Source organism: Melanerpes formicivorus, unplaced genomic scaffold (genome assembly GCF_026170545.1).
Source record: "Melanerpes formicivorus ecotype bairdi unplaced genomic scaffold, bMelFor1.0.p_v2 SCAF_95, whole genome shotgun sequence".
In the NCBI taxonomy this organism is placed as follows: Eukaryota; Metazoa; Chordata; class Aves; order Piciformes; family Picidae; genus Melanerpes; species Melanerpes formicivorus.
Window position 1 is genome coordinate 1,644,529 of NW_027142447.1, and position 69,975 is coordinate 1,714,503.

General features: G+C 51.5%; 1 protein-coding gene across 10 annotated transcripts; it reads left to right on the plus strand.

The window, feature by feature from the left end:
* The first annotated feature begins 202 nt into the window (after window positions 1-202).
* LOC137455290 (uncharacterized) lies at window positions 203-34,153 on the plus strand. Of its 10 annotated transcripts, none has more exons than XM_068165978.1 (8): window positions 203-288; window positions 22,640-22,939; window positions 24,219-24,467; window positions 26,728-26,823; window positions 28,405-28,455; window positions 31,131-31,190; window positions 32,296-32,358; window positions 33,454-34,153. In XM_068165978.1, the coding sequence occupies exons 1-8, from the start codon at window positions 237-239 to the stop codon at window positions 33,465-33,467; spliced, it is 885 nt and encodes a 294-aa protein (XP_068022079.1). In that variant the 5' UTR covers window positions 203-236; the 3' UTR covers window positions 33,468-34,153. The 10 variants fall into 10 exon arrangements, 9 of the variants coding, with proteins under 9 accessions (XP_068022079.1, XP_068022076.1, XP_068022074.1 ...); XM_068165975.1 differs by lacking the exon at window positions 203-288 and adding an exon at window positions 2,418-2,750; XR_010990811.1 differs by lacking the exons at window positions 203-288; window positions 33,454-34,153 and adding exons at window positions 9,388-10,054; window positions 25,752-25,767 and having other exon boundaries at window positions 32,296-32,324.
* The last annotated feature ends 35,822 nt before the right edge of the window (window positions 34,154-69,975 follow it).

Below are 69,975 nucleotides of genomic sequence, written 5' to 3' on the forward strand. Positions count from 1 at the left end.
ATCAGGTTGGAGAGGCAGGACCTGCCCTTTCTAAATCCATGCTGGCTGGACCTGAGCCCTTGGCCATCCTTCAGGTGCGCAGTTATTGCCGCCAGGATAATCTCCATCACTTTCCCTAGCAGTGAGCCCTCCTCTCCTGTCTCCTCCCCATGACGCGGATGCCCCGCCCTACATTCATTCACTAGCAGTCGGTGAGGGGTGGTTCATCAGTTCGCCAGCCGGCTGCTCGAGCCGTCATGAAGCTTTCAACCTGCCTGAGGCCACTCCTGCTCGCTGTGGCTTTCCTGGGTAAGTCGAGGCGGGGGCGGGGCTGCAGTGGCGGGGGGGGGGGGGACTGCAGTGGCGGGGGACACCCTTCCCGAGCCCCCTGCTTTTCTTCCCCGCTGCCGGGGCAGAGGGAGCGGTAATGGCGTGAGGCGGGGTACCTGTCGCCGTACCTTCCCGGGCGTCCCGGCTGGCCGCTGCCGCCTCGGGGTGCGGAGCGAGGGCGGTGGCGGTTGGGGTTTGCCAGCTGCGGTGGTGCCCGGCCCGGGCGGAGCTGCCGCTACGTGTGACCATCCACACTCCTGCGTCCCTCAGCATCAGGCTAAGGCAGGCTGTCCCTGGGCGCTTATTTTCTGGGATAGATGGTAGTAGGTAGAAGCAGACAGCTTCCTTCCTCCTGCATTTAATAGAAGGATTAAAATTACGCTACAAGGCAGCTGCTGTCGCTGAATGGGCCGAGCAGCATAACTGACTGACAGGCAGCCTTGTGTATCGTTCCTCTGCTCTGAGGATTTCTAGGTGACTTTTTCTGTTGCACTGCGAGTTTCCTGGATGTCCCTGAAGCACGCCCTACTGCATCCCCATGTTAAGAAAAAAATGCGGCCGACAGGCGAAAACCCCTCGTGGCCGTCCCCCGCCCCCAGGGTGGCCGAGCCCCGCACCGGCAGCACAGCCACTCTACCCCCGGCACGCTAGAGCAGGGTTCTCACTGGCCTAGCCGGCAGCAGTGAGAAACACAGTGGCGGCGTGCATCAGTTCGCCGCCTCCGCGCCGCGCTCTCCGGCCCCCGCATGCGCGCTCTCCGGCCCCCCCACTCGGCGCCTCGGAACGCCTTCCGCCGGCCAAATTCTGATCCTGCAGTAACTGGCTTCATGACCAAGTGTCTTATAGCCTGCTCAGTATTGACAATCTAATTGATGCTATAAGTAGATTCTTAGTGTCTTTTCAAATATGCGGTTGACTTTGTCAACTTGTTTGTGACACCTTAATCACTCAGTAACTACACTTCTATTTGTACAGAAAAAATAATGGTACTGCCACTTATTTTGCTTCCCAGTGGGAGTGATTATAACGGAATGGTGTGGTGGTTTGGCCTTGGCCTGGAGGCCCGATGCCCACCAAAGCTGCTCTAGCACTTCCCCTCTTAAGTGGACAGGGGGAGAGGAAAAGGCAGCAATAGGATAGGAGCAATTTTAATAACAATAATAAGCAAACAGCAACAGACTGCGTGGAAGCAAAAAGCAGAGAGAGAGATATTAGTCTCTACTGCCCAGCAGCAGGACCATGGTCAGTCTCGGGAGGCAGGGCTCTCTAAGCTTGGGGGTTACTTGGGAGGACAGATGCCATGGACAAATCCCTACACTTCCTTCTTTCACTTAATTCTTCTGTCTGAGCTGATGTCATATGGTATGGAACACCTATTTGCCCAGGCTGGGTTAGCTGGCTCAGCTATGTCCCCTCCCAAGATCTTGCCCACCCCTCAATGTACTCTTGGGGCAGGGAAATGCTGAAAGGACACAGCCTGGGTATTTATTCAACATTAGCCAAAGCACTGCTGTGTTATGAACTAGTGCTGCAAAACACAGCACTAGAAAGGTGCTGCGAGCAGAATTAACTCCAGCTCAGTCCAACCCAATGCAGCCAGCAATGGGAATATTGTAGCAGAGACTCTCAAACCACATTCTTTTAACAGTTCCTTACAGCATCCAAGCACAAAGCACAGTTTGCTTGAGGACGAGTCAGGGTTAATAAAGCAAACAAACTTGACTTTGTATACAAATTCTTTAAATAAAATCGAAAAGATTGCTCTGGCTGCACATTTAAGCCAATGCTGAATGTGCCTAACGCAGTTGAAAATGTCATCTCCCTACCCACAGAGCAGGAGCTGGCAGAGGCACGTGTGCACTGCAAATGCCCAGTGGTCAAGTGGACATGCAGTCACAGGGAAATTCACTCAGGCTAGAAAAATTGTTCATCGATAGCAGAAACAGTGCGGAGCAGCCCAGGTCGCCGAGCGTGACGGAAGGGAAACTTGGTTGTAGAGTCTGCTCGGGAGGCACCGAAAGCCTGCCTGGGCGCGTTCCTGTGTGACCATGTGACCCTGTTTGAGCACGGGGATTGGACTGGATGATAGTTGTGACGTCACGCCCAGGTCCACCATATTGGAGTGGTTTGGGAGGACAAACGGAGGAACAGGACGGATACGAAACAGCAGGAACGAAACAGCGGCCACAGGACTCTGGTTGGGGGCACGGAAAGTTAGAAGCCGCCTTCGGCAAGATGCCAGATGTGAGAATAGCAGAGTGGGGTCCGTGCGGGACAGGGCACGGCGTGGCGTCCGGGCTTTGCTTCCTCAGCAGAGCTGGCAGCAGAAAGAGACACGGCGGTCGCGAGCGTCAGTTCATTTGTGCGCCAGCAGGTTGCTCGAGCGGCCATGAAGCTACCGCCCTATCTGAGGTCGCTCCTGTTCCTTGTGGCTTTCCTGGGTAAGTCGAGAGGGGGGGCGGCAGTGGCGGGGGACACCTTCCCCCAGCCCCCTGCTTTTCTTCCTCGCTGCCGGGGCAGAGGGAGCGGTAATGGCGTGAGGCGGGGCACGTCTCGCTACCCCTTCTCGGGCGTCCTGGCTGGCCGCTGCCGCCTCGGGGTGCGGAGCGAGGTCAGCGGCACGGCAGTGGCGGTTCGGGTTTAGAAGGATCAAAATTACACTACAAGGCAGCTGCTGTCGCTGAATGGGCCGAGCAGCATAACTGACTGACAGACAGCCTCGTGTATCGTTCCTCTGCTCTGAGGATTTCTAGGTGACTTTTTCTGTTGCAATGGGAGTTTCGCCTCCGCTGCGCCTGTGCCCCTCCCCGCCCCGGCGGCTTGCTGTGCCGCCCAGGGTGTTGTTTGCCCTCACTGGAGGGTGTGTTTTCCCCTGGGAAATGGACTTGGTCTGCTTCACTTCCCCCCCCAGCCCCGCCGCCCAGAAGGGGTATAAGAGGGAGAAAATTGCAGCCGTTGTTTTCCTGGCTTCCTTCATCTTTGCAGGGGTAAAAAAAAGTTGCTGCTGGCGTGGCTGCTCTCCAGCTATTTCCTTCTCACGAGGTCTGGCGCCCCGCCACCCCGCCGCCGCCATCTGGCTCCCTGCCCGCCGCCGCGTCCATCTTGCGCCCCGCTCCCCGCCCCGTCGCCATCTTGACCTGCCCCGCTTCTTCCCCCCCCCTTCCCCTCCGCGACAAGTGGGCAAGGCCCGTGTCCCCGTCTCTTTCCCCCAGGTCTTGGCTGGTGAGCGTTGATCCTTTTTTTCTGCAAGGGGAATGACAAAAACTCGCCCCCCTCCTTGGACCAGCCCTGGAAAAAGGGCCCATTCCTTGCTACCTCACGCTCAGTTGTCTATCCAGCAGTACACCCAGGTCTCCCTCCACGTTGCAACTTTCTGACCACACATCCCCACGTCTGTAGCTTACCATGGGGTTGTTGTGACCCAAGTGAAGCACATAGTACTTGACCTTGTTCAGCGTTGTACAATCAGCCTTGTGCCATCTGTAAGGGTCCAGAAACATATTTATGGCTCAGCATGGTTGGGAGAATCGTTTGGGATGTGAAAGCCCTGGAGATGGCTTTAGGCGTGCACTCTGCTGCCCCAGTCAGGGCAGGTGGCAACAGCTTGGCAGCAAGGTGTGAAACTCTGCAAGGCTGCTTAGGAGCCTGCCTGGAAAACTGCTTAGAGACCTGCTTGGAGACTGCTTAAGGGGCTGCTTAGGGAGCTGCTTGGGGGAACGGAACTGCTTGAGAACTGTCTGCTGGGAGAAGGGGCAGTTGCTGCCTGCCATGAGGAGCCACTGCCTGTCTGTGACCTGAAGAAGGGCCTTATTGCTTATGTTCTTGAGAGGAAAAGTAGCTGAGCCTAGGTTGTCTCAAAGTACTGTCAGTAGTAGTCTCCTATATAAACCTGAAGCAGGAGTTACATGATTAGGTTATCCTAAGTTTGTATGCTGGCCGCTGCCGCCTCGGGGTGCGGAGCGAGGTCAGCGGCACGGCAGTGGCGGTTCGGGTTTAGAAGGATTAAAATTACACTACAAGGCAGCTGCTGTCGCTGAATGGGCCGAGCAGCATAACTGACTGACAGGCAGCCTCGTGTATCGTTCCTCTGCTCTGAGGATTTCTAGGTGACTTTTTGTGTTGCCCTGGGAGTTTTCTGGATGTCCCTGAGGCAGGCCCTAACCATCCCCATGTTAAGAAAGAACAGGGCCGAGAGACGACCGCTCCTCGTGGCCGCGCGCTGCGGAGCGCTTAGGCCCCCGGAGCCGCCGCGGAGCCTCGCCGCGGCGCGGCACTGCCCCGCCCCACTGCTAGCTGGCTCTGCACTAATGCTGAGCATGGCCTGCCACCATGTCAGGCTCTAGGCCTGCGCTGCCAGATTGCTCACGCTGCTCGTCGCTGGCGTTGCCACAAATCCCCCTTTTTGTTTTTGTGAGCAGTCTGGTCATGGGAGTTGTTCTCGTCCCATACAAGATGCTACTGCAAACACAGAAGCAAGCAAGGTAAAGGTAAACACATGACTTCAACATTTGCCATGAGCAATGGCTAGTGACCATTCCATTTATGACTAGGTATAATGATAACATCGTCTCCAGTATCCATAATAATTTGTATAATTTGTCCACTTTGTGGCTTTCCTGGGTAAGTGGGCAAGGCCCGTCTCCCCGTCTCTTTCCCCCAGGTCTTGGCTAGTGAGCGTTGATCCTTTTTTCCTTCAAGGGAAACGACAAAAACTCGCCCCCCTCCTTGGACCAGCCCTAGAAAAAGGGCCCATTCCTTGCTACCTCACGCTCAGTTGTCTATCCAGCAGTACACCCAGGTCTCCCTCCACGTTGCAACTTTCTGACCACACATCCCCACGTCTGTAGCTTACCATGGGGTTGTTGTGACCCAAGTGAAGCACATTGTACAACGCTGAACAAGGCCAAGTGCTATCAGCCTTGTGCCATCTGTAAGGGTCCAGAAACATATTTATGGCTCAGCATGGTTGGGAGAATCGTTTGGGATGTGAAAGCCCTGGAGATGGCTTTAGGCGTGCACTCTGCTGCCCCAGTCAGGGCAGGTGGCAACAGCTTGGCAGCAAGGTGTGAAACTCTGCAAGGCTGCTTAGGAGCCTGCCTGGAAAACTGCTTAGAGACCTGCTTGGAGACTGCTTAAGGGGCTGCTTAGGGAGCTGCTTGGGGGAACTGCTTGAGAACTGTCTGCTGGGAGAAGGGGCAGTTGCTGCCTGCCATGAGGAGCCGCTGCCTGTCTGTGTCCTGAAGAAGGACCTTACCGCTTATGTTCTTGAGAGGAAAAGTAGCTGAGCCTAGGTTGCCTCAAAGTACTGTCAGTAATAGTCTCCTATATAAACCTGAAGCAGGAATTACATGATTAGGTTATCCTAAGTTTGTATGCTGGCCGCTGCCGCCTCGGGGTGCGGAGCGAGGTCAGCGGCACGGCAGTGACGGTTCGGGTTTAGAAGGATTAAAACTACACTACAAGGCAGCTGCTGTCGCTGAATGGGCCGAGCAGCATAACTGACTGACAGGCAGCCTCGTGTATCGTTCCTCTGCTCTGAGGATTTCTAGGTGACTTTTTGTGTTGCCCTGGGAGTTTTCTGGATGTCCCTGAGGCAGGCCCTAACCATCCCCATGTTAAGAAAGAATAGGGCCGAGAGACGACCGCTCCTCGTGGCCGCGCGCTGCGGAGCGCTTAGGCCCCCGGAGCCGCCGCGGAGCCTCGCCGCGGCGCGGCACTGCCCCGCCCCACTGCTAGCTGGCTCTGCACTAATGCTGAGCATGGCCTGCCACCATGTCAGGCTCTAGGCCTGCGCTGCCAGATTGCTCACGCTGCTCGTCGCTGGCATTGCCACAAATCCCCCTTTTTGTTTTTGTGAGCAATCTGGTCATGGGAGTTGTTCTCATCCCATACAAGATGCTACTGCAAACACAGAAGCAAGCAAGGTAAAGGTAAACACATGACTTCAACATTTGCCATGAGCAATGGCTAGTGACCATTCCATTTATGACTAGGTATAATGATGACATCGTCTCCAGTATCCATAATAATTTGTATAATTTGTCCACTTTGTGGCTTTCCTGGGTAAGTGGGCAGGGCCCGTCTCCCCGTCTCTTTCCCCCAGGTCTTGGCTGGTGAGCGTTGATCCTTTTTTCCTTCAAGGGAAACGACAAAAACTCGCCCCCCTCCTTGGACCAGCCCTAGAAAAAGGGCCCATTCCTTGCTACCTCACGCTCAGTTGTCTATCCAGCAGTACACCCAGGTCTCCCTCCACGTTGCAACTTTCTGACCACACATCCCCACGTCTGTAGCTTACCATGGGGTTGTTGTGACCCAAGTGAAGCACATTGTACAACGCTGAACAAGGCCAAGTGCTATCAGCCTTGTGCCATCTGTAAGGGTCCAGAAACATATTTATGGCTCAGCATGGTTGGGAGAATCGTTTGGGATGTGAAAGCCCTGGAGATGGCTTTAGGCGTGCACTCTGCTGCCCCAGTCAGGGCAGGTGGCAACAGCTTGGCAGCAAGGTGTGAAACTCTGCAAGGCTGCTTAGGAGCCTGCCTGGAAAACTGCTTAGAGACCTGCTTGGAGACTGCTTAAGGGGCTGCTTAGGGAGCTGCTTGGGGGAACTGCTTGAGAACTGTCTGCTGGGAGAAGGGGCAGTTGCTGCCTGCCATGAGGAGCCACTGCCTGTCTGTGACCTGAAGGAGGGCCTTATTGCTTATGTTCTTGAGAGGAAAAGTAGCTGAGCCTAGGTTGTCAGTAATAGTCTCCTATATAAGCCTGAAGCAGGAATTACATGATTAGGTTATCCTAAGTTTGTATGCTCAGAGCCTGTCATGCTATAACCACAGAACGAACTTGTGTGGTTTTATGTGCTCTGTTTCCACCAGTGGCCCATGGAGTGGCCATCACAGCAGAGAAGAACGTTTGGAAACCATGGTCCTCAAATAACCTCCAATTTGTATTGTGAATTCCCTGTGTACCTGTTTGAGGCTGTGCCTTTAAGAAAGGGACAGTGCTGGAACACTCTGGCTGAATGTTTTGGAATAATAACGAAAACAAAAGACAGGTCTAAACGAATTTCATTGGTAGATTGGTAGAATGCAGTTTTAAGTTTTAGTGTAGCTGGAATTTTTCCTCAGTTCATTCCTTTCCCTCTCCCTTCCAGCTTGCCTGCTTCTGGGCTCCCAGCCAGAATGACCTTGGACCAGATAAGCACTAATCCTGTCCTAATAGGCCTACTAAAATTCTTCTTTCTAAATAACTACCTTTTTCTCTCTAATCCTCTTTAGGAAAAAAAGGGAGGTAGGGGGAGAGAAGGGGGTACAGGGGGGGGACCCTCCTCTGTCTGGAGGTGGGGGTCATGTTCCTGTGTCTTTCTTTGCTGTATATTTCTGTATATATATTGTAAATGCTGTATATATTGTGTACATATCTTGCATTTTCCCATTGCTTGTAAATTTAGCTACATCCCTTTGCTTCTCTGGCTGAGTTAGCTGTGGTCTTTTTTTCCTCTTTGTGGGGGAGAGAAAGCTAGGCCTTCTCTCTCAACCCACTACACCCTGGAACAGTGCTCTGTTTGTTGGCTTCTGCAGCACAGGTGAAGTTTCCTTGCTATGGAACATCAGGTAGGAAGGAGTCTTGTAAAGACAGGGACCACTCTTTGCCTCCTAGAGAATGCCTTCAGTTCCATAGTCTTTCACAGTAAAATAGGTTAACTAAATGATCAGAGTAACAGCAACTGGACAATTTATTAAGTCACCCTAGTGCTCAGAGGTAATTTGTGGAGTGTGAGGCCCAGAAGGTAGGAAGACTACATGAAGCTAAAATCTTTAGGTTATTAGGCTGTGTTATTGTCCAAGTGAGAGGAGCAATGGCGGTGAATTCAAATGTGTGCAAAAAGGGGAATAAAAAGCAGCATGACAAACTGCACCTGGTTTCCTTAGTAAAACCTCTACTTGATCTAGAGCAATGATGAGAGTTGTGAGTAGGTAATGTTTGCTAATAATGTTGTGTGGATCTTGGCTGTACAATCACCAGTGTCCCCTTGCTGTTAAGGGGGTGCAACATAACCAAGTATGAGAGAGGTGTGGGAGCTGGTTGACCGAAGTGCGAGCCACTCTGCCATGGTACTTGAAAGGCAGAGGTGCTCTGCTACCTTTGTGAAACTTCTGCTGCTACATTTAGTTTGGCCCTGGTGAGGCTGTGTATGAGCAAAGTTGAGTTGGAATATTGTTGTTGATGTTTGTGTAGTATAAAATGAACAGACTTGCCAAAACTTTAGTTCTAAAGCAATGGTTTGGCAAAAAGAATCCAGACAAATCCAGAGGTGTCACCAAGGTGCGTGCCTGCACATTTACATTCAGAGAGAGGAGTGTCTTCTCCTACTTGGAATTACAGCTCAGTGGATATTTGTAGTGTGCAGCTCATTAAGAGGCATCTCATCAGGGTTGCTTTTGTATTAAAATTGTGAAGCTTAAGAAAATTTGTCAGAGATCCACGTTGAGATATGCACCACACTGGGCTGAGAACCTCCATTTTTGGGTCTGTGAAGAAATAGGTCTGAGCTGCAAAATTTTGGGTTGGATATACTCTGTCCTGAGTTCAAAAGCAAAGACACGGGGATTTCAGATGCATGGTTGTGATCCAGATCCTCCTGCCTCAGAGGAGAGTCAGAGGGGGGTAGAGATCTGGAAACAAGTTGTGAAGCAGTTTTAATAACAATAGTAAGCAAATAGCAATAGACTGTGTGGAAGCAAAAAGCAGAGAGAGAGATATTAGTCTCTACTGCCCAGCAGCAGGACCATGGTTGGTCTCGGGAGGCAGGGCTCTCTAAGCTTGGGGGTTACTTGGGAGGACAGTTGGCATGGACAAATCCCCACACTTCCTTCTTTCACTTCATTCTTCTATCTGAGCTGATGTCATATGGTATGGAATACCTCTTTGCCCAGTCTGGGTCAGCTGGCTCAGCCATGCCCCTCCCAAGATCTTGCCCACCCCTCAATGTACTCTTGGGGCAGGGAAATGTTGGAAGGAAACAGCCTGGCTGCTTATTCAACAGTAGCCAAAGCACTGCTATGCTATGAACTAGTGCTGCAAAACACAGCACTAGAAGGATGCTGCGAGGAGAATTAACTCCAGCTCAGTCCAACCCAATGCAGCCAGCAGTGGGAATATTGTAGCAGACGCACGTGTGCACTGCAAATGCCCAGTGGTCAAGTGGACATGCAGTCACAGGGAAATTCACTCAGGCTAGAAAATTGTTCATCAATAGCAGAGACAGTGCAGTGCAGTCCAGGTTGCTGAGCATGACAGAAGGGAAACTTGGTTGTAGAGTCTGCTGGGGAGGCACTGAAAGCCTGCCTGGGCGTGTTCCTGTGTGACCAGGAGACCCTGTTTGAGCACGGGGATTGGACTGGATGATACTCGTGACGTTGGTTCCAAAGCCTACCATTTAGTGCTGCAGTGAGCTATCCAACAGCGGGCGGGGCGGGAAGGAGACCCCGGCCGTAGGATGACGGTTGGGCACGCAGAAAGTAAGAAACTGCCCTCGGCAAGATGCTAGATGTGAGAAGGGCGGTCCGTGCGGGACAGGGCAAGGCGTGGCGTCCGGGCTTTGCTTCCTCAGCAGAGCCGGCAGTAGGAGGAGACACAGCGGTCGCGAGCATCAGTTCGTTGTCTGCTGTGCGCCAGCAGGTTGCTCGAGCGGCCATGAAGCTATCGCCCTACGTGAGGTCGCTCCTGTTACTTGTAGTTTTCCTGGGTAAGTCGAGAGGGGGGCGGCAGTGGCGGGGGACACCCTCCCCGAGCCCCCTGCTTTTCTTCCCCGCTGCCGGGGCAGAGGGAGCGGTAATGGCGTGAGGCGGGGCACGTCTCACTACCCCTTCCCGGGCGTCCTGGCTGGCTGCTGCCGCCTCGGGGTGCGGAGCGAGGTCAGTGGCACGGCAGTGACGGTTCGGGTTTAGAGGGATTAAAATTACACTACAAGGCAGCTGCTGTCGCTGAATGGGCCGAGCAGCATAACTGACTGACAGACAGCCTTGTGTATCGTTCCTCTGCTCTGAGGATTTCTAGGTGACTTTTTCTGTTGCAATGGGAGTTTCGCCCCCGCTGCGCCCGTCCCCCCCACCCCCGGCGGCTAGGTGCCCTGCGCTTCCCCTCCCCCGCCCCCCCCCCTCCCCCCCCCCATCCCGGGCATCTTGCTGCGCTCTCCATCTCCCCGGCAGCTTCCTGTCCCACCCCCCCGTACTCGGCGGCTTGGTGCGCCCTGGGTCCGGCCTAAGGGCAGAGTGGAGTCCTGTGGTGGGCTATGCCCATCCTGGAAAAAAACGGCGGGGGGGGGGGAGGGACTTGTGAGGGTGGTGTTTGCCCTCACTGGAGGGTGTGTTTTCCCCTGGGAAATTGACTTGGTCTGTTCCGCTCCCCCCCCCCCCCCCTCCCCCCCCCCGCCATCCAGAAGGGGTATAAGAGGGAGGACGTTGCAGCCATTGCTCTCTGGCTTCCTTCCACTTTGCAAGGGTCAAAAAAAGTTGCTGCTGGCTTGCTGCTCCCCAGCTACTTCCCTGCCATGTGGTCTGGCGCCCCGCCCCCCCCGCCATCTTGCGCACTACCCCGCCTCCTCCCCTCCCCCTCCGTGGCAAGTGGGCAGGGCCCGTCTCCCCGTCTCTTTCTCCCAGGTCTTGGCTGGTGAGCGTTGATTCTTTTTTCCTGCAAGGGGAACGACCAAAAACTCGCCCCCCTCCTTGGACCAGCCCTAGAAAAAGGGCCCATTCCTTGCTACCTCACGCTCAGTTGTCTATCCAGCAGTACACTCAGGTCCCCCTCCACGTTGCAACTTTCTGACCACACATCCCCACGTCTGTAGCTTACCATGGGGTTGTTGTGACCCAAGTGAAGCACATAGTACTTGGCCTTGTTCAGCGTTGTACAATCAGCCTTGTGCCATCTGTAAGGGTCCAGAAACATATTTATGGCTCAGCATGGTTGGAAGAATCCTTTGGGATGTGAAAGCCCTGGAGATGGCTTTAGGCGTGCACTCTGCTGCCCCAGTCAGGGCAGGTGGCAACAGCTTGGCAGCACGGTGTGAAACTCTGCAAGACTGCTTAGGAGCCTGCCTGGAAAACTGCTTAGAGACCTGCTTGGAGACTGCTTAAGGGGCTGCTTAGGGAGCTGCTTGGGGGAACTGCTTGAGAACTGTCTACTGGGAGAAGGGGCAGTTGCTGCCTGCCATGAGGAGCCACTGCCTGTCTGTGACCTGAAGAAGGGCCTTATTGCTTATGTTCTTGAGAGGAAAAGTAGCTGAGCCTAGGTTGCCTCAAAGTACTGTCAGTAGTAGTCTCCTCTGTAAGCCTGAAGCAGGAGTTACATGATTAGGTTATCCTAAGTTTGTATGCTCAGAGCCTGTCATGCTATAGCCACAGAACGAACTTGTGTGGTTTTATGTGCTCTGTTTCCACCAGTGGCCCATGGAGTGGCCATCACAGCAGAGAAGAACGTTTGGAAACCATGGTCCTCAAATAACCTTCATTATGTATTGTGAATTCCCTGGAGCAGTGCTCTGTTTGTTGGCTTCTGCAGCACAAGTGAAGTTCCCTTGCTATGGAACATCAGGTAGGAAGGAGTCTTGTAAAGACAGGGACCACTCTTTGCCTCCTAGAGAATGCCTTCAGTTCCATAGTCTTTCACAGTAAAATAGGTTAACTAAATGATCAGAGTAACAGTGACTGTATTAAGTCACCCTATTGCTCAGAGGTAATTTGTGGAGTGTGAGGCCCAGAAGGTAGGAAGACTACATGAGGCTAAAATCCTTAGGTTATAAGGCTGTGTTATTGTCCAAGTGAGAGGAGCAATGGCGGTGAATTCAAATGTGTGCAAAAAGGGGAATAAAAAGCAGCATGACAAACTGCACCTGGTTTCCTTAGTAAAACCTCTACTTGATCTAGAGCAATGATGAGAGTTGTGAGTAGGTAATGTTTGCTAATAATGTTGTGTGTATCTTGGCTGTACAATCACCAGTGTCCCCTTGCTGTTAAGGGGGTGCAACATAACCAAGTATGAGAGAGGTGTGGGAGCTGGTTGACCAATGTGCTAGCCACTCTGCCATGGTACTTGAAAGGCAGAGGTGCTCTGCTACCTTTGTGAAACTTCTGCTGCTACATTTAGTTTGGCCCTGGTGAGGCTGTGTATGAGCAAAGTTGAGTTGGAATATTGTTGTTGATGTTTGTGTAGTATAAAATGAACAGACTTGCCCAGAACTTTAGTTCTAAAGCAGTGGTTTGGCAAAAAGAATCCAGACAAATCCAGAGGTGTCACCAAGGTGCATGCCTGCACATTTACATTCAGAGAGAGGAGTGTCTTCTCCTACTTGGAATTACAGCTCAGTGGATATTTGTCGTATGCAGCTCATTAAGAGGCATCTCATCAGGGTTGCTTCTGTATTAAAATTGTGAAGCTTAAGAAAATTTGTCAGAGATCCACGTTGAGATGTGCAGCACACTGGGCTGAGAACTTCCATTTTTGGGTCTTTGAAGAAATAGGTCTGAGCTGCAAAATTTTGGGTTGGATATACTCTGTCCTGAATTCAAAAGCAAAGACACGGGGACTTCAGATGCATGGTTGTGATCCAGATCCTCCTGCCTCAGAGGAGAGTCTGAGGGGGTAGAGGTCTGGAAACAAGTTGTGAAGCAGTTGCAATAACAATAATAAGCAAATAGCAATAGACTGTGTGGAAGCAAAAAGCAGAGAGAGAGAGAGGTTAGTCTCTACTGCCCAGCAGCAGGACCATGGTTGGTCTCGGGAGGCAGGGCTCTCTAAGCTTGGGGGTTACTTGGGAGGACAGGTGTCATGGACAAATCCCCACACTTCTTCTTTCACTTCATTCTTCTATCTGAGCTGATGTCATATGGTATGGAACACCTCTTTAGCCCAGTCTGGGTCAGCTGGCTCAGCCATGTCCCCTCCCAAGATCTTGCCCACCCCTCAATGTACTCTTAGGGCAGGGAAATGTTGGAAGGAAACAGCCTGGCTGCTTATTCAACAGTAGCCAAATCACTGCTGTGTTATGAACTAGTGCTGCAAAACACAGCACTAGAAGGATGCTGCGAGCAGAATTAACTCCAGCTCAGTCCAACCCAATGCAGCCAGCAATGGGAAAATTGTAGCAGAGACTTTCAAACTGCATTTCTTTACAGCATCGAATCACAAAGCACAGTTTGCTTGAGGACGAGTCAGGGTTAATAAAGCAAACAAACTTGACTTTGTATACAAATTCTTTAAATAAAATCGAAAAGATTGCTCTGGCTGCACATTTAAGCCAATGCTGAATGTGCCTAACGCAGTTGAAAATGTCATCTCCCTACCCACAGAGCAGGAGCTGGCAGAGGCACGTGTGCACTGCAAATGCAGAGTGGTCAAGTGGACATGCAGTCACAGGGAAATTCACTCAGGCTAGAAAATTGTTAATCGATAGCCGAAACAGTGCAGAGCAGCCCAGGTCGCCGAGCGTGACACAAGGGAAACTTTCCTGTAGAGTCTGCTCGGGAGGCACCGAAAGCCTGCCTGGGCGCGTTCCTGTGTGACCATGTGACCCTGTTTGAGCACGGGGATTGGACTGGATGATAGTCGTGACGTCACGCCCAGGTCCACCATATTGGAGTGGTTTGTGAGGACCGACGGAGGAACAGGACGGAGACGAAACAGCAGGAACGAAAGAGCGGCCACAGGACTCTGGCTGGGGGCACGGAAAGTTAGAAGTCGCCTACCGCAAGATGCCTGATGTGAGAATAGCAGAGTGAGGTCCGTGCGGCACAGGGCACGGCGTGGCGTCCGGGCTTTGCTTCCTCGGCAAAGTCGGCAGCAGAAAGAGACACGGCGGTCGCGAGCGTCAGTTCATTTGTGCGCCAGCAGGTTGCTCGAGCGGCGATGAAGCTACCGCCCTACCTGAGGTCGCTCCTGTTACTTGTAGTTTTCCTGGGTAAGTCGAGAGGGGGGCGGCAGTGGCGGGGGACACCCTCCCCGAGCCCCCTGCTTTCCTTCCCCGCTGTCGGGGCAGAGGGAGCGGTAATGGCGTGAGGCGGGGTACCTGTCACCGTGCCTTCCCGGGCTTCCTGGCTGGCCGCTGCCGCCTCGGGGTGCGCAGCGAGGTCATCGGCACGGCAGTGGCAGTTCGGGTTTAGAAGGATTAAAATTACACTACAAGGCAGCTGCTGTCGCTGAATGGGCCGAGCAGCATAACTGACTGACAGACAGCCTTGTGTATCGTTCCTCTGCTCTGAGGATTTCTAGGTGACTTTCTTTTGCACTGTGAGTTTCCCCCCCCCGTCGGCTTCCTGCGCTTACCCTGCCCTCCCCCCCCGCCCCCCCCCCGGCGGCTTGCTGCACCTTCCCCTCCCCTCCCCCCCGGGGGCTTGCTGCGTTTTCCCCTCCCCTGCCCCCCCGGGGGCTTGCTGCCCCTTCCCCTCCCCCTCTGGGAGCTTGCTGCGCCTTCCCCTCCCCTCCCCATCCCGAGGGCTTGCTGCGCCCTCCGCTCCCTTCCCCCCCCCTCCCCGGGGTCCTGCTGCGCGCCCCCCCCCCCCCCCCCCCCCCGGGGTCCTGCAAAGACACGGGGATTTCAGATGCATGGTTGTGATCCAGATCCTCCTGCCTCAGAGGAGAGTCAGAGGGGGGTAGAGATCTGGAAACAAGTTGTGAAGCCCAACCTAGTCATTCACTCACTCCTCAGGATAATGGGGTAGAGGATTGGGAGGGTAGAGGCAAGAAAAGCTCATGGGTCAAGAGAAAGACAATAAGTGGAGGGGTAGAATGAAGGGGAGAATGAAGTAATGCAAAGGCAATCACCTCACCCTTCCCACCAGTGGACTTCTTTGGGCGATGGCTACTTATTGTTGAGTAGGACATACCATAGGGAATATCTGGTGAATTCAGGTCACTTGTCAGGGCTGTGTCTCCTTCCCAACCTCTTGCCTGTCCCCAACCTACTCCTAGGATTGGGAAGAGTGAGATAGAGAGGAGGTCTTGATGCTGTCGAAGCACCGTTCTGCGGTAGCCAAAACATTGTGGTGTGTTACCAATCCAATTTTGGTCATGGATCTAGAATGCAGCACCCTACAGGCTGCTGTGAAGAAAGGAAACTCCCTCCCAAGCAGACCTGTTACACAAGTGCATGGTATCAGTGGCCACGGCCAGCAGGAGGGAGAGTAAGCCTGCACAAGGAGAATGGAAGGTGTGAAGAAGTTATGAAATTTATGAATATGAAATATGAAGTATGAAAATATTATTTTATTATAAAAATGATTAATAGCTGATGAATCACTAACTTATATACATGTTCTAGTGCACGTTCGTGAAATACATTCCATAAGTGTCTTAGTGTTATGACTAGAACTTAATTGAACTATCTCCACACTATTTCTGTATTTATATAACGAATGGTGCAGTTCTGCTGCGTGGCCACTAGATGGCGGGACTCGGGTGGCTCCTGGCTCTATATAGCAATATCATAATCTTTCTGTGCATCAGCGATTACTCTGCTAGACGCGGATGCTTTGAACTGAGTGCTAGTAGATGGGAAGTATGTGGAAGATACTCTGCAGCTCTTGCTTGTAGCAAGGTGGAGGTCAGTCAGACTACTGGCTGTTTCCTAGTTGAGTTGGATGGTGTTGCTGGGCGGCTGTCTCCTATCTCCACAGCAGTGGAGAAGGAATAATGGAATCTGGGGTTAGCGGGGAAGCAGGTTCCCTTCAGGACTCCGTCGATTCCCCTCTTAAAGCAGATTGTAAAAGACAGTGCTAAGGATTGCATTTGTGCCTCAATCCCTGTGTGCAATGTGTTCAGGCATAATCAAGTGTTTTTTGTTAAGAAGAAGAGTGAAATGTTATATAAAAAAAAAAAGGGAAGAAAAGGGAAAGAAGTTTTAATGGTACCAATAAGAGATTAGTATTACTAGGATGAGCAAAAATGCTATTATGTGTAATTTTGTATTGGGCAAAGCAGTGAAGCTCTTTTGCTCTTGCTGTTTGCCTGCAAGTTTTCTGTCTGTGAAGCTAGAGCCTGGCCAGATCTACCTTTACAGAGGCATCAGTCTGGGACCTGTCTTGTTCAACATCTTTGTGGGTGCCATGGACAGTGGCATTGAGTGCACCCTCAGCAAGTTTGCTGATGACACCAAGCTGTGTGGTGCAGCAGACAGCTGGAGGGAAGGGAGGCCATCCAGAGGGACCTTGACAGGCTGGAGAGGTGGGCACAAGCCAACCTCATGAAGTTCAATAAGAGCAAGTGCAGGGTCCTGCATCTGGGTCGAGGCAATCCCAGGCACAAATCCAGGCTGGGCAGGGACTGGCTGGAAAGCAGCCCTGAGGAGAGAGACTTGGGGGTGCTGGTGGACAAAAAGCTCAACATGAGCTCTGTGTGCATTTGCAGCCCGCAAAGCCAATCAGATCCTGGTCTGCATCAGGAGAAGTGTGGCCAGCAGGTCGAGGGAGGTGATCCTCCCCCTCTGCTCAGCCCTGGTGAGACCCCACCTGGAGTACTGTGTCCAGTTCTGGAGCCCCTATTCCAAGAGGGATCTGGAGGTGCTGGAATGTGTCCAGAGAAGGGCCATGAGGATGATCAGAGGGCTGGAGCTCCTCTCCTATGAGGACAGACTGAAGGAGTTGGGGCTGTTCAGTCTGGAGAAGAGAAGGCTCCCAGGTGACCTAATTGTGGCCTTCCAGTATCTGAAGGGGGCCTACAGGAAGGCTGGGGAAGGACTTTTTAGGGTGTCAGGTAATGATAGGACTAGGGGGAATGGAATGAAGCTGGAGGTGGGGAGATTGAGGCTGGATGTGAGGAGGAGGTTCTTCCCCATGAGAGCGGTGAAACCCTGGAATGGGTTGTCCAGGGAGGTGGTCGAGGCCCCATCCCTGGAGGTGTTTAAGAGCAGGCTGGATGAGGCTCTGGCCAGGCTGATCTAGTGTGGGGTGTCCCTGGCCATGGCAGGGGGGTTGGAACTAGATGATCCTTGTGGTCCTTTCGAACCCTGAATGATACTATGATACTATGACCAGCATTATTATTAGTACCATAGATTAGCATCACTGTAAAGATCGGCATCCTTGACCCTGCCAGGTGTTAACCAGGAATTACCAATGTGAGCTCATTTACCATCACTAACACATTTCAGTCTGATAGAGACATAGACATTAACATTATTCACAGTTCACGTTACCAACACATTAACAGTTCACTTTAAGGCTTTTTTCTTGCTTTTTCTTGATCTTCTGAAGCCATGATTTAGTCCTGAGGTGTTGGGTGACAGGTTGGACTTGATCTCTGAGGTCTTTTCCAACCTTATTGATTCTCTGATTCTATACATCAGCTACCAATTATTACAGTATTCAGCTACCTGTTTTTGCATTAATGGGTCTCCTCCTAGATCTTTCCCGTGTCCTAGCATACAACCCAGAAAGCTGGTTTCCAAAACCCTTTTGTGCTGAGGTTGTGCAGGACCCATAGTAAACTGTGTAGCATCACAGAACAAGATACCCGCACTAGATGAATTGCAGTTCCCCCTCCTCTCCCGTGAAACCTTAAACCTTTACAGTCCTGGCTGGCACCCAAGGTGGGGGAAAGTTTAAGGCGTGCGGCTGGGGGATCGCGCGGTGGTGGGGAGATCGCGCGGGACCGGTTGACGCAGGCGCTGGTGCTTGCTGCGGAAGTGCCTTCAGAGCCCGGCCTCGCCCGCGGCAGCAGCAGCTTGCATCCGGGGCCTTAAGTTTCTGCTCTTTGGGTCTTATTGGTTGTTTTGTGGTTTGTTTTTTGGTTGGTTTTTTTTTTTTTTTTGCCAGTAGGCATGAAGTTGCTTATTTGTCTGTGGTGGTTCTTTGCCTCTTTGCTGGGTAAGTCAGAGGCGGGGGCGGGGGTGGGGGGAAGGGGGGCGGAAGGCAAATGGAGGCGAGGGAGGCGCAGGCCTTGTGCGCCCGCCCGGCCCCTGGCTCCGTGTGCGCGCCCGCCCGGCCCCTGGCTCCGTGTGCGCGCCCGCCCGGCCCCTGGCTCCGTGTGCGCGCCCGCCCGGCCCCTGGCTCCGTGTGCGCGCCCGCCCGGCCCCTGGCTCCGTGTGCGCGCCCGCCCGGCCCCTGGCTCCGTGTGCGCGCCCGCCCGGCCCCTGGCTCCGTGTGCGCGCCCGCCCGCCCCCTGGCTCCGTGTGCGCGCCCGCCCGCCCCCTGGCTCCGTGTGCGCGCCCGCCCGCCCCCTGGCTCCGTGTGCGCGCCCGCCCGCCCCCTGGCTCCGTGTGCGCGCCCGCCCGCCCCCTGGCTCCGTGTGCGCGCCCGCCCGCCCCCTGGCTCCGTGTGCGCGCCCGCCCGCCCCCTGGCTCCGTGTGCGCGCCCGCCCGCCCCCTGGCTCCGTGTGCGCGCCCGCCCGCCCCCTGGCTCCGTGTGCGCGCCCGCCCGCCCCCTGGCTCCGTGTGCGCGCCCGCCCGCCCCCTGGCTCCGTGTGCGCGCCCGCCCGCCCCCTGGCTCCGTGTGCGCGCCCGCCCGCCCCCTGGCTCCGTGTGCGCGCCCGCCCGCCCCCTGGCTCCGTGTGCGCGCCCGCCCGCCCCCTGGCTCCGTGTGCGCGCCCGCCCGCCCCCTGGCTCCGTGTGCGCGCCCGCCCGCCCCCTGGCTCCGTGTGCGCGCCCGCCCGCCCCCTGGCTCCGTGTGCGCGCCCGCCCGCCCCCTGGCTCCGTGTGCGCGCCCGCCCGCCCCCTGGCTCCGTGTGCGCGCCCGCCCGCCCCCTGGCTCCGTGTGCGCGCCCGCCCGCCCCCTGGCTCCGTGTGCGCGCCCGCCCGCCCCCTGGCTCCGTGTGCGCGCCCGCCCGCCCCCTGGCTCCGTGTGCGCGCCCGCCCGCCCCCTGGCTCCGTGTGCGCGCCCGCCCGCCCCCTGGCTCCGTGTGCGCGCCCGCCCGCCCCCTGGCTCCGTGTGCGCGCCCGCCCGCCCCGGTCTCACTCCCGTGTCCCGGTGTCCCCACCCCCGCGGCTCAGGGAAGTTTAGGCTGGAGGTGAGGAGAAAGTTCTTCACACAGAGAGTTTTTAGCCATTGGAATGTGCTGCCCAGGGAGGTGGTGGAGTCACCATCCCTGGAGGTGTTCAAGAGGGGATTGGATGTGGCACTTGGTGCCATGGTCTAGTCATGAGGTGTTGGGTGACAGGTTGGATTTGATGATCTTTGAGGTCTCTTCCAACCTTGGTGATACTGTGATAGGTTGGACTTGATGATCTCTGAAGTCTTTTCCGACCTTACTGATTGTGTGTTTCTATGAAATGGTTCTGTGGTTCTTTGATTCTATATCCTGGGACAGTACTGAGGCTTATGAGAAAAAAATACAGTCTTTTGTGGGGTAGTGCTGCAGGAGAAGCTGGCTTACAGCTCAGCACAGACACTGAATGGGTGGTGGGGACACTGCCCAGCTCAGTCACTTGTTCACTGTCTGAAGTAATGAGAGGTGTCCATCCTTTCCCCCTCCCTGCTAGCTCCCATTCTACTGTTGACATATCGTCTGCAAGGGTTACTGAGTCAGAGAGTATTTAGGGGCTAGAAGGGTTGATAATATCCCTTCCATGCTGCAGAGTTTGGCCTCATCTGTTGGATGAGTAGACTTTTATTATTTTCCTTTTTTTGCACATCTAGCTGTATTTAATAAAAACTCGGGGAAGTTTCTTAACCTCTCTCCTGAGTTTTGTTTTTGTTTTTTTTAATTGGTGCTTATTTGTAGTGACTCCATGGACATTTTTTTCACAGCATGACTGATTCAGAACTGATTGCATTTAAATGGTTTCTGCAGAGGTCCTATTTCTGGCTGGCAGCTCTGCTAGATCTCAGAGTTTGGGATGCTGTTTCACACAGGTTGTCTGTGAAATTAAACTTTCTTCAGTCACGTTTCCAAAGGAAATCCCTAGTTATCCCCAGGGTTTAAGGGCAGAAACTTTGAAATGAGTAGCAACTTTGTCTCAGAAGCATGCTTTTTACTAGCTCTGTGAATATTCATGCTGGGAAAACTGCATTTTATTTGCTCAGCAGCAGCTTCAGTCAGGGCATTCTGCAGTATGATGCAGAAATAGAATAGAATAGACCAGGTTGGAAGAGACCTTCAAGGTCATCAAGTCCTACCTATCATCCAACACCTTCTAATCAACTAAACCATGGCACCAAGTGCCTCATCTAGTCCCCTCTTAAACACCTCCAGTGATGGTGACTCCACCACCTCCCCAGGCAGCACATTCCAATGGGCAATCACTGTCTCTGTAGAACTTCCTCCTAACCTCCACCCTAAACCTCCCCTGGTGCAACCTGAGACTGTGTCCTCTTGTTCTGGTGCTGGCTGCCTGGGAGAAGAGACCAACCTTTGCCTATCCCCAACCTCCCTTAAGGTAGTTGTAGAGAGCAACAAGGTCTCCCCTGAGTCTCCTCCAAGCTAAGCCACCCCAGCTCCCTCAGCCTCTCCTCACAGGGCTGTGCTCCAAACCCCTCCCCAGCTTTGTTGCCCTTCTCTGGACACCTTCCAGCAACCCAACATCTTTCCTAAACTGAGGGGCCCAGAACTGGACACAGGACTCAAGGTGTGGCCTAACCAGTGCTGAGTACAGGGGCAGAATGACCTCCCTGCTCCTGCTGGCCACACTGTTCCTGATGCAGGCCAGGATGCCATTGGCCCTCCTGGCTGCCTGGGCACACTGCTGGCTCCTGTTCAGCCTACCATCATCAGCACCGCCAGATCCCTCTCTGCCTGGCTGCTCTCCAGCCACTCTGTCCCCAACCTGTAGCACTGCATGCTATGATGTTGCTGGTGATGGCATTAATTTCATCTTTTCACCACAGTACAGACAGGAGGCCTAATTCAAGTGAACTTGAGCACTGAGGCTAGAGTAGCTTAGGAAAGAGCAGGTCATCAGGACAGTGATCCTACCTGGGAGCAGAATATGGAAACTGGGGGCTTCCTTTGTGGTTCCTCTCACATGACTGTGCGAGACAGGCTGGGTTTGGGTGTTTTTTAACTGACATGTGCCTCACTGTGCACCACCTGATCTCCTTCCATGATCAGGTGACCCATCTGGTGGACGTGGGGAGGCCTGTGTATGTGGTCTACTTGGACTTCAGCAAGGCCTTTGACACTGTCCCCCACAGCAAACTGCTGGCTAAACTGTCAGCCCCTGGCTTGGACCACTACACTCTGTGCTGAGTTAGGAACTGGCTGGAGGGCCAAGCCCAGAGAGTGGTGCCACATCCAGTTGGAGACCAGTCACCAGTGGTGTCCCCCAGGGATCAGTGCTGGGCCCCATCCTCTTTAACATCTTTATTGATGATCTGGATGAGGGCATTGAGTCCATCATCAGTAAATTTGCAGATGACACCAAGCTGGGGGCAGATGTTAGTCAGAGGGTAGAAAGGCTCTGCAGAGGGACCTTGACAGACTGGACAGATGGGCAGAATCCAATGGGATGTCATTTAACAAGTCCAAGTGCCGAGTGCTGCACTTTGGCTATGGCAATCCCATGCAGAGCTACAGGCTGGGGTCAGAGTGGCTGGAGAGCTCCCAAACAGAGAGGGACCTGGGGGTACTGATCAACAGCCACCTGAGCATGAGCCAGCAGTGTGCCCAGGTGGCCAAGAGGGCCAGTGGCATCCTGGCCTGCATTAGGAATAGTGTGGCCAGCAGGAGCAGGGAAGTCATTGTGCCCCTGTACTCAGCACTGGTTAGACCACACTTTGAGTCCTGTGTCCAGTTCTGGGCCCCTCAGCTGAAGAAGGACATCGGAACACTTGAACGTGTCCAGAGAAGGGCAACAAGGCTGGGGAGAGGCCTTGAGCACAAACTCTATGAGAAGAGGCTGAGGGAGCTGGGATTGTTTAGCCTAGAGAAGTGGAGGCTCAGGGGTGACCTCATTGCTGTCTACAACTACCTGAAAGGTGGTTGTGGCCAGGAAGGGGTTGGTCTCTTCTCCCAGGCAACCAGCACCAGAACAAGAGGACACAGTTTCAAGCTGCACCAGGGGAGGTTTAGACTCGAGGTGAGGAGAAAGTTCTTCACTGAGCGAGTCATTTGTCATTGGAATGTGCTGCCCAGGGAGGTGGTGGAGTCACCATCACTGGAGGTGTTCAAGAGGGGATTGGATGTGGCACTTGGTGCCATGGTCTAGCCATGAGGTCTGTGTTGATAGGTTGGACTCGATGATCCTCGAGGTCTCTTCCAACCTTAGTTATACTGTGATACTGTGATCATGATGAGCTTCTAAGCTAAGTTGGAATGTACCTGGTAGTGCAATACAAGATTAATCAAGCAGTAGTTTTATAAAGCATCTTGTATTTTATTTCTTTTAATTTATTTTTTTTCCCTGCAGGATTCACCTGCTGCGAGCAGCAATTTGCCTTCATAGGAGGAAGTCATACTTTTGAAGCAAAACACCATGGAGAAGTATATGAAATTATTTTGAAGAGAGGCAAGGATAAAGTGGCTGAATGGGACAGCTCAAGCAATGTGGAGCAATACTATCCTCCTTTTGAGAACAGAATGTCGTTGAACGTGGAAAATGGGAGTGTCACTGCATCGCAGCTGGAAAGGAACGATTCAGACACATACACCTTGGAGTGGATGGATGCTGAGGGAACTCACGAGTCAAGCACTCTACTTACTGTTGCAGGTGAGTAGTGGGAGAGCTACATGAAGGATTTGCACTACTTTGTTCACTTCAATAAGGCTAGAAAGGGGATTATTGTCAGGACAGCAAATAGGAGCAGGGGTCTGTTCTTTGGCTCGCTTGTTAACTTTCTTAGGCGCTCTGAAGTTGTTCGGAGGTGGCATCTTGTGTGCCTGTGATTAGTCAGCTTGGAATGACTTCCAGAAGGTATGTTCAAAGTTCTTCACGGAGAGAGTTGTTGTACTGGTCATTAGTAGGCTGAGCATGAGCCAGCATTGTGCTGAGGTGGCCATGGCGGCCAGTGGCATACAGGCCTGTATCAGGAATAGTGTGGCCAGCAGGAGCAGGAAGGTCATTCTGCTCTGTACTCAGCGCTGGTTAGGCCACACCTTGAGTACTGTGTCCAGTTCTGGACCTCTCAGTTTATGAAAGATGCTGAGTTGCTGGAAGGTGTCTGGAGAAGGGCAACAAAGCTGGTGAGGGGTTTGGAGCACAAACTCTATGAGGAGAGGCTGAGAGAGCTAGGGTTGCTTAGCCTGGAGAAGAGGAGGCTCAGGGGAGACCTTATTGCTGTGTACATCTGCCTGAAGGGAGGTTGTAGCCAGGTGGGAATTGGTCTCTTCTCCCAGGCAACCAGCACCAGAACAAGAGGACACAGTCTCAAACTGTGCCAGGGCAGGTTTAGGCTGGATGTTAGGAAGAAGTTCTTCCCAGATAGAGAGATTGGCCATTGGAATGTGCTGCCCAGGGAGATGGTGGAATCACCATCACTGGAGGCGTTCAAGAGGGGATTGGACATGGCACTTGGTGCCATGGTTTAGTAGTCATGAGGTTTTGGGTGGTAGGTTGGACTTGATGAACTTTGAGGTCTTTTCCAACCTTATTGATTCTATTCAAGCAGATGACAAAGCTTTTTGAGCAGTTGGACTCAGTTATCCCAGGGAGCAGATATCTACTGAAGGTGCTCCTGCAGGCAGGTTACAAATGCTTGGGGATCTGTGTCCTCCATGGTATTTGCAGCTTGACTAGTGGTCTTTGTGAAGTATAGTTGGCCAGTGTGTATATTAGTCCTATTGACAGTGAGCCATGAGGGGTCTTGAGCAGGGCACTGAAGGGACCACCAACAGAGCCACTTTCAGAAATACCTTCGCTGCATACACACACGTGTAACTTCATATGTACGCTACCCTGCTGCTTGTGTTGCTCCAGCCCTTGTCCTGTGCTAGGATTGAAGGCTGTGTATAACCAAAGTAATGCAGAATATTTTTTTTCCTTCTTTTAGATCTCCTTTTAGAACTTGAAATGAATTGCAACAGCACTGATAATGCTAAACTAAGGTGTACAGCAGATTCCCGTCTGCCTGTGGATTGCACGTGCACGATTGGGACAGAGACACTGCCTGGTCAGGGCTCAGAAGTTCCCATCCCTGCGAATCGTCCTCCTTCCACAGTCTTGATGTGTTTCAGTGTTTTGTCTGGACATGAAAGGAGTGCTCAAATCAGTCTGGATCCGTGCTTGCAAGCTGAAGAAGGTAATGAACAGTTACAGTATCACAGTATAACTAAGGTTGGAAGAGACCTCGAGGATCATCGAGTCCAACCTATAAACACAGCCCCCATGACTAGACCATGGCACCAAGTGCCACATCCAATCTCCTCTTGAACACCTCCAGGGATGGTGACTCAACCACCTCCCTGGGCAGCACATTCCAATGACGCCCCAACGACTCGGGTTGCATATGCAAGTCTGAGAGGCTAGGTTGGGAAGCAGCATGGACTTGGAATGTAAAGTTTCTACTGACTTCTCAGGAAGCTGAATTTAAAGACTAAAAAGCATCAGAAGTCATTTGGCTTCTAGCAGTGTTTAAGGTTGGTGAAAGGTTACGAGGTTAACAGTTTGATTCTCCCTTGGAAAGATAACTCTTTGTAAGGGATTTCAACAGAACTGAAGCTTCTGCTGTCATTTGAAATGATTAATAATAGAGGGAGATGCACTTAGATATCTTCTGAACCTTTCAGCCTGGTGTAATTTAAAATGCAGTGCTGCAGGCTGGGGTCAGAGTGGCTGGAGAGCAGCCAGGCAGAGAGGGACCTGGGGGTACTGGTCAATAGTAGGCTGAACATGAGCCAGCAGTGTGCCCAGGTGGTCAAGAAGGCCAGTGGCATCCTGGCCTGCATCAGGAACAGTGTGGCCAGCAGGAGCAGGGAAGTCATTGTGCCCCTGTACACTGCACTGGTTAGGCCACACCTTGAGTCCTGTGTCCAGTTCTGGGCCCCTCAGTTTAGGAAAGATGTTGAGTTGCTGGAAGGTGTCCAGAGAAGGGCAACAAAGCTGGGGAGGGGTCTGAAGCATAGCCCTATAAGGAGAGGCTGGGGGAGCTGGGGTTGCTTAGCCTGGAGAAGAGGAGGCCCAGGGCAGATGTTATTGCTCTCTAAACTCCCTGAAGGGAGGTTGTAGCCAGGTGGGGGTTGGTCTCTTCTCCCAGGCAACCAGCACCAGAACAAGAGCACACAGTCTCAAGCTGTGCCAGGGCAGGTTTAGGCTGGAAGTTAGGAAGAAGCTGTTTCCAGAAAGAGAGATTGCCCATTGGAATGTGCTGCCCAGGGAGGTGGTGGAGTCACCATCCCTGGAGGTGTTCAAGAGGGGATTGGGTGTGGCACTTGGTGCCATGGTTTAGTAGTTCTGAGGTGTTGGGTGATAGGTTGGACTTGATGATCTCTGAGGTCTTTTCCAACCTTATTGATTCTATCCTATTCTAAAGTAATGACTGTTGTGTTATCATCTTTGTACTGCTTGCCATGAACTGGAATGAAAGTCTTCAGTCATTTCAAGTGAGTCATCTAGCGCTTGTTAGATAAAATTTCCCTTCTAGTATGTGCATGAGTTAATAAGCATGCCTCCTTACCTGCTCCACAGATACATACAGAGAGGAGAAAAGAAGTTTTCCTGCTGTTTCTTCTTGTGTGTTTGGTACTATCTGCTTTGTGGGATGTGTAGAGTAGTCCCAAACTGGCAACATTTCCCAATTCTGTGATGTTGTGGATTGAAAATTCCCCCCCAACATCAAATTTATACAGATATACATCTCTCTGTTTGTATATATCTATCTGTCTATGCAGAAGAAGCATTCACAGCTTGCCTCACCATATTTTTACTATGTGCTGTAGGAGAATCTCTGCTCCAGCACCTGGAGTACCTTCTGCCTCTGCCTTCACTGGCCTTGGTGTCTACGGACTTGTTGCTCTCACGTATTCTCACTCCTTTCTCCCAGCTGCTGTTGTGCAGCAGTTTTTTACCTCCTCTTATGTATGTTATTGTAAAGATGCTACTACTGTCACCAATGGGCTCAGTGTTGGCCAGCAGCAGGTCTGTTTTGGAGCCAGAAGAACCATCTCTGTCCAACATGGGGGCAGCTTGTGGCATCTTCTTACTGAAGCCACCCCTGCAGCCCACTTGCTTCCAAAACTTTGCCATGCACACCCAGTACAAGGCAGCTGGTAAAATTTCATTTGGTCAGGATCTGTCTCAGCCTTTCATAGGCTGAAAAATGGAAGAGCCATTGGCTTTTGAATCATGAAGAGCATTCACTGAGCTGAGGGACTTCATGCAGCATTTTCCTGGGGCTGGCTTGGGGCTTTGCTAATAGCTGACTCTGGGGGATGAATTTCTGGAGGTTAGTTTTTAAAAACACCTATGTGAGACATACTCAGGGTTGTATGTCTCCTGAAGTGGTGTGTCATCACACAGTTGCTTTTGAACTAATCCAGCTTTTTTGTTTGCTTGTTTTCAAGGAGCCCACAGACCCGATCTTACCGCACTCTGGGTGGTTCTAATTCTACTTCTACTTCTACTAGTCCTAGGAGTAGCAATATACCTATACAAAAAAGGTATGTGTAGCATTTTCTGATGGAGCTTAACATGTTGATGCTGATTGAAGTTCTGTAGAACATATGGAAGTTTCTGACCATGTATTGTAAACACCGTGGTAGGAACAAGTACCACTTAGGCAAAACCTGACAGACTTGAAGGAGGTTACCCTGAATTTCTTGCACTTAGACACTGGGCTCTGTGTAGTAGGAAACACTGCAGTTTGTATGTTTCTCCCTTAGATTGTGTGTTTCATGGAATCATAGTATCAGGGTTGGAAGGGACCACAAGTATCATCTAGTTCCAACCCCCCTGCCATGGCCAGGGACACCCCACACTACATCAGCCTGGCCAGAGCCTCATCCAGCCTGGGCTTAAACACCTCCAGGGATGGGGCCTCAACCACCTCCCTGGACAATCCATTCCAGGGCTTCACCACTCTCATGGGGAAGAACTTCCTCCTCACATCCATCCTGAATCTCCCCACCTCCAGCTTCATTCCCTTCCCCCTAGTCCTATCACTCCCTGAGATCCTGAGCAGTCCTTCCCCAGCCTTCCTGTAGGCCCCCTTCAGATACTGGAAGGCCACAATGAGGTCACCTCGGAGCCTTCTCTTCTCCAGACTGAACAGCCCCAACTCCTTCAGTCTGTCCTCATAGGAGAGGTGCTCCAGCCCTCTACTCATCCTTGTGGCCCTTCTCTGAACACATCCAGCACCTCCATATTCCTCTTGCAATAGGGGCTCCAGAACTGGAGGCAGTACTCCAGGTGGGGTCTCAGCAGAGCTGAGCAGAGGGGGAGAATCACCTCCCTTGCCCTGCTGGTCACACTTCTCTTGCTGCAGCCCAGGATCTGATTGGCTTTCTGGGCTGCAAGTGCACACTGAGAGCTCCTGTTGAGCTTCTCCTCCCCCGGCACCCCCAAGTCCCTCTCCTCAGGGCTGCTTTCCAGTAAGTTTAACTTACTGTGTTTCTAATTAGCAGGTGTCTGGTCTTGAGTGTGTTTTCACTGCCTCTTCTGAGAGCATCATGAAGCTGCTCTCATGATCAGATTTTTTGTTGGAACAGGCTCTTACTGGGGCCTGTTAAATACTTTATGCTGAGTCTGGGCTTTATAGTCTGGAGAAGAGAAGACTGAGAGGGGATGTCACTGTACAGGGACAGACTGATGACCCCATAAGAGTAATCTTCTTAATTCAAAATCTTTGCCTTTTAGACCCCTATGTTTCAATAATGATTTCCAGGTTCCAAGGACTAAGCCCTTGTCCTTTGTTAATGCCTGACCCATTATGTTCCCAGTGGCTCACCTACCTCACCTGGGCAGGTGTCAAAGTTCAGGTCTGGACCAAAAGGCAGTATCCCACTGCTCTCAGCCGCACTGGGCTCCCTCACCCTTGCTGCACCTGCAGCCCAAACGTCAAGTCACTTCTTGGGTCACACGTCGAGGGTCACCGTTTGTCACTGTACAGGGATAGGGTGATTCGATGGTGATAGGTTGGACTTGATGATCTCAAAAGTCTTTTCCAACCTGCTCTGCTCTGGTCTGGTCTCTTCTCTTGCGAATTAAAACACACTTTCTAAAAGAAATAACTCTTTTCGCAGGCTTCCGTCACTGTTGGGTGAAAAGCCCAGAAAAACTTAACTCATATGGAGGTAAGAAACCTGTCATGGGCTGTAAATGTTTGTAAACATCTGCTGTTGGTTGAAGCAGGGGGTTTGATCTGCCTTTTCTTTTTTATTGTGTGGGGTCTAAGCTTCTGAATTAATATCCAGCATGTGCACATACAGTCGAGGTCCTGTGTTGGGTAGTCATGGGCACCTGCCATTACTGGAGCTATTAGTTTACCTTGGTTGTGTCTTGGTAATCCATTCAGGGACTGGTGAAGACAGACAGAGAAGTCTTTAGTGCTCCACAGAGATTGCTCAATCACTGCCCACTGGTTTTGCTCCTGAGTATCATAGTATGATAGTATCAGTCAGGGTTGGAAGGGACCACAAGGATCATCTAGTTCCAACCCCCCTGCCATGGGCAGGGACACCCCACACTAGATCAGCCTGGCCACAGCCTCATCCAGCCTGGGCTTAAACACCTCCAGGGACGGGGCCCCAACCACCTCCCTGGACAACCCATTCCAGGGCTTCACCACTGTCATGGTGAAGAACCTCCTCCTCACATCCAGGCTGCTGGTGTGATGTGCAGAACTCTGGTCCTTGCTTTTAGTGCAGGACTTATATCCCGTGGAACAAGTAGCAGCTGTTTGCTTTTCTTTTTCTAACCTGCTTGGCTTGCTTCAGGAAAAAAAAGTGTCAGCACAACCTCTTACTCCATTCTGCAGGCCTGTCTTCTCCTTGTAACTACCCAGATGTGGGAAGGAGACAGTGAAGGAACTTCTCACCTCTTTCCATTAATTAGCAGTCTTCTTTTCACCTGTTTGGGAAATCTTTCTGCATGCAGAAAGGTTTGTCTGCATTCCTGTTTTCCTGTCCAGATGTCCACTTGTGCTGCTGCTGTCTGTTCTAATAAGGCTGCTCAGTTCTCTGGCTTCTGAGTGTGTGTGTGTTGTGTTGTGGTGAGTTACTCTATAGCTTGAGCAGCTAAAGATGGGGACAGCTGCTTTTGTCTGTGCTACATAAATAACCAGAGTTTTCTTAGGATATTTTGCTGTAGTTGTTAAAGCTGTGGGTCTAGCCCTTGATTTAGAGATCCATGAAGTTAAGAGACAGCAAGGGGGTATCACAGTATCACTAAGGATGGAAGAGACCTCGAGGATCATCGAGTCCAACCTATCAACACAGACCCCATGACTAGACCATGGCACCAAGTGCCACGTCCAATCTCCTCTTGAATGCCTCCAGGGATGGTGACTCCACCACCTCCCTGGGCAGCCCACTCCAATGACAAATGACTTGCTCAGTGAAGAACTTCCTCCTCATCTCGAGTCTAAACTTCCCCTGGTGCAGCTTGAGACTGTGTCCTCTTGTTCTGGTGCTGGTTGCCTGGGAGAAGAGACCAACCCCTTCCTGGCTACAACCTCCCTTCAGGTAGTTGTACAGGGCAATGAGGTCTCCCCTGAGCCTCCTACTCTCCAGGCTAAACAATCCCAGCTCCCTCAGCCTCTCCTCACAGGGCTGTGCTCAAGGCCTCTCCCCAGCCTTGTTGCCCTTCTCTGGACATGTTCAAGTGTTTTGATGTCCTTCTTCAGCTGAGGGGCCTAGAGCCGGACACAGGACTCAAGGTGTGGCCTAACCAGTGCTGAGTACAGGGCACAATGACCTCCCTGCTCCTGCTGGCCACACTATTCCAAATGCAGGCCAGGATGCCATTGGCCCTCTTGGCCACCTGGGGACTCTGCTGGCTCATGTTCATCCAGCTGTTGATCAGTACCCCCAGGTCGCTCTCTGTTTGGCAGCTCTCCAGCCACTCTGCCCCCAGCCTGTAGCTCTGCATGGGGTTGTTGTGGCCAAAGTGCAGCCCCTGGCACTTGGATTTGTTGAATGCCATCCTGTTGGACTCTGCCCATCTGTCCAGTCGGTTGAGGTCCCTCTGCAGAGCCTTTCTACCCTCTAACTGAGAAGGGCCAGGAGGATGAGCAGAGGGCTGGAGCACCTCTCCTGTGAGGACAGACTGAAGGAGTTGGGGCTGTTCAGTCTGGAGAAGAGAAGGCTCCCAGGTGACCTCATTGTGGCCTTCCAGTATCTGAAGGGGGCCTACAGGAAGGCTGGGGAAGGACTGCTCAGGATCTCAGGGAGTGATAGGACTAGGGGGAATGGAATGAAGCTGGAGGTGGGGAGATTCAGGCTGGAGGTGAGGAGGAGGTTCTTCCCCATGAGAGTGGTGAAACCCTGGAATGGGTTGTCCAGGGAGGTGGTCGAGGCCCCGTCCCTGGAGGTGTTTAAGCCCAGGCTGGATGAGGCTGTGGCCAGCCTGATGTAGTGTGGGGTGTCCCTGCCCATGGCAGGGGGGCTGGAACTACCTGACTGATACTATGATAAGTATAGATAATGTTGGTTATGCTCTGGGACCTTGAGTGGTTGCTTGAGGGAGGTTGAAGTGGAAAGGAATAGTGAGTTCCTCACTAAGGTGTCATAAGATAGTAGTTCTCAGAAGTATCTGCTAAGAGTACAGGGAAGCAGCAACTGAGTTGCACATTTTGTAGACTATTTTGTAGCTCTGTAATCATTTCTAAAAGGGACTTTAAGGGGGGGAATAAATTTTGCACATGGCCTTTTGAAGTCCAAACCAGAATTGTAGTTGTTTTCTAAGCAATGAGTTGTACTACAGTGAAGCAAAGCAGTGAGATACACCTTCTGTGGTCTCTTTTTTTCAGGATCTATTGCCCTGCAGGCCAAACCCCAGATTACAGCTGACTGTGGTGTAAGTAATGGAGGTGAGTGCCTCTCCTGTGGTCAGGAGGTGTTCTTGGGGAAAGGTGTTGGCTTTCTGGTATTCAGCTGATGTTGGCAAGGTGTGGAGTTGTAGAGAAGGCCAATGTCATAGTTTGGGCTGGGTGCCCTCTGCTACAGGGGTGATTCCTGTGTCCGGAAGTCCAGCCCAGTGGGTGGACACAGGAAGTTAGGTTATTTCCTACCGTGATCCCTTGCACCACCATAAGTTTCGCGGCGGGGTCTGGCACTTCCTCTTTCCTCTCCGCCACCCGGTAACTGGGGGAGATGTCTCCCAGCCATGGGCCTGGTTAGTCCCAAGGCCACAGGGGGGGATGGGCAGTCTCAGATCTGGCCAGCTGAGACTAGCCTAGCGGGGGGGGGGATGGGGGGGGGGTGGGGGGAAGGAGGAGCCCTGGGGGTTTTGGGTGCACCCTCAGGTGGGGATGGGATCTCTCTGGGTCTGTTTTGGGGTTCTTGTCACTGTGTTTCTAGTTCTCTGCACACACACACTGTTCTCTATTTAAACTTTCCATCACTTTTGCAATCTGTTTGAGTCGTCATTTCTGTGCGTGGTGGTGGTGGGGCTCTGCCCCAACCCATTACAGGCAACAAGGCTGGTGAGAGGCCTTGAGCACAAGCCCTATGAGGAGAGGCTGAGGGAGCTGGGATTGTTTAGCCTGGAGAAGAGGAGGCTCAGGGGTGACCTCATTGCCCTCTACAGCTACCTGAAAGGTGGTTGTGGCTGGGAAGGGGTTGGTCTCTTCTCCCAAGCAACCAGCACCAGAACAAGAGGACACAGTCTCAAGCTGCACCAGGGGAAGTTTAGGCTCAAGGCGAGGAGAAAGTTCTTCCCAGAGAGAGTCGTTTGTCATTGGAATGTGCTGCCCAGGGAGGTGGTGGAGTCACCATCCCTGGAGGTGTTCAAGAGGGGATTGGATGTGGCACTTGGTGCCATGGTCTGGCCATGGGGTCGCTGGTGACAGGTTGGAGTCGATGATCCTCGAGGTCTCTTCCAACCTTAGTGATACTGTGATACTTAACACAATAGAAAGTGCCTTGAATCTGAGTAAAGCAGGGGACTACAGCTGTGTTCTGATCTCTCTCCAGACACCCTTGAGCAGAACAGCAGCTTGCTGGACAAGTGTGGGAGTGATGGAGGTGTAAATGGAGGTAAGTGCTGTGTTATGCAGCAGCCATCTTTTGTTTGGGGATTTTTCTTAAGACTTTTCCATGTGAAGTTATGGATTGCACCATGAGTGCTTAGTGCCTTCTGTTCTGGTGTCTGTAAGGAGTTGCATTCCTCCAAGGTGAGGAGGAAGTTCTTCACTGAAAGAGTTGTTGGCCATTGGAATGTGCTGCCCAGGGAGGTGGTGGAGTCACCATCCCTGGAGGTGTTCAGGCGGAGATTGGATGTGGCACTTGAAGCCATGGTTTGTTTAGTCATGAGGTGCTGGGTGACAGGTTGGACTTGATGATCTCTGAGGTCTTTTCCAAACTTATTGATTCTATGATCTGCAGTGGCTGGGAATCTGCTGCACAGAATGATGGAGATCTGCTCTGAGGCACCATTGCCATCGTTCTCTCTGTGAGCTGCTGTCATCTCTGAGCAGCTGCCCTTGCTGCTCATGCTGTTGTAGCACAGTGCTCCCTACAGACCCTGGAGAGATTAATGCATGTTGTATGCAGGGCATTTGATTGGGCACATAGTCTGGAGCTTGCTGGATTCCTGCACTGTAACTTCCTTTATATCCAGCTTCCTTGCTTGTGGAGTCAGAGCTCTTCCTGCACTCCTCAAAAGAGGGGGAAAAACTCCAAAAGCATCTGGCATTACTTTGTGGAAGAAACAGCAGCAGCCTTACATGCATGCATGTTGCACAGCTGATGTTAAGGTTATAGGCCTGGTCCTTTGTCTAAAAGGTCTGAAGTGCCTGATTGTGTGATCCAAAGTCATGGGGTCAGAACAACCTCACAGCCTCAGAGGTCACCAGCTGCTTAGCAGGGGCTGGGGGCTGCTCTTAACATGTTCTAGTTGCAGAGGAAGGTCTAACCATAAAGAGAGAGTTCCAGTAGAAGAGCTAGTGGCTGTGGATACAGTGGGTCACGTAGCTGCTGCTGTAATTGGATTGCTTTGGATCACGTGGACAGTATGTTCATTCATCTTCACACTTAGTAGTACTTGAAGTCTGCAGTGTTGTGTAACTAGTTCAGTTTCTTAAAGAGAAGACATAATTGACCTCTGCTCTTTTCTTTTTTCTTGTGCTGCAGGTCTTCCGCCGTGAGCTGAGCAACAAGGGATTGGAACTGGTGGAATGCAGCCATTGAAGATCTGCTTCTACTTTCTCCTCTTGGGCTAAAGCCCGAAACTCCATATGCACTTTTGAATCAGCACTTTTTTCCAGTCAGAAGAAAGGCACCTCATCCTTCAGTCACTGCATTTCCAGAGAGAAATCAGTGTACAAAACAAATGCACTACAACTTCTGGGCCACTCAATTTAAGAACCTTGAGACGCTTGAACGTGTCCAGAGAAGGGCACTTGGTGCCATGGTTTAGTTAGTCCTGAGGTGTCGGTTTAGTTAGTCCTGAGGTGTCGGGTGAGAGGTTGGACTTGATGATCTCTGAGGTCTTTTCCAACCTTAGTGATTCTGTGATAAGATCTCCTGGTGCCTGCAGAAGACTGGCAAACTGATTATCTACCGATGATGACTGACATTGTGACTGGAACAAAGCTGCTGCTGCTTTGCCTAGAACATCTCTTTGGCTTTTTGCACGTTCAGGGCTGTTTTTCATGTCTTAGCTTTTACTTCATATTATTTAAAGAGAATATCTACGTGAAAAGTACTCTAGTTTTTTGGATTGTAGCTACAAGGAAAATATGAAAACCAGGCTCATATATGCACTGGAGTTAGGAAATACTATGTATTTCTCTTTTCAGTATTAAGCAATGAAAATTGAATATTCAGTGCCTTCTGTGTCCTGGTTGCTTACTACAGACCATCAGTGTGTATATGTATCTGAAAGCTGGACCTCAACAGAATGGACCTTAACAAACGACCTCAAGAGGCTCATTTCAGTGGTGCCTTTTATAGTACAAGAAGCAGCAGGTATAAGTCAGAACACAGGAGATTTTACTTGAAAATCTTCTCTCAGGGTGCTAGGGGTCTGTGTCTTCAGACTTCCAAAATCCACCTCTACACGTTCTTATGCAACCTGATCATTCATTGCAACCTGCATGGGGTGGGACTAGATGACCTCCAGCCTACCACCCCCTTCCAACCACTACCATTCTGTGCTGGGTTAGGAACTGGCTGGAGGGCCTAGCCCAGAGAGTGGTGGTGAATGGTGCCACATCCAGCTGGCGGCCAGGCACCAGTGGCGTGCCCCAGGGATCAGTGCTGGGCCCCATGCTCTTTAGTATCTTTATCGATGATCTGGATGAGGGGATTGAGTCAGTCATCAGTAAATTTGCAGATGACACAGTATCACAGTATAACTTAGGTTGGAAAGGACCTCGAGGATCATCGAGTCCAACCAATCAACACAGACCCCATGACTAGACCATGGCACCAAGTGCCACATCCAATCCCCTCTTGAACACCTCCAGGGACGGTGACTCCACCACCTCCCTGGGCAGCACATTCCAATGGCTAACAACTCTCGGAAGAACTTTCTCCTCACCTTGAGTCTAAACCTCCCCTGGCACAGCTTGAGACTGTGTCCTCTTGTTCTGGTGCTGGTTGCCTGGGAGAAGAGACCAACCCCCACCTGGCTACAACCTCCCTTCAGGTAGTTGTAGAGAGCAATAACGTCTCCCCTGAGCCTCCTCTTCTCCAGGCTAAACAACCCCAGCTCCCTCAGCCTCTCCTCACAGGGCTGTGCTCAATGCCTCTCCCCAGCCTCGTTGCCCTTCTCTGGACATGTTCAAGTGTTTCGATGTCCTTCTTAAACTGAGGGACCCAGAACTGGACACAGGACTCAAGGTGTGGCCTAACCAGTGCTGAGTCCAGGGGCACAATGACCTCCCTGCTCCTGCTGGCCACACTTCCTAATGCAGGCCAGGATGCCCTTGGCCTTCTTGGCCACCTGGGCACACTGCTGGCTCATATTCAGGCGGCTGATCAGCACCCCCAGGTCCCTCTCTGTTTGGGAGCTCTCAGCCACTCTGACCCCAGCCTGTAGCTCTGCATGGGATTGCCATAGCCAAAGTGCAGCACTCGGCACTTGGACTTGTTGAATGCCATCCCATTGGACTCTGCCCATCTGCCCAGTCGGTCGAGGTCTCTCTGCAGAGCCTTTCTACCCTCTAACTGACCAAGATCTGCTCCTAACTTGGTGTCATCTGCAAATTTGCTGATGACTGACTCGACCCCCTCATCCAGATCATCAATGAAGATGTTGAAGAGGACAGGACCCAGCACTGATCCCTGGGGACACCACTGGTGCCTGGCTGCCAGCTGGATGTGGCACCATTCACCACCACTCTCTGGGCTTGGCCCTCCAGCCAGTTCCTAACCCAGCAGAAAGTGTAGTGGTCCAAGCCACGAGCAGGAGTTGATCTGTTAGAGGGTAGGAGAGCACTGCAGAGGAACCTTGACAGGCTGGGCAGAGCCCAGCAGCATGAGATTTAACACATCTAAATGCCAGGTTCTGCACATTGGCCGCCACAACCCCATGCAGCACCACAGGCCCCTCAATTTAAGAAGGACATTGAGACTCTTGAATGTGTCCAGAGGAGGGCAATGAGGCTGGGGAGAGGCCTCGAACACAGCCCTGTGAGGAGAGGCTGAGGGAGCTCGGGTTGCTTAGCTGAAGTCTTAATCATGATTCATGGAATTTTTTGAACTTTAGCAGAAGCAAAATAGTCCCAAAAACGAATGCAGTGATCTGACAGGCTTGATGTATGACCAAGAACCCTAAGGGTTCAGCAGTGTCTCACTGCCTGCTTTCACCCACTCACTTGGCACTCTGCTGTACATGAGAAACTTCTGCCTGCTGGTAGAAGCTTGCCTGAGCTTTGCATTTCTCCAAGCAAAAATGAAGCTCAGGGTTGGGTGCTTTTTATTGTTTCTTTGGTTTTTATGAGTAGATTTGGTGGGGGTTTGGGTTACTTTTTTGTATAGGGATGTGACACCAGACAGCTGGGAGAACAAAGGTGAGGAGAAAGCTCTTCACAGAAAGAGCTGCTGGCCATTGGAATGTGCTGCCCAAGGAGGTGGTGGAGTCACTGTCCCTGGTTGTGTTCAAAAAGGGCTTGGCTGTGGCACTTGAAGCCATGGTTAGTCAGTCATGAGGTGTTGGGTGACAGGTTGGACTTGATGATCTCTGAGCTCTTTTCCAGCCTTATTGATTCTATGACATCCTGCTCGTTTTGGTGATGACGCTTGCAGTGCCGATCCCCATGTCCCTCTCTCCAAATGTCTGCTGTGTAGCAACTCAAGAAGAACAAATACATTGTTTTCTGTGAAAAATTTGTGTTGCACCTTGCATTGTGGGTGGAAATTTCCCTCCCCCCCGCTCCCAACTAATTTGGAGAACTCGCCCCCCAGAATAAAATTGCCAGACCAGCTCAGACCACCAGGGGGTGGAAGCAAATGAAGCAGTGTTTACAAGCAAACTAAAATCTAGCTATGGGAAAGGCAATGCATATGTACAAAATATACAATATTTACATATGTTTCCAATTTATAAGCAACACAAGGGCCCCCCCCGGACAAAACCAGGGGGCTACCACTAGCTTCGCCCTCTCTGCCCCCATCTCCCCTGTACGAGGGAAAAAAGAGCAGAGAGTAGCTTGTTAGTTACTTAGCCACAACAAAAACACAGCCAAGGTCAGCAGCAGCCCAGCAGAAACCACCTCCTAGTATCAGCTAGAGCAAAGAGCTGAAAGAGTGAGAAGAGTTTATAGAAGTCATAGAATCAATAAGGTTGGAAAAGACCTCAGAGATCATCAAGTCCAACCTGTCACCCAACACCTCGTGACTAACTAACCATGGCATCAAGTGCCACAGCCAGGCCCTTCTTATACAACTATGTTAGCTACCAGACCAAAGGGATTATTTAGACCTTATCATTATGTTCCCTTTACATCCAGTGGTCATTTATTTACATTCTACCACTTTCTGCTCAAGATGTGTGCAGTGTGCCCAGGTGGCCAAGAGGGCCAATGGCATCCTGGCCTGCATTAGGAATAGTGTGGCCAGCAGGAGCAGGGAAGTCATTGTGCCCCTGTGCTCTGGACTGGTTAAGCCATACCTTGAGTCCTGTGTCCAGTTCTGGGCCCCTCAGTTTAGGAAGGACTTTGAGACACTTGAATGTGTCCAGAGAAGGGCAACGAGGCTGGGGAGGGGCCTTGAGCACAGCCCTGTGAGGAGAGGCTGAGGGAGCTGGGGTTGTTTAGCCTGGAGAAGAGGAGGCTCAGGGGTGACCTCATTGCTCTCTACAACTATCTGAAGGGTGGTTGTAGCCAAGAAGGGATTGGTCTCTTCTCCCAGGCAACCAGCACCAGAACAAGAGGACATAGTCTCAAGCTGCACCAGGGGAAGATTAGGCTTGAGGTGAGGAGAACGGTCTTCCCAGAGAGAGTTGTTGGCTGTTGGAATGTGCTGCCTGGGGAGGTGGTGGAGTCCCCATCCCTGGCGGTGTTCAAGAGGGGATTGGATGTGGCACTTGGTGCCATGGTCTAGTCACAAGGTCTGTGGTGACAGGTTGGACTGAATGATCTTTGAGGTCTCTTCCAGCCTTAGTGATACTGTGATACATCTGTGGAACATTTCCCTAGGCATCAGCCTGACACTGCCACTCATCACCTTGCAGTGGATGCCAGGGTAGACAGTTTCCAATAGCAGACATCAGAGCCCACTCGAGATGCAAAGAGTTGCTTCTGGCTCACATGTGACTGGAGTCCAGGGAGTGGTGCCTGTGTGTCGTGATTTGAGAGACCAAATTCTCCCACCATGGGCAGAAATAATGACTCAGACAAACGGATTGCAAAAGTGATGGGGAGTTTAAATGGGAAAACAAAAACAAACCAGCAATGACAGTTTTACAGAGAACCACAAGCACCGTGACAGAGAGAGAGAGATCCTTGAACATAGCCAAGAACATCCCATCCCCACCTGGGGGTACACCCAAACCCCCAGGGCTCTTTCTTACCCCCAACCCAGCCTTGGGCCTGGACAGGCCCAAGGGAGGCAGCTCACACCATTTTAGCTAGGCACTGGTGAGGGAGGAAAGAGGAAGGACACCGTGTGGCTATTTTCTAGAGGAGCAGAGAATTGTGGGTGAAATACCTGGTTTGCTGTGACCACCCAGTGGGCTGGACCCTTTTGGGACCTCCCAGGTGTGGTCTGTGCAGTGGCATCCGGGCCAGCACCCAGCCTAAACCACCACACTGTGCCAGCCAGCAAGCCTGTCCTCTGCCACCCTGCTATCCCAGCTCACGCTGAGGAGGAGGGTGTCGGAGCACTGGAACAGGCTGCCTGGTGAGGTGGTGGAGTCTCCTCTGGACACATTCACAACCTGGCTGCATGCATTCCTATGTGGACTACCCCAGGTGATGCTGCTTTGGCAGGGGGGTTGGACTCGATGATCACTGGAGGTCCTTTCCAACCTCTAATGTTCTGTGATTCTGGGATTCTGTCTGTTCCTGGTAACAAACTGGCAGCAGTGGAAGCTGCTGCTAGGTGCTTGTGCTCACAAGTCGCATTGCAACTGATTGGTTTTCTTTCTCATTGCCTGACTCTGATTTCATAAAGTAATAAATTATTTTTTTCCCCATGCTGAGTCTGTTTTGCCATGATGTTAACTGGTGAATGATCTCTCTGTGTCCTTATTTCGACCCTAAAGCCTTTTGTTATATTTTCTGCATCAGGAATAGTGTGGCCAGCAGGAGCGGGGAAGTCATTGTGCCCCTGTACTCAGCACTGCTTAGGCCACACCTTGAGTCCTGTGTCCAGTTCTGGGCCCCTCAGTTTAAGAAGGACATTGAGACACTTGAACGTGTCCAGAGAAGGGCAACAAAGCTGGGGAGGGGTTTGGAGCACAGCCCTGTGAGGAGAGGCTGAGGGAGCTGGGGTTGCTTAGCCTGGAGAAGAGGAGGCTGAGGGGAGACCTTCTTGCTCTCTACAACTCCCTGAAGGGAGGTTGTAGCCAGGAGGGGGTTGTCTCTTCTGCCAGGCAACCAGCACCAGAACAAGAGCACACAGTCTCAAGCTGCACCACAGGAAGTTTAAACTGGAGATGAGGAGAAAGAATAATTGGCCATTGGAATGTGGTGCCCAGGGAGGTGGTGGAGTCACCATCCCTGGAGGTGTTCAAGAAGGAATTGGACGTGGCACCTGAAGCCATGGTTTAGTAGTCATGAGGTCTTGGGTGACAGTTTGGACTTGATCTCTGAGGTCTTTTCCAGCCTTATTTATTCCTTTTCTATTCTATTCTATGCTATTCCCTGTCCACTTGAGGAGGCAAGCAATAGAGAGCTTTCGAGGACACCTGACATCCAGCTAGATTCAACCCATCAGAGCCTTAAAACCAGGGGCTAAATACCTGACAGACTGGAAGGAGGTGATGCACACCCTTTGTGACACACTACTGCTGGAACACAAGTTTGCAATACTCTTCAAGTAGCATCAGGTTAACTTCCTATGCCCAAAGCACCAAAGAGGAGGTGAGCTTGGGCTTGCCACTGTCACTGGGTGCAGTTTGAGCTGTGGCATAGGTAGAAGGGCATGAAAAAATTCTATGGGGCCTAATGAGCATGTGACCAAAATTCTGAGGGAGCTGGGGCTGCTTAGCTTGGAGAGAAGGAGACTCAGGAGTGACCTTATTGCTGTCTACAACTACCTGAAGGGAGGCTTTAGACAGGCAGAGGTTGGTCTCTTCTCCCAGACAACCAGCACCAGAACAAGAAGACACAGTCTGAAACTGCTCCAGGGGAAGTTTAGGCTGGAGGTTAGGAGGAAGTTCTACACAGAGAGAGTGATTGCCCATTGGAATGTGCTCCCCAGGGAGGTGGTGGAGTCACCATCACTGGAGGTGTTCAGGAGGAGACTTGATGGGGTGCTTGATGCCATGGTTTAGTTGATTAGGTGGTGTTGGATGACAGGTTGGACACGATCTTGAAGGTCTCTTCCAACCTGGTCTATTCTATTCTATTCTATTCTATTCTATTCTATTCTATTCTATTCTATTCTATTCTATTCTATTCTATTCTATTCTATTCTATTTCACTTAAACATAAAGAAAAACCTCTTTCCTGTGAGAGTGACAGAGCACTGGAACAGGCTACCCACAGAGACTGGGGAGCCTCCTCTGGAGACTTTCAAAACTCACCCACCTGGACGTGTTCCTGTGCCACCTTACCTAGGGGAACCTTCTATAGTAGTGAGCCTGGACTATATGGTCTCTGGAGGTCCCTTCCAGTGCTTGCCATTCTGTGATTCTGTGATTAAGGCACGTTCATGACCTAGTCAGGGATTTCCTGCATAATGTATAGCCTTGGGCCCTTCATATGGTTATGGCAGAGCTCTCCAAGCCCTATCAGGAGAGGCAGAGGGAGCTGGGGTTGCTTAAGCCTGGAGAAGAGGAGGCTCAGGGGAGACCTCATTGCTCTCTACAACTACCTGAAGGGAGGTTGTAGCCAGGTGGGGGTTGGTCTCTTCTCCCAGGCAAGGAGCACCAGAACAAGAGGACACAGTCTGAAGCTGCACCAGGGGAGGTTTAGGCTGGATGTTAGGAAGAAATTCTTTATAGAGAGTAGAGAGAGTTATTGGCCATTGGAATGTGCTGCCCAGGGAGGTGGTGGAGTCACCATCAGTGGAGGTGTTTAGGAAGAGACTGGATGGGGTGCTTGGTGCCATGGTTTAGTTGATTAGATGGTGTTGGATGATGGGTTGGATTCGATGATCTTGAGGGTCTCTTCCAACCTGGTCTGGTCTATTCCTATTCTATTCTATTCTATTCTATTCTATTCTATTCTATTCTATTCTATTCTATTCTATTCTATTCTATTCTATTCTATTCTATTCCATTCCATTCCATTTCTATTCTATTCTATTCTATTCTATTCTATTCTATTCTATTCTATTCTATTCTATTCTATTCTATTCTATTCTATTCTATTCCATTCTATTCCATTCCATTCCATTCCATTCCATTCCATTCCATTCCATTCCATTCTCCACCAAATTGTGATGGAGTGGGTGTGGGTTCAGAGGTGCTTTCATCTGCTGAAAGAATAGGATGGTTAAAATTTCTGTACCTGATGGACCACCACAGACATTTGACCTTAAATCTGTATTCAGCTGAATGTTTTGGTTTACATACAGCATGGGGAGGCTCAGAGAGCAGTGCAGATAAACATCCAGCTCCTCAGAAGGGCATTTAACAGCCTTGCCATTGTTTCTGTCCGCCTGCCCGCCTCCTGCCTACATCTGCTGTTTATGCTCAGGAAGTAAAATGTCAGCCTGACAGTTCAAGAGTGCCAAAACAAACACCAATAATGGGAAGTCACTAGCTGAGGCAGCCTGACATGGCACCAGCAGCCATGAGGCCCAAGGGAGAGTATGCTGTACTGTGTCAGCTCCTGGAAGACCCACGAAGGTGGAAGCATCCTTTACAGTCTGATCCATTTTGATCTCCTGGCTTAGCACAGGGGGTTGTGTGTGTTTGTGTATGGATAGGGATGTGTTGTTTCCTGGAAGAAGCTGTAGGCTCAGGGAGACATACTCCAAATTGTGTCTGTCCTCATCCCTGGAGGTGTTTAAAAGACACAGAGGTGTGGTGCTGAGTGACATGGTTTAGAATCATAGAATCAGTCAGGTTGGAAAAGACCTCAGAGATCATCAAGTCCAACCTGTCACCCAACACCTCAGGACTACTAAACCATGGCACCAAGTGCCACATCCAATCCCCTCTTGAACACCTCCAGGGATGGTGGCTCCACCACCTCCCTGGGCAGCACATTCCAATGGCCAATCTCTCTTGCTGGGAAGAACTTTCTCCTCACCTCGAGTCTAAACTTCCCCTGGCACAGATTGAGACTGTGTCCTCTTGTTCTGATGCTGGTTGCCTGGGAGAAGAGACCAACCTTTTCCTGGCTACAACCTCCCTTCAGGTAGTTGTAGAGAGCAAGAAGGTCTCCCCTGAGCCTCCTCTTCTCCAGGCTAAACAAATGACTTGATGATCCTCGATGTCTCTTCCAACCTTAGTTATACTGTGATACTGTGATACTGTGAACCCCAGCTCCCTCAGCCTCTCCTCACAGGGCTGTGCTCAAGGCCTCTCCCCAGCCTTGTTGCCCGTCTCTGCACACGTTCAAGTGCCTCAATGTCCTTCATAAACTGAGGGACCCAGAACTGGACACAGTACTAAGTTGTGGCCTGGTGTTTAGCACCAGACTTGATAGAGTTAGATAATGGTTGGGTCTCATTGACCTGAAAGGTCTTTTCCAGTCAAAACAATTCTATGAACTGTTTTCTTCCATGCCATAAGCTGAGGAACTACATGGTATGCTACCCACTTTCCTTTACTCATATCTTAATTATCTCCAAGTCCTTGGGCTGAGGACAAAGTCCAATCTAATTAATTGTTATGCATCTCTGGAAGTGTCATAAGAGCATTTATTTGGGATTTAGTCTTTTTGCTTTTCCTTTTTTTTTGGTGTGTGTACTCAGCATTTTAAGAGACATTGCCTTAGTGATGAGATCTATCACCCACAGCATCACTTCTTTCACCCAGCTCATCATGCAGCACTTCAGGCTGGGGACAGAGTGGTTAGAGAACAGCCAGGCAGAAAGGGACTGGTTGATAGTAGGCTGAACATGAGTCAGCAGTGTGCCCAGGTGGCCAAGAAGGCCAATGGCATCCTGGCCTGCATCAGTAGTGTGGCCAGCAGGAGTAGGGAAGTCATTGTGCCCCTGTGCTCAGCACTGGTTAGGCCACACCTTGAGTCCTGTGGCCCCATGGCCCCTCAGTTTAAGAAGGACATTGAGACTCTTGAATGTGTCCATAGAAGGGCAATGAGGCTGGGGAGAGGCCTTGAGCACAGCCCTGTGAGGAGAGGCTGAGGGAGCTGGGGTTGTTTGGCCTGGAGAAGAGGAGGCTGAGGGGAGACCTTATTGCTGTCTACAACTACCTGAAGGGAGGTTGTAGCCAGTGTGGGGTTGATCTCTTCTCCCAGGCAACCAGCACCAGAACAAGAGGACACAGTCTCAAGCTGTGCCAGGGGAGGTTTAGGCTGGAGGTGAGGAGAAAGTTCTTCCCAGAAAGAGTCACTGGCCATTGGAATGTGCTGCCCAGGGAGGTGGTGGAGTCATCATCCCTGAAGGTGTTCAAGAGGGGACTGGATGTGGCACTTGAAGCTATGGTTTAGTTAGTCATGAGCTGCTGGGTGATAGGTTGATGATCTCTGAGGTATTTTCCAACCTTATTGACTCTATGATTCTATGCTAAGAAGAGTAAAAGGCCAGGGTGTCTGGTACCTGTTCCACCCCCTCTGTGTGTCTGTGGCCTTTTTGGCTTTGTGAGCATGTTTCTGTATGTGAAAGTGATGCAAAATGTCAGACTGTTCAGAAGCTCTCAGTGCCTTACCTTCTGAGCATCCAGCATTAGAGAGGTTCAGAATGTTGCTGGGATGGCACCATCCAGGATCTGTATTTTCTCTGGAAATTGTTTCATCGACGCTGCGTCAGTTATACCAAAGTAAGAGACTACTCTGTTGCCGTGGGATTGGCTTAAAACCCATACAACCTCTAAAAGTAAAGACAGACAGGGAGCAGAGTGAGGCTGGAGGTCTGACAGAAATAACTGCCACACTGACTTACCAGGCTGGGACGTCTTGTTTGCAGTGAGTGGGAGCTTGGATGCCAGCTTCCAGGCAGAATCACAGCAGAGCCGAACACGCAGCTCTTCCCTAGACGTGTTTTCCTGAACCTGACCTCAAGCTTGTCCTCTGTGACACTGTTTCCAAGTGCTTCTAACACGACCGGCCAGCAGGCACCGCTCTAGCATCAGTAATCGCTCGGCTGCGATGACATCTCTGGCTAACTGCTCCTCGCAGTCATAGTATCATAGTATCAGTCAGGGTTGGAAGGGACCACAAGGATCATCTAGTTCCAACCCCCTGCCATGGGCAGGGACACCCCACACTAGATCAGCCTGGCCACAGCCTCATCCAGCCTGGGCTTAAACACCTCCAGGGATGGGGCCTCAACCACCTCCCTGGACAACACATTCCAGGGTCTCACCACTCTCATGGTGAAGAACTTCCTCCTCACCTCCAGCCTGAATCTCCCCACCTCCAGCTTCATTCCATTCCCCCTAGTCCTATCACTACCTGAGATCCTGAGCAGTCCCTCCCCAGCCTTCCTGTAGCCCCCTTCAGATACTGGGAGGCCACAATGAGGTCACCTCAGAGCCTTCTCTTCTGCAGACTGAACAGCCCCAACTCCTTCAGTCTGTCCTCACAGGAGAGGTGCTCCAGCCCTCTGATCATCCTCCTGGCCCTTCTCTGGACACGTTCCAGCGCCTCCAGATCCCTCTTGGAATAGGGGCTCCAGAACTGGAGGCAGTACTCCAGGTGGGGTCTCAGCAGAGCTGAGCAGAGGGGGAGAATCATCTCCCTTGCCCTGCTGGCCACACTTCTCCTGATGCAGCCCAGGATCTGATTGGCTTTCTGGGCTGCAAGTGCACACTGAGAGCTCCTGTTGAGCTTTTTGTCCACCAGCACCCCCAAGTCTGTCTCCTCAGGGCTGCTTTCCAGCCAGTCCCTGCCCAGCCTGTATTTGTGCCTGGGATTGCCTCGACCCAGATGCAGGACCCTGCACTTGCTCTTATTGAAGCTCATGAGGTTGGCTTGTGCCCACCTCTCCAGCCTGTCCAGGTCCCTCTGGATGGCCTCCCTTCCCTCCAGCCTGTCTGCTGCACCACACAGTCCCTTCCATCTCCGTTTTGCAGGAGAATTGGTGCGGCTATAGTGCAAGGCACCAGCCTGGCCTTACCCAGGGGGGCTGTGAGCCGCGCATGAGTGTGTTTACCTGCTTCCTGACACAGGGAAGAGACTCTCACAAGATTCATGCTTGGTTACTGCAGGCAGTTCTTGGGTTTCTCCTGGGTTTCAGTACACTCAGCTATGACAATGAGATGTTACTGGCAGACACTTGGTCTGGAGGGAAGGCATTTTAACAGATCATTACTTAATACTTGGAGGATTCTGGAGGAGCTACCTGAGTGGATTGTCAAAGAACTGGCAAAAATGGATTTCCTAAGGAAAGGCTTTTTGCTTAATGAGTTGGACTTCAGCCCTCGGTGTGCCAAGTGACTTGCAACCAAATGGCCCTGTGCAAACACTTTTTGTGTACCCCTCAGCCATATCCAGACATGACTCGTTCCAAGGGTGCTTCTTTCAACACAGCTGCAATCCTCCTGCCCTTTCCTCCACCCCCTGGTCGTACAGGTTTTGATCACAGACTGTTAAAGCTGTCCAAATCCTGCATATTGCAGACAAGCTGTAATTAAACCTCCCAGCCACAGGAGTCCTTAAAAGAGGCACAGCTGGAACTTGCTGAAATCCTTCTCTGCTGCCCTCTGGACTTAGACAAGAGTGAGGGTCCTGCTGTCTCCCTGGAGCAGACAGGGGAGGAAGCTGTAGGAAGAGGGCAGAGAAGGGGCAGCTTTGTCAGCTATGAACCTATTGAGTGACCTTTCTGTTTTCTGGACTGCAGTGGGACCATTTCCTCTGTGTGCTGGCATTTGCTCCAGACCTGTCCTGCTGCAGCTTATTGCACCTCCGCTTCACTTTGTAATTGCCTTTTGTATTGTTGGTTTACCCCACCCATCCCCATGCTCTTTCCCTTCAGCATCTCCTCTCCAGGGATTCCTCTTTATGAACCTGGCCAGCACAGGAGGCACAGAAAGGACAGCCATTGCTCTGCTTTTGTTGCCTTAGTCCCTCCTGTTCCTGTAGGTTGGGGCTGTCTTATCTGAGGTCTTGTGCCAGTTATGGGTTCCGTTTGAGAAGAAGAAACAGGTGTGAGGATCCTTTACTATTTGCCCTTTTCTTCTTCCCATGCAGATCACCTGGAGTACTCAGAATGTGACCTCTGTGGGTTCTCCCACCCTGGCTGGAGCTGTGGGAGAGTCGACTCTTGAACAGTACATCATTTCTTACCGCTATTTTGTGTGTCACTGTGGTACTGTGTCTGCACAGCTGTTGCTTGCAAACAGCACTGTGTGAGTTTGACTTGATTTCCCCTCTCCTCTGCTTCTCCTCTGCCCCATTCTTGCCTTCTTGTCTTTCATTTGTCCCTGGTTTTGTCATGATTTGGCTAGACAGATTGGAGGCTTTTAGGCTCCTAAAGACCTCCGTTTCTAATGTCAGAAACCAAGTGGGGAAACGCTTAGACTCTCTCCTTTGGACTGAGATCCTACAGGCTCCTTAATCCGTTACAGAGGTACATAACTCTGCACTGGGCTAGGAACTGGCTGGAGGGCTGAGCCCAGAGAGTGGTGGTGAATGGTGCCACAGCCAGCTGGCAGCCAGGCACCAGTGGTGACCCCCAGGGATCAGTGCTGGGCCCCATCCTGTTCAATATCATTATTGATGATCTGGATGAGGGGATTGTGTCCATCATCAGTAAATTTGCAGACACCAAGCTGGGGGCAGGAGTTGATCTGTTAGAGGGTAGAAGGGCTCTGCAGAGGGACCTCAACAGGCTGGACAGATGGGCAGAGAGTCCAAGGGCACGAGATTGAACACATCCAAGTGCCAGGTTCTGCACATTGGCCACAGCAACCCCAGGCAATGCTACAGGCTGGGGTCAGAGTGGCTGGAGAGCAGCCAGGCAGAGAGGGACCTGGGGGGTACTGGTTGATATCAGCCTGAACGCAAGCCAACAGTGTGCCCAGGTGGCCAAGAAGGCCAATGGCATCCTGGCCTGCATCAGAAACAGTGTGGCCATCAGGAACAGGGAAGGCATTGTGCCCCTGTGCACTGCACTGGTTAGGCCACACCTTGAGTCCTGTGTCCAGTTCTGGGCCCCTCAGTTTAGGAAAGATGTTGAGTTGCTGGAAGGTGTCCAGAGAAGGGCAACAAAGCTGGGGAGGGGCCTGGAGCACAGCCCTGTGAGGAGAGGCTGAGGGAGCTGGGGTTGCTTAGCCTGGAGAAGAGGAGACTCAGGGGAGACCTTATTGCAGTCTACAACTCCCTGAAGGGAGGTTGTAGCCAGGTGGGGGTTGGTCTCTTCTCCCAGGCAACCAGCACCGGAACAAGAGGACACAGTCTCAAGCTGTGCCAGGGGCGGTTTAGGCTGGATGTTAGGAGGAAGTTCTTCATAGAGAGAGAGATTGGCCATTGGAATGTGCTGCCTGGGGAGGTGGTAGAGTCACCATCACTGGAGGTGTGCAGGAGGAGACTTAATAGGGTGCTTGGTGCCATGGTTTAGTTGATTAGATGGTGTTGGATGATAGGTTGGAGGCAACGGTCTCAAAGGTCTCTTCCAACCTGGTCTGGTCTATTCTATTCTATTCTATTCTATTCTATTCTATTCTATTCTATTCTATTCTATTCTATTCAAAGTGACACTTTGATGATCAACTTTAAGGGGGGCAGGAGGTGGAGGAAAGACAATTCAGTTGCTGAGACACAAAACCAAGCAGCAGGGTCTCCGATTTCTTGCTCTCAGAAATCTTCTGCCGCTTGGTGTCTGTCTCAGGTGGAGCTTGCCACTTCCATTCCGTGTCCAAGCTTACCCAGCTGTTAGAGAATAGCTGTTGCTACAATTTCTCAGGCTCTCAGCTGCAGGAGGTGATCCTGGAACAGGCAGCATTTCCCTTAACAGCTGAGCCGCAGTCGATGTCCTTTGCAATTTATTACGAAATCGCAGGTATTGTTTTACCTTCCTTCACCCCCAGGCTGGGGGAACAGGCACAGTGAGTTCCTGAGATAAATGGCAAGCTAATTACCTGCCTGACTTCTAGGGGTGGCTTGAGGATTAAAGGCTGTTTCTGCAGCACTGGGAGATCCTTAGCCAAAGTGTGTTTGTTAACTCTGGAGGTGATGGGTACCCACAGGCTCCGGCAGAGGTCAGGACTGAGAGGGGATCAGATCTTCTGTCCCAGGGGCACAGCTCCAGGGATGTGGTGGGCCAGGCACAGAGGGAAGATATATGTTAGGTGTGGGAAATGCCACTGTGTAGGATGGGAAAGTGAGAGGGAGAGTCTGTCCCTTCAGGCTCGTTGCTTTTAAGCAGATGTGGCTGCATGGATACGAGACCTGAGGAACAGTATGCCCAGGGAATGCTTCTCTAGATGCCTTTCTTTCAATCAGCAGTGTCCCAGCTGGTAAGCAGTCAGTGCTCAGCTGTCATGGATAGGCCTCGAGCACAAGCCTTATGAGGAGAGGCTGAGGGAGCTGGGGTTGCTTAGCCTGGAGAAGAGGAGGCTCAGGGGAGACCTTATTGCTCTCTACAACTCCCTGAAGGGAGGTTGTAGCCAGGAGGGGGTTGGTCTCTTCTCCCAGGCAACCAGCACCAGAACAAGAGGACACAGTCTCAAGCTGTGCCAGGGGATGTTTAGGCTGGATGTTAGGAAGAAATTCTTCCCAGAAAGAGAGTTGTTAGCCATTGGAATGTGCTGCCCAGGGAGGTGGTGGAGTCACTGTCCCTGGAGGTGTTCAGGCGGGGATTGGATGTGGATGTGGTAGTAATCATGAGGTGTTGGGTGACAGGTTGGACTTGATGATCTTTGAGGTCTTTTCCAACCTTATTGATTCTATGATTCTATAAGAAAATAGCTTGAGCTGCCTTCTGATGCCAGCCACAGTACCCTTGGTTTCACCCCTCAGAAGGTGGGCTTCATAGGTCACACTAAGCCAGAGTGCCACATTTCAAGTATTTTGGAGCTAGTATGCCACAAATGACTACAGCTTGCCTTGGCTGGGACATTCACCATCACTATCAGAAGTGAGAAAACATTGCTGCCAGGTGCCTGTAGAGTGCTGGAGTCCCAGCCTGACTTTTACAGCCCTAGAGGGAAGTGCTGAGTGCATTGCTTTCCAATCTTGCTGGGGAGATTTTCAGGAGGGAGGCTCTGCTGTGGGGAGCAGTGTTAAGACAAGGGTGGATCCAGCCAGCACATGCTTGTTTGAGTCCACAAGCAGCCACCCAGGGCCAGGCACTCGTGGGAAGTTCTGCCTGTCCTGTGGGAGGAGCACACGTGTTTGGAAAGATCCTAGACCACAGCAGCCGTGGGTGGGACAGGAGGGGAGGCTTTCTCTCTGGGTCTCAAGAATCTCTCAGCATGGTGCAAGGAGCAGTTCAGTGCTCTCAGCATCGTCCTAAGCAGCAGGTGGTGGTGCTGTGTGACAAAAATCAGATGGCACCAGAGGTAGAGAAACTTTCAGGGGACTGGCTGTGTTAGCAACTGCAGTGACCATAGCGAAATGGGGCAGGGCAGGTTATGGTGGGAGAGTCTGCACTGTACAGATGCAGGGAGTCTGTCCCAAATCCTTTACCACGGGAGAAGGGAGAAGAGTTTATCTCCTCTCTGCAGCACAAGGTTCCAGGAGAACATCCAGCACCTCTGAGCTGCAGAGCATCTTTTGCTGTCTTCCTGTGAGAGGTATGTTTAACCTTCTGTTCATTCAGTGCTCAGCCCACCACGCAGCAGCAGCGTGTGCATGGCCTTTCATCTTTGTGCTGAATGTCTCCTCCCTTCAACCTCCCCTTCATGTTTGTACCACTCATCTATGCCAGTACCTATCCTGCTAGATCATTACTCTCTACAGTAAGCTAAAAAGTCATTTTACATGGCTACTGGTAGCCAGGAACTTGCCCAGCCTCACTATTGTCCACCTAGGTGGGGAGAATTTGCTGGGGACCAGACCTGTCTTCTGATCTCTGTTAACTCTCTTTCTCTTTGAAGCTTTGATTCCTGGCTATGGGTCATGTGGATAAAAGTGCCCAGCTCCACCAACCCTGCCCCTGGAGGATGGCACACTGAAGAGGAATGAAAGGGCCATGGGAATGCTAAGCATCACGTTATTATTATAGCCTGTAAGGAGATGGTGAGAGGATGGAGGAGGAACACAAGGAAGATACTGAGACCACACAGACAGTGCTCAAGTGGAGAGCTCAAACCCAAAGGGACTTCATGAGACAAATGAAGACGAGAGAGGAGGAAGAGAGATGGAAACAGGAGGCTGAGGAAGACTAGCAAGGAATGGCAGATCCGCTTTCATCCGACTTCTCCGGGGAGGGGCAGGAGCAGACCTGTCCCCGAGAAAGCAGCCTCCTGCACACCATTCTCCCATTTTCCTGAATCCTCTGCTCTTGCTCCTCCAGGCAACCATTAATCTAATATTAAGCCCCTTAACCTCTCTAATTGTTCCCTTTCAGTGTCAGCTGGTCTCCTATTAACCTTTCAATCTCTTGGTAATGCAGTTACTCCTGACTCCAGCCAGCCCTGGCTCTAAAGCTTTACCTCCGGCAGTGAATTTTCCAAGCTTTCACTTTTTTTCCCCCCCCCCTCTCTTTCTTTCCTGTAATGATTATTACTGCTGTTAAGGAGCCAGTTTGAACCAGCCTCTAAGTGCACAAGGCTGAACCAGCTGGAGTCTATAAATAGCCCTTCCCTAACCTTGTGCCTTATTTAATTAAGTTGATTGGCTTCTCTCTCTATCTCTCTCTCCACTTCATGGCATCTCTGTCTCTCCCTCTCCCCCCTCTTCATTACTGATGCTGGCTCTTTAGTTGCTATCTGAGACACCTGCTTGTTGATTGCAGGGCTGGTGAGCCCTAGATGTTTCTCTCCCTAATGAAACAGCGTTGTTGGTGGGGAAGCATCTCCAGAGTTTCATCACAGAGGGAAAGCAGAGGGTGAGGCAGGCCCGAAAGAGTCAAGTCAGAAAATGCCCACACCGCAACAGGAAATTGCACAGCTGAGCACCAGTCACAGGGACAGAGTTTGCCACCTCTAGGCTGGGCTCCTCCTGTGACACTTGAGGTGATTATACAGGGCAGCAAAGCTGGCAAAAGGTCTGGAGAACAGATCTTCTGAGGAGTGGCTGAGGGAACTGGGGTCGGAGTGGCTGGAGAGCTGCCAAACAGAAAGGGACCTGGGGGTACTGATTGACAGCTGGCTGAACATGAGCCAGCAGTGTGCCCAGGTGGCCAAGAAGGCCAAGGGCATCCTGGCCTGCATCAGGAATAGTGTGGCCAGCAGGAGCAGGGAAGTCATTGTGCCCCTGGACTCTGCATTTGTTAGGCCACACCTTGAGTCCTGTGTCCAGTTCTGGGCCCCTCAGTTTAAGAAGGACATTGAGACACTTGAATGTGTCCAGAGAAGGGCAACAAGGCTGGGGAGAGGCCTTGAGCACAGCCCTGTGAGGAGAGGCTGAGGGAGCTGGGGTTGTTTAGCCTGGAGAAGAGGAGGCTCAGGGGAGACCTTATTGCTCTCTACAACTCCCCGAAGGGAGGTTGTAGCCAGGAGGAAGTTGGTCTCTTCTCCCAGGCAACCAGCACCAGAACAAGAGGACACAGTCTCAAGCTGCACCAGGGGAGGTTTAGGCTTGAGGTGAGGAGAAAGTTCTTCCCAGAGAGAGTTGTTAGCCATTGGAATGTGCTGCCCAGGGAGGTGGTGGAGTCACCATCCCCAGAGGTATTCAAGAGGGGATTGGATGTGGCACTTGGTGCCATGGTTTAGTAGTCATGAGGTGTTGGGTGACAGGTTGCACTTGATGATCTTTGAGGTCTTTTCCAACCTTATTGATAGTATGATTCTATGAACTGGGCTTATTTAGCCTGGAGGAGAGGAGGCTGAAGGGAGACCTTCTTGCTCTTCACAGCTACCTGAAAGGTGGTTGTAATGAGGTGGGGGCTGCTCTCCTCTCCCAAGTAACTAGTGATAGGATGAGAGAAAATGGCCTCAGGTTGTGCCAGGGGAGGTTTAGATTGGATATCAGGGAAATAGTCCGTGCTGCAAGTGTGGTCTCAAGCTGTGCCAGGGGAGGTTTAGACTCGAGGTGAGGAGAAAGTTCTTCACCAAGCGAGTCATTCGTCATTGGAATGTGCTGCCCAGGGAGGTGGTGGAGTCACCATCCCTGGAGGTGTTCAAGAGGGGATTGGATGTGGCACTTGGTGCCATGGTCTAGTCATGGGGTCTGTGTTTATAGGTTGGACTCGATGATCTTTGAGGTCTCTTCCAACCTTGGTGATTCTGTGAGACTGTGATACCCAGGATGCTGCTGGAGTCAATGTCTCTGCAGGTGTTCAAAAAATATTTAGACGTGGCACTTGGGGACATGGTTTAGTGGGCAGGGTGGTGTTGGGTTGACAGTTGGACTTGATGATCTTAGAGGTTTTATCCAACCTAAACGATTCTGTGATTCTGTGAATGGAGTCTCCTGTGCAAATCCCATTGTGCAGTATTGAAGCCAAGGCACCTGCCCAAGGACAAGCGGTGCTGTAGGTCAGACCGAGAGTGCTGGCCTAAAGCAGCCATTCAGATCCCAGAACACAATGTGCTGCACCTGAGACAGGTCCTCTGGAAACTCTGAGATTGTTGATCACTATACTACTGCTGCTTGAGCCTGTAACCTGGCAGAACATGGTTTGCTTACTGGCCATCACCAGTGGGCAGCTCAACATTGTCTTCGTGCTGCTCCTCCTCTAACTCACCATCTTCTTTCAGTACTGACGCAGTTCCTGTGCTCTGCTCAACCCTGGTTCCTCTCCCCAGGGCCTCCAAATTGCTCCTTTTATTTATCTATCTATTTTTTTATTTAGTTAGGTAAAATGCAATGAAAGTTTGCAGTGAAGACTAAGTTGAGCAGTTGCATGAGGTGAGCTGAACTCTCTGGAGTCAGTGTAAGTCATGGCACAGCTGGCCCTGAGTGGCCCTTGCAAAGTGCCTGCGTGCAGCGATGCATGGGGGCAAAGCATCTGCTAGTGCCTCACAAGCACTTAGAGTGCTATTGCAGCATCACAACAGGTTTTGCTTGATGGACCCAGCAGCAGCAAAGGCTTCTACAGGTGGAGAAGCCCGATCCCATCACAGAAGAGCCGAGATCAGGGATCTGGTCTCTGTTTTGCTGCATGCTGTGGGGCGAATTCTTGCCTGTGCAGCCTCATGTTTTCCCCAAAGAAAGGAAAACACTCAGAGAGAACTTCTTCAGTCTGTGCTTGGGTTGATGTTTACAGCCTTTTGCTTCAGCTGGAAAGAGGATTTGTGTGTCTACAAGCTCCTCTGTTTTTCCTAGCTGTATCATTTGTCTAACACCAGCTGTTACCTTGCCCTGAGAGTCCTGCCCCAAAGACGACTTCAACTTACCAAAATAATAGGAGCTATTCTCTTTGTCTCTCTGTGCAGCTCTCTGTGTCCCTGCTTGCCCATTTACTGCTGTTGCTTGTTGTTGGAGGGGAGAATCTGGCAGCAAGGAGGCTTTGTCTTAATTTTTGGCAGACACCCTCGGTCTGCAGCAAGGCAGGGAAGGCAAACAGCCGAGAAATGAGAGCTGATAAACCTGCTGGTTAAAGGAGAAGGTTAGCTCCTGGTGGCTTCTTTTTTAACCACTGACTTTGAGAAGGGGAACTGTTTGTAAAAGCACTGCATGTGTGGAAAGCTCACCCCCTTCCCCCACCTCCCCTGCCAGGGCAGGTGGCAGCTGTCACTTGCACCTGTTTAATATTTAATAATACAGGTTCTCTCCAGAGCAGCCTCAAGCTCACTTTCCATCACTCCCAGCTGCCTTGTCTTCATGTTTATCCTTCTAAATCATTGGACCTTGCCATTGCTCCTGTGCCTGTGGGGCACCCAGAGCCCACACTGATCACAGTATCACAGTATCACAGTATAACTAAGGTTGGAAGAGACCTCAAGGATCATCGAGTCCAACCTATCAGCACAGACCTCATGACTAGACCATGGCACCAAGTGCCACGTCCAGTCCCCTCTTGAACACCTCCAGGGATGGGGACTCCACCACCTCCCTGGGCAGCACATTCCAATGGCTAACAACTCTCTCAGTGAAGAACTTTCTCCTCACCTCGAGTCTAAACCTCCCCTGGCGCAGCTTGAGACTGTGTCCTCTTGTTCTGGTGCTGGTTGCCTGGGAGAAGAGATCAACCCCTTCCTGGCTACAACCTCCCTTCAGGTAGTTGTAGAGGGCAATGAGGTCACCCCTGAGCCTCCTCTTCTCCAGGCTAAACAACCCCAGCTCCCTCAGCCTCTCCTCACAGGGCTGTGCTCAAGTCCTCTCCCCAGCCTTGTTGCCCTTCTCTGGACACCTTCAAGTGTCTCAATGTCCTTCTTAAACTGAGGAGCCCAGAACAGGACACAGGACTCAAGCTGTGGCCTAACCAGTGCAGAGTACAGGGACACAATGACCTCCCTGCTCCTGCTGGCCACACTATTCCTAATGCAGGCCAGGATGCCATTGGCCTTCTTGGCCACCTGGGCACACTGCTGGCTCATGTTCATCCAGCTGTCAATCAGCACCCCCAGGTCCCTGTCTGTTTGGGAGCTCTCCAGCCACTCTGACCCCAGCCTGTAGCTCTGCTCTGACGAAGGAGACCCCTCTGGGTGCTGCAGCTGGGCCCCCCAAGGTGGTCACTGGGGCAGTGGCTCCCTCCTGCCTGGCCCTCAGCCTTCCCAGATGCTGTTAGTTATGGAGGGAGTCACTTCACTGGGTGCCCCATGGTGGTGGCTGGTTAGAGGCTCATTGCTCTCTACAACTACCTGAAGCGAGGTTGTAGCCAGGAGGGGATTGGTCTCTTCTCCCAGGCAACCAGCACCAGAACAAGAGGACACAGTCTCAAGCTGCACCAGGGGAGGTTTAGGCTGGAGTGAGGAGAAAGTTCTTCACCGAGAGAGTTGTTAGCCATTGGAATGTGCTGCCCAGGGAGGTGGTGGAGTCACCATCCCTGGAGGTGTTCAAGAGGGGATTGGATGTGGCACTTGGAGCCATGGTTTAGTTAGTCCTGAGGTGTTGGGTGACAGGTTGGACTTGATGATCTCTGAGCTCTTTTCCAACCTTATTGATTCTATGATTCTGTGATTCAAAACAAAGCTACCTCTGGTATTGTTTTCCAATTGTTTTTCATTTGCTCTGCATTATGACAGGCAAATCAGAGGTTCCCTTAGCTGCACCCCAGCTGCTCATTTTTCCTGTCTTCCATAGTCCATCCCTTGTGCTCTGCTTCCCTGGGAAGCTTCCTAAATATTTATCCTGGTGCTCAATCATATGATCCCACTGTGGCAACGTGATACAGCTTTAGCTCTGCTAATCAGCTTAGCTTGGGCCCCTGACCCCTGTCATCTTAATTTGGGAGAAAACTTGACACGGTGCCTGGCGAGGGCTGCTCAGTCCAGAGGATTTAAATCCAAAGTGAAACACAGCAACCCAGACTTTTGCTTTTGTACTTCATAGCCAGAATTCAGTTTGCCCATGACAGTTCCTGGTTTGTCATTCCCCTAGGAGGAGCTGAGCCAGGGGAAATTTAGGCTGGAGGTGAGGAGAAAGTTCTTCCCAGAAAGAGAGATTGACCTTTGGAATGTGCTGCCCAGGGAGGTGGTGGAGTCACCATCCCTGGAGGTGTTCAAAAAGGGATTGACTGTGGCACTTGAAGCCATGGTTTAGGTAGTCCTGAGGTGTTGGGTGACAGGTTGGACTTGATGATCTCTGAGGTCTTTTCCAACCTTATTGATTCAATTATTCTAATAATACACAGAGGAGGACAAAGTTCTTCACTGAGAGAGTCGTTCGCCGTTGGAATGTGCTGCCCAGGGAGGTGGTGGAGTCACCATCCCTGGAGGTGTTCAAGAGGGGACTGGATGTGGCACTTGGTGCCATGGTTTAGTCATGAGGTGCTGGGTGACAGGGTGGACTTGATGATCTTTGAGGTCTTTTCCAACCTTGGTGATTCTGTGGTTCTGTGTGCACTCCTCCTTCTGTCAGCAACAAACACCCCAGGTAGTAAATGCTGAGTGCTTTGGCTGAAGCACCTGAGAGATGCTCAGCTATCCAAAAAGACTGAATTACTTCCCTCCTTTCTCTTCTACCTTGAAATGATGTCCTTGCAAGCAAAATGGGCTCTGAATAAAGAAAAAACCCAACACCAGTATTTGGTGCAGAGGACTGGAAACATTTACCTTAGACCTCAGGAGTTTTCATGGGGGAGACAGCAGAGGAGAGATGGGCCTGAAGATTCTTGGAGGTTTTTGTTGTGCTTGAGGGTTTTATTTGTTTGTTTGCTTGTGGTTGTTTATTTGTTTGTTTCCCCTCCCTCTTTTCTGTTTGTTTTGGGTGTTGTTTAGTTTGTTTTGCTTGGTTTTGGGCTTCTTTTTTATTTGCCTCCACACAGAGATGTCTCTGCTCTGAAGCACCAAATGAAAGGTAGGGGTGGGTGAAAAGCCAAGCCACCAGCTCATCAGCTGGGCAGGCAGTCAGTCAGTGATGTGGATGGGAGAAATCATGCTGATGGCTGAGTCTCTTTTCAAGGCTCAGGGAGCATAGTGCAAGCCCCACAGATCCTATAAGAAAATACCAACTACATCATGTCTGAAGGAACCTGTTTCATTAGAGAAACAAGTAATACCAACCTCCTCTCCACTACATAATCTCTGAGGGGAGCAGACTGGCTTTGTGAGGGACACAGGTCACAGAATCACAGCCTAGAATAGAATAGAATAGAATAGAATAGAATAGAATAGAATAGAATAGAATAGAATAGAATAGAATAGACCAGGTTGGAAGAGACCTTTGAGATCATCAAGACCAACCTATCACCCAGCACCATCTAATCAACTAAACCATGGCACCAAACACCCTGTCAAGTCTCCTCCTGCACACCTCCAGGGATGGTGACTCCACCACCTCCCTAGGCAGCACATTCCAAAGGGCAGTCACTCTCTCTCTGTAGAACTTCTTCCTAACATCCAGCCTAAACCTCCCCTGGCACAGCTTGAGACTGTGTCCTCTTGTTCTGGTGCTGGTTGCCTGGCAGAAGAGACCAACCTCTGCCTGTCTACAACCTCCCTCAAGGTAGTTGTAGAGATCAATAAGGTCTCCCCTGAGCCTCCTCTTCTCCAGGGTAAACAACCCCAGCTCCCTTAGCCTCTCTTCATAGGGTTGTGCTCCAAACCCCTCCCCAGCCTCATTGCCCTTCTCTGGACACCTTCCAGCAACTCAACCTCCTTCCTAAACTGAGGGGCCCAGAACTGGACACAGGACTCAAGGTGTGGCCTAACCAGTGCAGTGTACAGGGGCAGAATGTCCTCCCTGCTTCTGCTGGCCACACTGTTCCTGATGCAGGCCAGGAAAGGGGCTGGCCAGGTAGGGGCTGGAAGGGACCTCAAAAAATCATCCAGTCCAACCCCCCCTGCCAGAGCAGGATCACCTACACCAGATCACACAGGACAAACTAAGTGTACCACAGTAAATGAATAACTGGAAATATGTTGTTTTGTAAGAGGAGGGTCTGGCAGAAGCTGAGCACCTTCCAAAGCCCAAGACCTACTACCAGTGACAACGTCTGCTATCAGCCCTGCAGGTGACCAGTCAGTGTGCTGCCAGGCCAGGAAACAGCAACAGGTCTGCCTGAGAGCTTGTCCAGCCCACCTGCTGCAGCAGCCTCTGCTCCCAAGCTTCTCAGGCTCCATCCAGAGGAGGATTTTCAAACTCCTTGTTTGCCACATCCCCAGTTTACCCCTCTCCCTCTCCCTGTGCAGCCTGTCCTTGAGTGAATCATCCTGCTTTCTCAGCAGGTGAAAAGATCCTCCATTTTTAGCATCCCAGGGGAACCATGGCAACTGACCAGGAATAGCAGAAGACTTTGAACATCCTGAAGGTTTTGAACTTGTATTGTCCTCTTGACACCTCTGATTTGAACATAGTCTGGAACTGATTAACTTGGCTGCTTCAATCTCTGGAAGGGAATGTTCTTTCTGCAGTTAAATATTTACTCATCATTGCACATGGACCAGGCATTACAGAGGCAAGTGCTACATTTGCCTTTTCTCCCCATAAACTGAAGAAGCAAAGGAACATCCTCCCATATTTCAGTGCTGCCATCCTTCCTGGTTAGTCCAGTCGTGCCCATTTCGACCTGGCTTTCCTATTAGCACTCCTAAACCCCAATGGCCGTGAGATCTGGAGCTCACAGCGTGGGGAGCCCACATTCCACACCCAACCAATCCCTTGGTTCCAAAGTACATGCTCAGAGAACAGCATGAGTTGCATTTCTGAGCATCACGTGCCTCTAGCACTTGCAAACCCCTTTGCATGACATTGCTTTGGGAGTCTTCCCCCAGCAGAAGGACTGGGATAGTAAAAGCACTTTCTGTCTTAGGCAGCACCACAGTGGTTTGAATGGGGAAATCTGAGGCACCAGTGTGGGCTTTTAGAAACACTGGGATGTCCCCATCTTCCCAGCTCATGCTCCTACCTGTTGGAAATGCTGGTGAGTGTGCCTTTGACATGCCCAGATGGCCAGCAGGCACCTCTCACTCCCATCTGCTGCTGCCCAGTATCATGCTGCTCCACCCTGACTGTGGCAGGGCAGAGAAAGGTCTTTGCCAGCCACAGGACCAGGTCACCAGCAGGTCAGCACTGCTGGATCTGTGATGGGGAGCAAGAGAGCTGGGGAGGTGTTCTGGCTCTGCTCAAGGCTGAGCAAACACAGCAGCTCCGCTTGGGAATAGGCGCAGTCCCATGCCACAGCAGTGACATCACAGAATCACAGCCACAGAATCACCGAGGTTGGAAAAGACCTCAAAGATCATCAAGTCCAACCCTTCCCCACAGACCTCATGACTAAATCATGGCACCAAGTACCACCTTGCTGCTCCCCCTGGCAGAGGCAGTGTCCTGTTTTCTCTGACTCAGGCAGGGACTCCTTTTTCTCCTCATCTCCACGGCACCTGGCTGCTAGCTTTCCATTCGAGCAGCCCAAAAAACACCCAAACCAACAGCACTGTACCCTGTTAATCTGTAGGAAAATCCCACATCTGCACCCAGGAGGTAGAGACAGAGCTCACTCATTTTCCCCCGGGGGCCTGGGGCAATGGAAATTTTCTCAAGCTTCATTCATTAACGGAACAGATGAGCGGTTATGTAAGGCCACACGAGGGACGCGGTCGGGCTTTGGTCAGTGAAAAAGTTAGTCACACATCATCGAGCTCCATGGGCCTGGGAGGAAATGTGCAGCCACCCTTCCCTCGTGCAAGAACTGGGGAGGGAGAATTCTAGCCGTGAATCCTCACTGTACCCCGGGCTCGGGCACTACCTTTTCAGACTTGGCATTGCACGAGGCAAATGTCTGTGCTAGGCAAACGGCAGGGAGCTGAGGTCTGGTGAGATCCTCCCCAGCTTCCCCTTCACAGGTTACTCATCCCTCTGTGGGGTGTCCCTGCCCGTGGCAGGGGGGTTGGAACTAGATGATCCTTCAGGGATGTGGAGGTGCTGGAACGTGTCCAGAGAAGGGCCACGAGGATGAGCAGAGGGCTGGAGCACCTCTCCTGTGAGGACGGACTGAAGGAGTTGGGGCTGTTCAGTCTGGAGAAGAGAAGGCTCCGAGGTGACCTAATTGTGGCCTTCCAGTATCTGAAGGGGGCTGGATGTGAGGAGGAAGTTCTTCCCCATGAGAGTGGTGAAGCCCTGGAATGGGTTGTCCAGGGAGATGGTTGAGGCCCCGTCCCTGGAGGTGTTTAAGCCCAGGCTGGCTGAGGCTGTGGCCAGGCTGATCTAGTGTGGGGTGTCCCTGCCCATGGCAGGGGGATTGGAACTAGATGATCCTTGTGGTCCCTTCCAACTCTGACTGATACTATCATACTGTGACTTAATCATAGAATCATAGAATCAATAAGGTTGGAAAAGACCTCAGAGAACATCAAGTCCAGCCTTGTCACCCAACACCTCATGGCTAACTAAACCATGGCTTCAAGTGCCACATCCAATCCCCTCTTGAATACCTCCAGGGATGGTGACTCCACCACCTCCCTGGGCAGCACATTCCAATGGCCAATTACTCTTTCTGGGAAGAACTTTCTCCTCGCCTCCAGCCTAAACTTCTCCTGGCACAGCTTGAGACTGTGTCCTCTTGTTCTGGTGCTAGTTGTCTGGGAGAAGAGACCTCCACCTGGCTACAACCTCCTATCAGGTAGTTGTAGAGAGCAAGAAGGTCTCCCCTGAGTCTCCTCTTCTCCAGGCTAAACAACCCCAGCTCCCTCAGCCTCTCCTCACAGGGCTGTGCTCCAGACATCTCCCCAGCCTCATTGCCCTTCTCTGGACACCTTCAAGAGTCTCAATGTCCTTATTAAACTGAGGGGCCCAGAACTGGACACAGGACTCAAGGTGTGACCTAACCAGTGCTGAGTACAAGGCAGAATGACCTCCTGATGATTTGGGGGTGCAAAATATGCTGTTGTGTGCCCCTCCCCCAGCCAGTCTGCTCTGGAAACACTTGGGGGTAAGTAGCACATACTGTGATTCAGCTGTCACAGCTCAGATACAGGCTGCATTAGGGCTCTCAGGAACCACTAGTACATCACTAGGACATTCAGCTGGGAGAGGATTTTCAAGGGTTTTGCTGGTTTGGACAGCTGTCACTTTGAATCAGTGATGATGATGGTGTCATAGAGAATTTCCCTGGGGACTGACTGTGGAAGAGAAGATAGGGCACTGAATGGGATCCACACTTCAACACTCAGTTAGATGTGGTCTGGAATAACATTCTCCCACTTTTCACTGTCTCTCATCCTCCCCTCTGGAAGCCCAGCCAGGATCCTCCAGACCCTTGAGTTTGGGTGACCTTGGTCCTTGGCTTCTGTTATGGGCCTTGAAGATCTGACAGTTAGGCAATGATGTCTTGCAGAAGACAATCCAACTAGCTTTTTTTCTTCCATTTGCTCTAATCCCTGGATGCTGAATAACCAGCTGCAATCTGCTTGTGCACTTTCACCTTGCAGTCAGTCTCTTGAAGGTCATTTCAGACTGCTGGGCTAACAGGGAAGCAAAGCTTGCCTGGCAGCCTCTGTGGGGCATGGGCTGGCAGTCACCTGGCACAAGCTATCAGCAGGACTCGTGCCTTGAGGAGTGCAGGAAGGAGAAGCAGCTTGGAAAGGAAACTCCTGTGGGGCAAGTAGGGAAGATGTAGGTGTCAGGGTGTATCCAAAGCATAACTCAATGCCTGAGGCCTGGGAATAAGTGGGAACTGTGTAAACCAAAGTCTCTCCCACGTCTGCTGGTCTGCCCCGAGTGCTGAGGTTGTGAAACCATGGAAACCCTGCTACAAGGAGGTGCTCACCCTGACCCCAACTGCTCAGGACATGCCTCAGGCTCACCCTGGAGGAGCTGGTTTGCAGGGGCGCAGGTTCAGCCCGCGGTAGGAGCCCAGTTGTCTTCCTGGGCAGATGGTTTCCAGAAGGAGCAACATTCCTGAACGTGAGGAGCTGAAAGGGCTGAGTATGGGATAGGCCTTAAAATAGACAGAGGCACTGGGACAGAGTTCAAGTCCCAGGCAGCGTGGACTTGCCGGCATCTCAGGCGTTTGCTCACAAAGGGAAGTGCTGCTAAAGCTCCAGCTGCCTCAGCCTTGGCTGCAAAGGTCACCCCAGGGTCATTTTCACTCAAGGAAAGGATTCTGGTGGAATTTATTTATTTATTTATTTATTTATTTATTTATTTCCCCCCCCACCTACCCCAGCCAAAGTCCTTTCTGCTTTATCATTCTCTGTTTCTCTGAAAGCCAGGGAAACAGACTCCCCCTCTCCTAAAGGCTCAAGGTATTGTAGGTAAAGATGTACCTGGAGTTGGAAGCAGAAGTTAGAACCTCTAACTCTTGAAAGAATTGGCATAAAGGGGAACAAAAGAAGGTATTTGTGCAAGATTTTATGTCAATAACCTTAAACTGTTTGGGTTTTTCTAGAACCTAGCACCCTCATAGGGCACAAGCCTCTGGAACCTAGCCTCCTCATAGGCACAAGCCCTGTGCAGAGAGGCTGAGGGAGCTGGGGTTGCTTAGTATGGAGAAGAGGAAGCTCAGGGGAGACCTCATTGCTCTCTGCAACTACCTGAAGGGAGGTTGCAGCCAGGAGGGGGTTGGTCTCTTCTCCCAGGCAACCAGCACCAGAACAGGAGGACACAGTCTCAGCTGCATCAGGGGAGGTTTAGGCTCAAGGTGAGGAGAAAGTTCTTCCCAGAGAGAGTTGTTAGCCATTGGAATGTGCTGCCCAGGGAGGTGGTGGAGTCACCATCCCTGGAGGTGTTCAAAAGGGGATTGGATGTGGCACTTGGTGCCATGGTTTAGTAGTTCTGAGGTGTTGGGTGACAGGTTGGACTTGATGATTTCTGAGGTCTTTTCCAACCTTATTGATTCTATGATTCTCTGATTGACAACTAAGTATTGTAAATTCACAGTGAAATGATTTTATATTATTATTATTATTATTATTATTATTATTATTATTATTATTATTATTATTATTATTATTATCATCATCATCTAAATGTTGCAATACTTACAAAAAGGATGCCCTTAGAAATATTTCAAGCTGACAAGTTCTGACATGTTGGAGAAGAGACTCAACCCCCACCTGGCTACAACCTCCCTTCAGGTAGTTGTAGAGGGCAATGAGGTCTCGCCTGAGCCTCCTCTTCTCCAGGCTAAGCAACCCCAGCTCCCTCAGCCTCTCCTCACAGGGCTGTGCTCCAGACCTCTCCCCAGCCTCATTGCCCTTCACTGGACACGTTCAAGTGTCTCAATGTCCTTCTTAAACTGAGTGGCCCAGAAGCTGTAGTGCATTCATTTTGTACACTGCTTTCCTTCTGGAAATGCAGTGACTGAGGAGTGAAATGTCTTTCTCCTGACCAGAAAAAAGTGCTGATTCAAATCTGCACATGGAGTTTGGGGCTTTTGTGCAAGATCTGCAAGAGAAAAGGTAGAAGCAGGTCCTCTATGGCTAACTTCAGCAGGTCACAGTATCACAGAATCACCGAGGTTGGAAGAGACCTCAAAGATCATCGAGTCCAACCTGTCACCACAGACCTCATGACTAGACCATGGCACCAAGTGCCACATCCAATCCCCTCTGGAACACCTCCAGGGATGGTGACTCCACCACCTCCCTGGGCAGCACATTCCCATGGCCAGTGGCACTGGTCTAGGTCTTGCTGAATGACAGCACAACTTTCTGGTGCATGATCCACTCAGTGTGGGGACAGTGTGCTGCAGGCAGGGAGACCCCAGGAGTGGCAGATCAGGGCACAACATCATTGAGAAGGCAAATCGCTTTGGTGGCGTTTTTTTCACTGCCTCCCTCATGCTTGGCTCTCCAGCTGGCACAGCCTCAGTGCCTTGCAGCATCTGCTGGAAGGTGTGGCACCAGGCAGCCATGGGAGTTAATTATTAAACAAAATGGAGTCATTATTCCCTGTGCCACTGCTGTTTCTCACACAGACCTTCTGCATGGCAGAAAAATGATCCTGTGCAGTGAGAACAAAGAAACCTTTTCAGGACGAGCAGACTTTCCTCTGTTGGCGACCTGCTCTCACCTCACCTCCCTGGAGTGATGCACTTAGTCTCCCTGAAGGTGGGGTTTGAGAAAGGGAGATGAAGGTGACACAGAGACCTGTGGCAGCAATTTGCATGAATAATCTGCCCAGCTGTCAGCCTGGGTCTGGAGCCATTTCCTTATCAGGGAATCTGTTTCTGCTACCAACATTGCAGAGTCCGGAAGGAAGCATTTTAAAGTTACCTTTGGCATTTCAAGGCTAGCACAATTTCCACCAGGCTTCCCTGGCCCTTTAGATAAAATGCTAACTCTTTGGACAAGGAGCAAAGGATGTGGCAGGCTGTCAAGCAGCAGCACAAAGGAGGAGACAGACTCGGGGGTACAAATGGTGAGACAGCATCCAGTACTTTAATGCCCAGCTGTGACTGGCTTCACGTGACTGACACACAGAGGGAAAAAGCCTTACAGGCAAGACCCACAGATGCCAGCCACTCAGGAAGCTGTCCCCTCTGCCAAAAGAACTGATTACCTTATCTCTGGGAGGGGATGGCAGAGAGTCACTCTGGTTTCTCTGCTGTGAAGGCTCTCTGAAGCCCCTTCTATACACAGAAGGGGAAAGTCCTCTTGGCTGTGGCTGCTAAACCTGACAGGGCTGGGAGGTCCAGGAAGGGCATGTGCTGTGGCAGGAAGCATGCATGGACTGAGACCCCAAAGAGCTCCAGCATGCCCCCAGGGTGAAGGAGGGTCCTGGCTGAGGGGTGGGCAGCTGAGATGCTGGCAGTGAGGTGGGTCGAGCCAAAGGACTCAGACATTGCTTAGATGTTTGGCTCACATCCATAGGATAGGATAGGATAGGATAGGATAGGATAGGATAGGATAGGATAGGATAGGATAGGATAGGATAGAATTGACCAGGTTGGAAAAGACCTTCAAGATCATCAAGTCCAACCTATCACCCAACACCATCTAATCAACTAAACCATGGCACCAAGCACCACATCCAGTCTCCTCCTAAACACCTCCAGTGATGGTGACTCCACCACCTCCCTGGGCAGCACATTCCAAAGGCAAATCTCTCTTTCTGGGGAGAACTTCTTCCTAACATCCAGCCTAAAATTCAGTATTCAGGTACTAATAATGCAGGTACTAATAATGCAGTATTCAGGCACTGTGTGTGGGAGCAATGCCTGGCAGAGTGACCCTGTGGAGGCAGAGAACAGCAGGGTGGCTGGGGGGAAACAGATGGGCAACACTGACTCCAACCCTGGGGATTTAATTCCTGAGGCTCCATGCTCCAAGGACTAGCAGGTCCTTGGAAGGCTCTGAGGTGACCTCATTGTGGCCTTCCAGTATCTGAAGGGGGCCTACAGGAAGGCTGGGGAAGGACTGCTCAGGATCTCAGGTAGTGATAAGACTAGGGGGAATGGAATGAAGCTGGAGGTGGGGAGATTCAGGCTAGATGTGAGGAAGAGTTTCTTCATCATGAGAGTGGTGAAACCCTGGAATGTGTTGTCCAGGGAGGTGGTTGAGGCCCTGTCCCTGGGGGTGTTTAAGCCCAGGCTGGCTGAGGCTATGGCCAGGCTGATGTAGTGTGGGGTGTCCCTGCCCATGGCAGGGGGGTTGGAACTAGGTGATCCTTGTGGTCCCTTCCAACCCTGAATGAAACTATGAAACTATGGATGTCATTCCTGAATTCGGATGCTGAAGCCTTTTCCCATGCCTGCAGCCTCACTGTAGTTGCAGGAGCTGCAGATGAGGAGATAAGTGGGGTGTCCCTGGCCATGGCAGGGGGGTTGGAAGTAGATGATCCTTGTGGTCCCTTCCAACCCTGAATGATACTATGATACTATGACTTCCGCAGGCAGCTTCTGTACAGTGACAGAGGTGTTATGCTCTCCCTGTCTTCGCTGCCCAGCCCCAAGCTGAGTTGGTCCTTTTCTTCACTTCTCAAAGAGGGCAGACAGCTTGTGGAAGGAGTACCTCCCTTTTCCCACATGCTCTGGTAGCAGTGCCACGGAAGCACAGAGGTCCTGTTGGCCTAGGTGCGGCCAAAAAGCAAGGTGATTGGCAAGGCTTGCCATGGGAGCCAGCCCCACTGGCTCCTGAGGCCCAGCTGCTGCCTTATATTGCTTCTCTGAGTGCTGTCTAAAGGAACAACACAGAGCACATGCTTGCTGCTTTTATTAGAATAAACAAACCTTTATTAGAATAAACCAAACCAGGTTGGAAGAGACCTTCAAGATCATCGTGTCCAACCCATCAACCAATCCAACCCACCCAAACAGCTAACCCATGGCACCAAGCACCCCATCAAGTCTCCTCCTGAACACCTCCAATGACGGCGACTCCACCACCTCCCCAGGCAGCCCATTCCAATGGGCAATCACTCTCTCTGTGTAGAACTTCTTCCTAACATCCAACCTGAACCTCCCCTGGCGCAGCCTGAGACTGTGTCCTCTTGTTCTGATACTGGCTGCCTGGGAGAAGAGACCATCATCCACCTGTCTACAACCTCCCTTCAGGTAGTTGTAGAGAGTGATAAGATCTCCCCTGAGCCACCTCTTATCCAGGCTAAGCAACCCCAGCTCCCTCAGCCACTCCTCATAGGGCTGTGTTCCAAACCCCTCACCAACTTTGTTGCTCTTCTCTGGACTCGTTCCAGCAAGTCAACCTCCTTCCTAAACTGAGGGGCCCATAACTGGACACAGGACTCGAGGTGTGGCCTAACCAGTGCAGTATACAGGGGCAGAATGACCTCCCTGCTCCTGCTGGCCACACTGTTCCTGATGCAGGCCAGGATGCCATTGGCCCTCTTGGCTGCTGGGCTCAGTCAGGTGTGCTTGTCACAGCTCTTGTTGTTTTTCAAGAGCTTGCCTTGTTGCTTCATTGGTGCCCTGTGAAAGGCTTAGGCAGCAACCTTCATCATCCCCTGGATGCACAAGGAGTGTGTGGAGTAGACCAAGGAGTCAAGAAATGTGCACAGCTGAAAGGCTGACTGGCCCTGCGAGGAGAGGCTGAGGGAGCTGGGGTTGTTTAGCCTGGAGAAGAGGAGGCTCAGGGGAGACCTTATTGCTGTATACAACTACCTGAAGGGAGGTTGTAGCCAGGTGGGGGTTGGTCTCTTCTCCCAGGCAACCAGCACCAGAACAAGAGGACACAGTCTCAAGCTGTACCAGGGGAGGCTTAGGCTGGAGGTGAGGAGAAAGTTCGTCACAGGGAGAGTTGTTAGCCTTTGGAATGTGCTGCCCAGGGAGGTGGTGGAGTCACCATCCCTGGAGGTGTTCAAGAGGCGATTGGATGTGGCACTTGGTGCCATGGTTTAGTCATGAGGTCTGTGGTGACAGGTTGGACTTGATGATCTCTGAGGTCTCTTCCAGCCTTGGTGATTCTGTGATTCAGGGTCACTGCATTGTTTCATTCCTCTCTGAAGCAGGCAAGAACATGTGTCCACAGGGAGTGGGGGCAAAACCTTTCCTGTGCTCTGAGTTGGCTGGATGCAAAATAGTTCCAGTTCAGGGGAGACACAGGTGCAAGAGACCTGTGACTGAGGTGGTGTACCCTGTCTCTCAGGGTCTGGAGCTGACGTGCTCTCCACTTCTCTATGCCTGCTCCTGGCATAAGCCATGAGGGAGCTTTCCTCTCTGTCTCTGAGCAGCTCAGGGGCTGCGTTGGGGCAGGAGCTAACTGCAAACTGTATTAAACGACTGTTGGTCATCTATTTTTGATCCAGAAGGCGACAATCACACGTAGCAAAGCTGTCTCTGGTGCCTTTCCCACTGAAAGTTTGGTCGACTGGGGATACAGGGCCAGGCTGATCTCTCTCAGGTTATTCTGGACTGCTTCACTGTGATCTCTCCTCCTGCTTGTCTCACTCTAACCCTTACAGAGGAACAGACATCCCTCTGTAACCAGACAGCCTGTCTTGCCTGCCTAGGACAAGTCAGTGCTTTGTGAATTCAACATCTCCACGACTTCATGGGCAACAGGCATGCAAGCAGTTTCCCAGGACAGCTTGGTGTGAAATATTCAGCATCTTAGCAGGAGCAGGGTGTCATGTACTCTCCAGTACATGTCATATCACTTAGGCTCAGCTTAGCCACAAGTCATTGGGTACAGATGGATTCTGTTTACCCAGAAATGCTGGTGAATATGATTCATGGATAGAGTTAAGTTACAAAACCAATACACAAATGTCATACAGAATTAGGATTACTCTCAGCAGCAGCAAGTCCTGTCGGGTACTCATGATCTTGGTTAACACATGAGGCTGACTGCTCTGTGCCCTAAACCAGGACTAAAATGATGAGAGAGAATCAAAGAATCAGTCAGGGTTGGAAGGGACCACAAGGATCATCTAGTTCCAACCCCCCTGCCATGGGCAGGGACACCCCACACTACATCAGGCTGGCCAGAGCCTCATCCAGCCTGGGCTTAAACATCTCCAGGGACAGGGCCCCAACCACCTCCCTGGACAACCCATTCCAGGGTCTCACCACTCTCATGGTGAAGAACCTCCTCCTCACCTCCAGCCTGAATCTCCCCACCTCCAGCTTCATTCCATTCCCCCTAGTCCTATCACTACCTGACATCCTGAGCAGTCCCTCCCCAGCCTTCTTGGAGCCCCCTTCAGATACTGGAAGGCCACAATTAGGTCACCTTGGAGCCTCCTCTTCTCCAGACTGAACAGCCCCAACTCCTTCAGTCTGTCCTCACAGGAGAGGTGCTCCAGCCTTCTGCTCATCCTCCTGGCCCTTCTCTGGACACCTTCCAGCACCTCCAGATCCCTCTTGGAATAGGGGCTCCAGAACTGGAGGCAGTACTCCAGGTGGGGTCTCCCCAGAGCTGAGCAGAGGGGGAGAATCACCTCCCTTGCCCTGCTGGCCACACTTCTCTTGATGCAGCCCAGGATCTGATTGGCTTTCTGGGCTGCAAGTGCACACTGAGAGCTCCTGTTGAGCTTCTCCTCCACCAGCACCCCCAAGTCTCTCTCCTCAGGGCTGCTTTCCAGCCAGTCACTGCCCAGCCTGTATTTGTGCCTGGGGTTGCCTCGACCCAGATGCAGGACCCTGCCCTTGCTCTTGTTGAAGCTCATGAGGTTGGCTTGTGCCCACCTCTCCAGCCTGTCAAGGTCCCTCTGGATGGCCTCCCTTCCCTCCAGCTGTCTGCTGCACCACACAGCTTGGTGTCATCAGCAAACTTGCTGAGGGTGCACTCAATACCAGAGGATCTAGACCTTCATCTTTCTTGCTTCTGGTGTTAAAGGTGACTGAGCACATAGCAGGGCTCTGGATAGCCAAGCCCTTCTTTCTCCTAAAGGGGAATGAACAAGCCTCCTTCACTTGTCCCATGCAAACTTTAGTTTCCTTTGCTGTTTTGGTGGGAAAACACACAGAATTAGCTAATTTTGTCTTTCCCCCCGCCTAAAGAGGTTTATTAATTGTTTCTTCTTTGCACCTTGACTGGATGTCATTCCTGAATTCGGATGCTGAAGCCTTTTCCCATGCCTGCAGCCTCGCTGTAGTTGCAGGAGCTGCAGATGAGGAGATAAGTATCACAGCAGGGGATCTGGCACAGTGTGCCTCTTTCTTCCTCTGCTTGGAAAAAAAAGTAGGGACAAATATTAGTTTGAGATGAAAGTGAATGTCTTCACTTTGTTAGGAACAGGGCACTGATAATGACTCTGCCTCACGTGCTTGGCTTGCCTTGTGCCATGTCCTGGGAGGCTGCCAAGCTTGCATTCAGCTGATCCCTTGCTATCTGCGAGGGAAGGCAGAGCCAATGCCCACTCAACGGGACTTTGTCCTCCTGATGGCAGGCAGCTTATGAAACGTCAGCCTTTGCGTGTGCTGGCATGGCAGAAAGGCTCTGGCCCTCACAATAGCAGCCTTCTCTGTGGGCTCAGCTGGGAAAGGCTAGCACAAAGTTAAGCTTGGGCACAGGCAGCCTCGGAGCACTTTTCAGCAAGATCTCATCAGCTGTTGGCAGTACCCCGAGGCAGTGGCTGCAGGGCGGGTGGGCTTGCTGCACCATGGATGGTGGTGTGTGCATGCACGTATGTATGGCTGCACATGCATGCATTTTCTGTCAGGAGAGGCTGAGGGAGCTGGGGTTGCTTAGCCTGGAGAAAAGGAGGCTCAGGGGAGACCTTTTTGCTGTCTACAACTACCTGAAGGGAGGTTGCAGCCTGGGGGAGTTTGGTTTCTTCTCCCAGGCAACCAGAACCAGAGCAAGAGGACACAGTCTCAAGCTGCACCAGGGGAGGTTTAGGCTGGGTGTTAGGAAGAAAT

Bases quoted from the DNA above. Each gene is read 5' to 3' on its own strand.
- LOC137455290 (XM_068165970.1), top strand. From the start codon at position 9,850: ATGCTAGATGTGAGAAGGGCGGTCCGTGCGGGACAGGGCAAGGCGTGG. The intron at 28,456-31,130 runs GTAAGAAACCTG...TCTTTTTTTCAG, and splicing joins AAAACTTAACTCATATGGAG to GATCTATTGCCCTGCAGGCC. The intron at 31,191-32,295 runs GTGAGTGCCTCT...ATCTCTCTCCAG, and splicing joins CTGTGGTGTAAGTAATGGAG to ACACCCTTGAGCAGAACAGC.